At 39.2% G+C, this 72,089-nt stretch overlaps 1 protein-coding gene across 1 annotated transcript; it reads right to left on the bottom strand.

Moving 5' to 3' along the window:
• Positions 1-602: 602 nt before the first annotated feature.
• Positions 603-58,803, bottom strand: VSIG4 (V-set and immunoglobulin domain containing 4). The gene is given in 7 exon segments (XM_053579545.1): positions 603-828; positions 891-898; positions 1,168-1,181; positions 4,656-4,760; positions 7,966-8,028; positions 52,087-52,443; positions 58,749-58,803. Coding segments are annotated over 7 exon segments (828 nt in total).
• Between the last annotated feature and the right edge of the window lie 13,286 nt (positions 58,804-72,089).

Consider the following 72,089-nt stretch of genomic DNA (forward strand, 5'->3'; position numbering starts at 1 on the left):
AGGAGCCATTTACTTTTCCCAGGAGCTAATTACTTTTGGTAGGTCCTACCACACCTTGAGAGAAGATCTACACGAATGATATTTCTATCATCATTATTTATTTATTGAGCACCAAAATAATGCTGGAGCACCAGATTTATAGTGCAGAAACAAAGCTGAGCCCTGTCCTTTCATATGACAATCATAATTTATATCTGTCTGTCCCTGAAGAAATGGAAGGGATCCTTGGAAGAGTTGGTCCCTTTATCTGGCAGAGCTGAGCCTTCCTCTGGTCCTCTGGCAACAAGAAGCCAAAGTTGAGTAATTCTTGGAATCATAATGACAAATTCCTAGTGCCATGGACATGTCCCTTCTGGTGTTTGAAAAGTAGTAGTTGAAGCTCCAGGCAGGGATAGTAGAGGAGCTCAGGGCTCATTTCTGTAGCCAGATTTCTTGAGATGCATATGGCAAATTTTTAGACAAATCCAGTCACTCTCAGGGGCCACAGTGTTGCCAGGATAGACACTTTGGGCTCTCCAGGAAGTGAAGTAGCAAGGAAGTACGCCATCCACAAAGAAAGCAGACAATGAATAAGCAATTATTTCAGCAAAGATGGTCCAATTTCAGCAGATACTCTTGCCCTCCATGGCCAGGAGCTCATCATCCAGGAGAACTGTATGCAGTAGGTGGCCATAGTCACTGTTGATCTGGGCAATGATCTGGTATTCCTGGCCCAAGCAGGGCTCATCAGAGTTGTTGTTGCTCAGAGACTAGGGAGCTGGTTCATTGCTGGAGCAACCATTTGTGAAGATGATTTCTACAGGGTCGCTGGCCTCCCTGGCATGCACCCTGTAGCCCAAGAGTCCACCACACATAAGAAGGGGCTTTGGGCTGGGACCTTGATTTCCCACCTTCTTGCCTTAATTCTTGCCAACTAACCCAAAGACTCTTGTTACCTAAGGATTCTGGGAGCAGAGGGCTAGTGAAATTTAATTATCCTGTGTATTTGATGAGCCAGGATAAAACTTCAGAAGGTACCCCAGAGAGGGAAGAAAGAATTGTATTGACACTGATGGCCTCTGGCCTTAAAATTGGTTCTTGCTACACCCCCTTCCTCTGTAATCAACAGAAATGTGGGTAGGGAAGAGGTCAAGAAATGAAATAGTAGAGTCTATCTTATCTGACAACTTCATAGACAGGCTCTAGAAAAGAAGAAGGAATAAGGTTAGAATTTTCCATGGGGCATGGACAAGGGCCAAGCATGGACCCCACATACCAGTCAAAAGATGAGGGAAGGGGAGGGAGAAAGGGATTTCAATATGTCTCAGATTTACAACATCTGGGAGTTATTGGGGAAGTAAATTGAAATACAGAGATGCAGATTTATCAAGGAAAGGAAGGGAAAGCACACTTTGTCAATGTTCTCTTTGTCATCTCTGACTCAGCATATTGAGCAGAGCATTTGCTGGGTGTGAATGGAGGGGGCATTGAAACTGGACCTGCTCTGCACCTGGAAATATCACCAAAGATCCCCAGAGAGTCCCTGTGGGAAACTTGACTTTAAAGCTAGAGAGCAGGAAAAAGGGGCTGGGTTAGTCTGATGCCAGGGACCATGGCCCAAGCCACTACCAAAATGCACTCACCCCCACTCTGTACCCAGGTAAGGGCCTGGATTAGGTCACCATTGCCCTCTAGTGTCTGTGGAGGAGAAGTATTCTAATTCCATACAGGCTTAAGACTGCTTGGTGAGAAGGTGAATGTTCCTTTTTTTTTTTTTTTTTTAAATCATAGCTGTGTACATTAATGCGATCATGGGGCACCATACACTGGTTTTATAGACCGTTTGACACATTTTCATCACAATGGTTAACATAGCCTTCCTGGCATTTTCTTAGTTATTGTGTTAAGACATTTACATTCTACATTTACTAAGTTTCACATATACCCTTGTAAGATGCACCGCAGGTGTAATCCCACCAATCACCCTCCCTCTGCCCACCTCCTCCCTCCTTTCCCTCCCTTTTACCATTCCCCCTATTCTTAGGTTATAACTGGGTTATAGATTTCATGTGAAAGCCATAAATTAGTTTCATAGTAGGGCTGAGTACATTGGATACTTTTTATTCCATTCTTGAGATACTTTTCTAAGAAGAATATGTTCCAGCTCCATCCATGTAAACATGAATGTTCTTTGATACTTCCCTCTAGGCCCTTACACAATCTTTTAGGGGTATAGCTAGAGATGCATGCCTTAAATTACAAAAAAGTGAAGAGGGAAAGCTATGGGCCTTCTGCCTTGTGGTAGAGCCCTGCATTTCCATGTCTTACCTCCTCCAATGGCCTAAAATTTCCTGTACTACAAGGATTGTAAGTTTTTCATTTTTATATGCTCAGTGCCTGGCTCACAATAGGTGCTCAGTAATTATATTAAATTTAATTGATACCCTGAGGCTGTATCCTTGAGAAACAGAACATAGGAATTCTGGGAAGGCAATCCAGATAAAAGCATAAAGGTGTGATGTGCAAGGCCTCTTTGCTTGTTTGTCCCCAGTGATGGGAAATGAAAATAGGTATAAGGGAATTGTAGGGGTTGAGAATATAGGCTAAAGCCACATCACAGAGGTCTCTGAATGGAATGCTGTATTTTGACCTCTATCCTCTGGGCCATGAGGAACCATGGAAGGTTTTTGAGAGAGAAACAATTGAATTTGGTTGCTGTTTCTGATGAGCTTCATCAAGACTATAATGAATGGTTTCATTTCATTGTTTCTAGGGTTTGGGGCCATTTCAAATATCTCTACTCTCAAGGTTAGCCTCATGAATCATAGCTATGCTAACTGGCCAAGGCCATAACTTATACTTGAGACCCCAGAGAAGGAAATACTCAAGGCTCCCTTCTCATGGTGAAAACCAGGCTATTTGAGAGTAAGAGATATTACAAGGAAAATTCTGATGCCAGCCAAAATGACTAGTGCAGCGAGCATTGACAAATAGTTAGGATTTCTATTTTTAAAAATAACATCCCAATTTTCTTTGTTCTCCTCTGTTGGTTCATAGTTGTCAAATGGCCCTGACAAAAGCACCTTCAGCATGCTATTTCCCTGGTTAAACCATTTTGGTGCTCTTCTACCCTCAATGAATCCCCAACAATTAAAAAAAAAGCAAAAGAAATAATAAAATAAAATAAAAGTACAAATAAATAAATATTTTGGTGAATTTTAGTGCCTTTGAAAGGCCTAGTGAACCAGCTTGTACTTGCAATGTGCTCCATAGTTGTGGCATAAATGTATTTATGATTTGGATAATGCCAGGAGGGCTATGTCAACTAATGAGATGAAAATGTGTCAAATATTCTATGAAACAAGTGTATGGTGCCCCATGATCATATTGATGTACACAGCTATGATTTAATAAAAAAAAATTAAAAAACAGAAAGGCCTAGTGAAGACAGTCTAAATGATTTAGCCTGGCATTGTGCCCTTGGAATATGAGGAATAAGCTTTCTCTTTGTATTTTCCCATTGCTTATCTACATGAATTTTCTTTACTGATGATCTCCACTCTCAATTGTCTTTTAGGCCTTTTGCACATTTGCTCATGTAGTTTCCCCTTCCTAGAATTTTACCCCTTACAAATTGTTTGCATCTTCCAAATTCTGGTCTGATTTTCACCTCATGGCTGTGCATAGTATGCTCATTTCTATAATCCTAGCATTTTGGAAGGCTGTGGGAGGATCATTTTAGGCCAGAAATTTAGACTAGCCTGGGAAACATAATGAGACCCAACTCTACAAAAGTACATATAAAAAAATTATCCACCGTGGTGGCATATGTTTGTTATTCAGGGGTCCTCAAACTAAGGCCCGCAGGCCACCTGAGGAGGTGTGATTGTATTTGTTCCCCCCCTTTTTTTTTTTTACTTCAAAATAAGATATGTGCAGTGTACATAGGAATTTGTTCATAGCTTTTTCGTTTTTGTTTTTTAAACTATAGTTTGGCCCTCCAATGATCTGAGGGACAGTGAACTGGCCCCCTGTTTAAAAAGTTTGAGGACCCCTGTGACCTAGATACTTGGGAGCCTGATATAGGACTATCATTTGAGCCCAGGAGTTGGATGCTGCACTGTGCTATGATTGCACCACTGAACTCCAATTTGGGCAACAAAGTAAGACCCTTTCTCTTAAAAAAAAGTTTCACCTCTTTCTGAAAGCACTTGCTAATTACTTCAGACCTAAATGAGTCTTTGTCCTCTGGATCGTTTAGCATTGATTGTCTTCTCAGGGTTTTGAGTCCATAGATTTTTTTTTTTTTTTATTGAGTCCATAGATTTTATTGCTATATATTTTTATTGAGCAACTCCATGCTTCTACCTTAAGTCTCCTAAATAAATTATAAGCAAATTAAGGGCAGGGATTGTGACTTCCCCTTCACTTTCATCCTTGTGTGGCAACTCATTAGAAGGATTACTATACTTTACTGAGTACCAACAATGCGTTCATTCACTTTCATATATCTATGTCATTGTTTGCTTGAAGATCTGTCTTCCTGAACCCCTACTTTCACTCTAAAACTAGGCTGGTAGCTCCCTAACACAGTTCCTGATATAGAGAGTAGGATCAAATATACTTTCAGGAAACAATGAATAAGCAAATAATACTCAGCCATACTTATGACTTACCCTGTTGTGATGTCTTCTGGCAGAGCATAATATAAGCCATGGTAAAAACTACCATAGAGGACAAAGAGATAATGAGTATGATGGCAAAGATAGGCAACCCCTTTTCTGGAAAACAAAACAAAAGCAAATGATATCTGGTTGAAAATAAGGCCAGAAACAGAAACTCCAAATATTAGCCCAGACTAGACTAGGCTTCTTTCTTTTCCATTTTTCATCTTCTCCTCACCTTGTTAGGTAGTCAGAGAGACAAAAGAAAACAAACAACTGTAGGTCCATGAGAAAGACTTGAGAAAGGCTAGAGACACCATATGTAAACAAGTTATTCCGGGCCCTCTGATTGATGGCTGATGGAGCTTGGCAATTGAGCTAGTTCTCCATGCTTTTTATAGAACCAAGACAGGAAGTTTTCAGCTTCTCTTACAAATAAGAAAGTAGTATTCTGATTTCCCTGCTTAACCAAAATGCTATCTTATTGAGATTCTGGTCAGTTACTTCTACCCAAAAAGAGTCTTCCCCTCACATCCTCTGGCCAAGTTCTTTTCCTTCTTTCTCAAAACATATTTCCACTGAGCAACCTAGGGTACAGAGTCCCATCATTCTTAACAGCTGAAGGAATCCACTGGACTAGGCTTTCACTCCTGTATCAGTTATTTACTTTCTGTATGACTGTAGTAGGCAGAGTAATAGTCCTTCAAAGATGTTCATATCCAAATTCCTGTAACCTGTGAATATGCTAGTTTACACAGTAAAAAGGAATTAAGGTTGTAGATAGAATTGATAATTAACTGTTGTTGAAATGATAAAATGATCCTGAAATATCTGTGTGGGATCAATGTAATCACAAGGGTCATTTAAAAGTGAAAGGGAAACAGAAGTGAAGGTCAGAGTCAGAGGGAGATTTGAGAATGCTCATGGTTAGTTTTGGAAATGGAGGAAGAAAGCCATGAAGCAAGGAATGTGAGTACCTTCTAGAACTTATAAAGAATAAGATAATGGATTCTGTCCAAAGCCTTCAGAAGGAATATATCCCTGCTGACACCTTGGTTTTAGCTAAGACTTTTTTTTTTTTTTTGGCAGTTTTTGGCTGGGGCTGTGTTTGAACCCGCCACCTCTGGTATATGGGGCCGGCACCCTACTCCTTTGAGCCACAGGCACTGCCCTAGCTAAGACTTTTTATCTCTAGAATTATAAGATATTTATGTTGTTTTAAGCTACTAGTTTTGTGGTACATTTTTACAGCAGCCACAAAAAATGAATACTGTGTCCTTAGCCAAGTTTTTTTTTTTTTTTTTTTACTGTTACTAGACCTTCACTTACCTCTGAGCCGAATGAAAAAAAAAAAAAGATGATTTTCATGTACTTTTAGTTATAGTATTCTGAATCTAAGGGTCTAGATAGAAAAACAGAAAAAGGTAAGGAAAGAAATGTCAGTGCTTCTAGGGTTTTCTGCTTCAATTGGCTTTGTTTTTACTTGACTCCAAGATGGCCCACCCTAAAAATCTGGTATTTGTGGTCCACAGAGCTTCTTGTTAGATCTGAGCTATAAGCTGGTGCATATCAAAGACAGATTCTACCTTAAAGCTGGTTAATATTGGAAAACTGGATAGAGGAAACAAAGAACAGCCCCCAAATATGAGAACATAAACTCCTAATAAGGTTATCTTCTCATTTTCCTAAACTATCTTTCCAAGAGGTATAGTTTAACATTTCTTCTCCAAATGAACATGCTCTGGGAAAGGCATGGAACTATGAAAGATTTCAAGCCAAAGATATCAAAGCAAAGGTGGCACACAAAATATGAGCTGTGTTCAGAGATAGCCAAGAAGCTCTGCAACCAGGAAGGGAGAGGTACAAAAGGCATTCAGAAGTCCACTTCAATGATACACAGCCAGAGAATGAGACCAGGAATGATAGTCATCAAATTATTTAATACCAACTAATCACAACAGATGCCTGGAGTCTTAGAGGTACCCTGATATATCAGGAATTAACACTTTTGTGGCAGGACTATGGAATGAACTGAAGAGTTCTGAGGGATGGGCCATAGCAACCCAAGTGATAATGTGGAGCTCAGGCATGAAGGGAAATAGCTAATTATCAACTGGTATGGAAATATTTTATTATTTTAACAATCAATGCAGTCATATCATTATATACAATCTGGTTATTAGCTCCAAGTTAAGCACAAGAGATTTCTATGGGGGTTGGATCGCTGAGACCCTGACTTGGGGATCTTTTAGACCTCTAAGGAATCATGAATCAGCTGCTAGCTTCTTGGAGAGGCCTAGTGAAGAGCTCAAGCAATGCCATAGTTATTGCCTAGCCCAGTACCCATCTCCCTAAGGAGAGCTATCTTAGGTCATGATGGTCCCATATTTGAGGTCATGATGGTCTTATCTTTGATCTTGTTCAGAAAGTTTGTGAATTGTATTACTATGGCAATGTAGAACAATCCAAGAACATATTTAACACTCCCTTTAATCTCATTCTGACTTTACTCATCCTTGGATATGTATTTCTCCCTCTCCATCCCACATATCCCACCTACCTGGAGTGAGTGGCCTTAATCATTGCCTGCCACACAGCACAAAATGATTTACAGAGTTGAATGCTGCAGACCAGTGTATATAGTGGGAAGTTTAGGTTACAAATCTTGGAGCCAAGAAGGAAAGATAGAAGTCCTGACATTGCTGTAACCTGGCTCATTACTGATCTTCCAAATCTACATCAATGTTACAGTTTCAGGATGAGTTCACTATAGATGTTGTTCAAGCAACAGGAAATTAGGGTCAGAGAACTGTTTTTCAATCTGGGGCTGTGAGGTAGGGGATGGCTGCAAAGTTGAAACTCTTTTCTGGGCATTTGTGTTAGGCTTTCCAGATTGTCTGGCCATTTCACCAACACTAGTCCTATGAGGTAAAGTGTCTTAGTTTCTTACAGTTAGGAGTCAGTGATAGAAATAAAGCCCATAGAGGAAAGATAATATACCCAAAGTCATGTAGTAAGTTAGACAAAGTGCAAAATAGAATTCAGAATGTTCTCTTTTCTTGCTTTTCTATTAGAAATATTCTAACTTTCTCCTTCATTTTGTCTCAGAGTTTTCATAAGGAAGAGTATATATTTATGATTTCATTTCTTTACTGCCTTTAAAATTGTTCACCTTTCATTTATTTGTTTCTTTACTACTATATTCTCTCTAATCAATTAAGTCACCTCTCATTCCCCATCCAAAGGCATTGATGCTCCTCTCTTTGTTTCTATGACACGACTTCAGATCTTTACTACTTCTTCAAACTCTGTAAAATCTCACCTTCTAAGGAGGATTGCATGGATGTAGATGCCTCAGTCTTGGTCTTACATGGCTCTAATGAGTCTGCAAGGAAAAAGAAGCTCATTCAAGGGCTGTGATACCCTTGGATGAACAAGTAAATGCCCTAGGGAAATTGGGAAGTATATAAATTTTAGACAAGTAATATTTGGACATGTCCCAACATTTCTGTCATGATTCTGGTAGTTGTGTTGCCTGTTTATCCTTTATACATCAATCTAGGACAGTATTTTTAACCCAGGGATTATAGACCCCAAAGGAATCTATAGCTAGAATTCAGAGGATCTGTTAACTTAGATAGGAAAATATATTTTATGTTTACTAATTTTAACAGAGATTTAGTGATTCACTCTCTTTAGAGAGAATTGGGAAGTATCATAAAGGTGGCAGAGGGGGTCAGTACAAAGATGGTAGAAACCAAGGAGGAGTTCAAGTGCAATTGAAGACCAGCATAGAAAGTGGGTACCTGGGCCACTCCAATGACTAAGGACAAAGACAAGGAAATTTAAGGAAAAGGAAGTGAGAAGAAAAAGGAGGGTGAAGATGTGAACAAGAAGAAAACACATAAGAAGGAACCAACAACAACAAAAAAAATCTGAGAACATGCTGGGCATATACCCAGAAGACCAAAAATCACAACATAACAAAGATATTTGTACCAGAATGTTTATTGCAGCCCAATTCGTAATAGCTAAGTCATGGAAAAAGCCCAAGTGCCCATCAATCCACGAATGGATTAATAAATTGTGGTATATGTATACCATGGAATACTATGCAGCCTTAAAGAAAGATGGAGACTTTACCTCTTTCATGTTTACATGGATGGAGCTGGAACATATTCTTCTTAGTAAAGTATCCCAAGAATGGAAGGAAAAGTACCCAATGTACACAGCCCTACTATGAAACTAATTTGAGACTCTCACATGAAAGCTATAACCCAGCTACAACTTAACAATAGGGGGAAGTGGGAAGGGGGGGTGGGTAGAGGGAGGGGAATCGGTGGGATCACACCTGTGGTGCATCTTACAGGGGTATTTGCAAAACTTGGTAAATGTAGAATGTAAATGTTTTGGCACAATAACTGAGATAACGCCAGAAAGGCTATGTTAACCACTGTGATAAAAATGTGTCAAATGGTTTATGAAGCGAGTGTATGATTCCCCATGATCATATCAATGTATACAGTTATGATTTAATAAAAAAAAAGAACAGAGAAACCCCCCAAAGGACCATGAGGCAGCTACCATAGAGAATCCCACATATAAAGAAATAATGGAAATGACAGAAATAGAATATGAAGTATGGATGGCAAAAATGATGAAGGGAACTGAAAGGAAAGTGGAAAACCACAGAAAGGAAATCCAAAATTGACCCAAGAAATGAATGAAAGACACCATAAAATTAGAAAAGATATATCAGAGGTTAAACAATTGAAGGAGCCACTTAGAGAACTTAAATATGCAGCATAAAGTGTCAATAGCAAATTACATTACAGAGAAGAAAGAATGCTATAAGGCATTTAAACTACCTTAGGCATTTAAAGATGCAGAAATGAAGAGAGAAACAGGTGAGAAATTCCTTAAAGAATTATGGGACTTAGGGTGGCACCTGTGGCTCAGTGGGTTGGGCACCAACCCCATATAATGAGGGTGATAGGTTCAGACCCGACCCTGGCTAAATTGCAGCAGCAAAAACAACAACAACAACAAAAATAGCCAGGCATTGTGGTGGGTGCCTCTAGTCCCAGCTACTCAGGAGGCTGAGGCAAGAGAACTGCCTAAATCCATGAGTTGGAGGTTGCTATGAGCTGTGATGCCACAGCACTCTACCAACGGTGATAAAGTGAGAATGTGTCTAAAAAAAAAAATTATGGGACTTTATGAAGCACTCAAAGATATGAATGGTAGATACTCCTGAAGGGGAAGAAAAATTACCCAAAGGAATGGAAACCCTACTGGAGGATATCATAAATGAAAATTTCCCAGGCATCACCAAAGGTACTGACACACTCCATTTAGATGTATAGTGAACTCTGATACATCTCAACACATCAAGAACATCTCCCAGACACAGTGAAATGAACCTGGTCAAGGTCAAAATGACAAACGAAATTCTGCAAGCAGTCAGGAATAAGCACCAATTGACCTACAGGAGCAGATCTATCAGGGGGATAGTGCAGTTGTCAGTTGAAATTTTTCAAGCCAGAAGAGGGTGGTCATCCACCTTTAACCTTCTTAAACAAAATAATTTTCTTTTTTTTTTTTATTAAATCATAGCTGTGTACATCAATATGATCATGGGGCACCATACACTTAGTTCATAGACCATTTGACACATTTTCATCACATTAGTTGACATAGCCCTCCTGGCGTTTTCTTAGTTACTTTGCTAAGACATTTACATTCCACATTTACCAAGCCTCACATATATCCTTGTAAGATGCACCATAGGTATGATCCTTTAATTCCCCTCCCTCTACCCACCTCCCCCCTCCCTCCCCACCCTTTCCCCCTTCCCCCTATTCTTAGGTTGTAACTGGGTTATGGCTTTCATATGAAGGTCCTAAATTAGTTTCATAGTAGGGGTGAGTACATTGGATACTTTTTCTTTCATTCTCGAGACACTTTACTGAGAAGAATATGTTCCGGTTCCATCCATGTAAACATGAAAGAGGTAAAGTTTCCATCTTTCTTCAAGGCTGCATAGTATTCCATGGTGCACATATACCACAATTTATTAATCCATTCGTGGATCGATGGGCACTTGGGTATTTTCCATGACTTAGCAATTATGAATAGGGCTGCAATAAACATTCTGGTACAAATATATTTGTTATAATGTGATTTTTGGTCTTCTGGGTATATACCGAGCAGAGGAATTACAGGATTGAATGGCAGATCTATTTTTATATTTTTATTTTATTTTATTTATTTATTTATTTTTCTTTTTTATTAAATCTTAGCTGTGTACATTAGTATGATCATGGGGCTCCATACACTTGGTTCATAGACCGTTTGTTCTCCATATATCTTTCCAAAAAGAATGTATTAATTTGCATTCCCACCAGCAGTGCAAAAGTGTTCCCTTTTCTCCACATCCACGCCAACATCTCTGCTCTTCAGATTTTGTGATATAGGCTAGTCTCACTGGAGTTAGATGATATCTCAAAGTAGTTTTGATTTGCATTTCTCTGATGATTAAAGATGATGAGCATTTTTTCATATGTCTGAAGGCCGTGCGCCTGTCTTCTTCAGAGAAGCTTCTTTTCAAGTCTCTTGCCAGGCCTGCGATGGTATCCCTTGTTTTTTTCTTGCTAATGCGTTTGAGTTCTCTATGAATTCTGGTTATTAAACCTTTGTCAGAGACATAACCAGCAAATATCTTCTCCCATTCTGTGGGTTGTTTGCTTGCTTTACTTACTGTGTTCTTGGCTGTGCAGAAGCTTTTTAGTTTGATCAAGTCCCAGTAGTGTATTTTTGAAGCTGCTTCAATAACCTGGGGGGTCCTTCTCAAAAAAAAAAAAAAAAAAAAACACACCCAACCCAATTTCTTCAAGGGTTTTCCCTGCACTCTCTTCTAGTATTTTTATAGTTTCATGTCTTAAGTTTAAATCTTTAATCCAGTAAGAGTCTATCTTGGTTAATGGTGACTGGTGTGGGTCCAGTTTCAGTCTTCTACAGGTTGCCAGCCAGTTCACCCAAACCATTTGTTAAATAGGAAATCTTTTCCCCATTGAATGTTTTTAATTGGCTTGTCAAAGATTAAATAACGGTAAGTAGCTGAATTCATCTCTTGGTTCTCTATTCTGTTCCAGACATCTACTTCTCTGTTTTTGTGCCAATGCTATGCTGTTTTGATCACTATCAATTTGTAGTATAGTCTGAGGTCTGGTAGTGTAATTCCCTCCTGCTTTGTTTTTATTTTTGAGTAATGTCTTGGCTTTTCGAGGTTTTTTTCTGAATCCATATAAAATGAAGTATTGTTTTTTCAAGATCTTTAAAGTATGACAGTGGAACTTTAATAGGGATTACATTTAAGTTATATATTGCTTTGGGTAGTATGGACATTTTAACAATGTTGATTCTTCCCAGACATGAGCATGGTATGTTTTTCCATTTACTAACATTCTTGGCTATCTCTTTTCTTAGAATTTCATAGTTCTCTTTATATATATCTTTCACGTCCTTTGTTAGATAGACTCCCAAATATTTCATCTTCTTTGGCATTACTGTGAATGGGATAGAGTCCTTAATTGTTTTTTCAGCTTGACTATTGTTGGTATATATAAAGGCTACCGATTTATGAATGTTGATTTTGTAACCTGAGACGTTGCTGTATTCCTTGATCACTTCTAAGAGTTTTGTAGTAGAGTCCCTAGTGTTTTCCAGATATACAATCATATCATCTGTGAAGAGAGAATGTTTGATCTCTTCTGACCCTATGTGGATGCCCTTGATCGCCTTTTCTTCCCTAATTGTGGTGGCTAAAACTTCCATTACAATGTTAAAAAGCAATGGAGACAATGGGCAGCTTTGTCTGGTTCCTTATCTAAGTGGAAATGATTCCAATTTAACTCCGTTCAATATGATATTGGCTGTCGGTTTGCTGTAGATGGCCTCTATCAGTTTAAGAAATTTCTCTTCTATACCAATTTTCTTAAGTGTTCTGATCATGAAGAAATGTTGGATGTTATCAAGAGCTTTTTCTGCATGAATTGACAGAATAATATGGTCTTTGTTTTTTTTTTTTTAAGAAGCTAAATTTAATAAAACTTTATGAAAAGATCTATTTAATCTTAAGTAATTTGACCATAAGGTAAGTGTTCTATAAACTCTTTTTTAAATTTTACCATTTTTGACTTTTATTTGTTTGGTTTTATTTAGTTTAAAATCATTTCCAAAATATTTAAATTAGCCAAATTTGTTTTATTTTATTTTTTATTTTTTTTGGGGGGGTTTATTTATTTATTTTTTTTATTAAATCATAACAGTATACATTGATATGATCATGGGGAATCATATACTCGCTTCATAAACCATGTGACACATTTTTATCACAGTGGTTAACATAGCCTTTCTGGCGTTATCTCAGTTACTGTGCCAAAATATTTACATTCTACATTTACCAAGTTTCGCAAATACCCCTGTAAGATGCACCACAGGTGTGATCCCACCGATCCCCCTCCCTCTACCCACCCCCCCTTCCCACTTCCCCCTATTGTCAAGTTGTAGCTGGGTTATAGCTTTCATGTGAGAGTCCCAAATTAGTTTCATAGTAGGGCTGTGTACATTGGGTACTTTTTCTTCCATTCTTGGGATACTTTACTAAGAAGAATATGTTCCAGCTCCATCCATGTAAACATAAAAGAAGTAAAGTCTCCATCTTTCTTTAAGGCTGCATAGTATTCAATGGTATACATATACCTCAATTTATTAATCCATTCGTGGATCGATGGGCACTTGGGCTTTTTCCATGACTTAGCGATCATGAATTGGGCTGCAATAAACATTCTGGTACAAATATCTTTGTTATGTTGTGATTTTTGGTCTTCTGGGTATATACCCAGCAAAAGAATTACAGGATTGAATGGCAGATCTATTTTTAGATCTCTGAGTATTCTCCATATATCTTTCCAAAAGGAATGTATTAATTTGCATTCCCACCAGCAGTGCAGAAGTGTTCCCTTTTCTCCGCAGCCACGCCAACATCTCTGGTCTTGAGATTTTGTGATATAGGCTAGTCTCATTGGAGTTAGATGATATCTCAAAGTAGTTTCGATTGGCATTTCTCTGATGATTAAAGATGATGAGCATTTTTTCATATGTCTGAAGGCCTTGAGCCTGTCTTCTTCAGAGAAGTTTCTCTTCAAATCCCTTGCCCAGCCTGCAATGGGATCCCTTGTTTTTTTCTTGCTGATGCGTTTGAGTTCTCTGTGGATTCTGGTTAATAAACCTTTGTCAGAGATATACCCTGCAAATATCTTCTCCCATTCTGAGGGCTGTCTGCTTGCTCTGCTTACTGTGTTCTTAGCTGTGCAGAAGCTTTTTAGTTTGATCAAGTCCCAGTAGTGTATTTTTGAAGCTGCTTCAATTGCCTGGGGGGTTCTCCTCATGAAAAACTCACCCAGACCAATTTCTTCAAGGGTTTTCCCTGCATTCTCCTCTAGTATTTTTATAGTTTCATGTTTTAAGTTTAAATCTTTAATCCAATGAGAGTTTATCTTAGTTAATGGTGAAAGGTGTGGGTCCAATTTCAGTCTTCTGCAGGTTGCCAGCCAGTTCACCCAGCACCATTTGTTAAATAGGGAATCTTTTCCCCACTGAATGTTTTTAATTGGCTTGTCAAAAATCAAATAGCGGTAAGTAGCTGGATTCATCTCTTGGTTCTCTATTCTGTTCCAGATATCTACTTCTCTGTTTTTGTGCCAATACCATGCTGTTTTGATCACTATCGATTTGTAGTAAAGTCTGAGTTCTGGTAGTGTGATTCCTCCTGTTTTGTTTTTATTTCTGAGTAATGTCTTGGCTATTCGAGGTTTTTTCTGATTCCATATAAAACGAAGTAATGTTTTTTCAAGATCTTTAAAATATGACAGTGGAGCTTTAATAGGGAGTGCGTTGAAATTATATATTGCTTTGGGTAGTATGGACATTTTGATAATGTTGATTCTTCCCAGCCATGAGCATGGTATGTTTTCCCATTTATTAACATTTTCAGCTATTTCTTTTCTTAGAGTTTCATAGTTCTCTTTATAGAGATCTTTCACGGCTTTTGTTAGGTAAATTCCCAAATATTCCATCTTCTTTGGCACTACTGTGAATGGGATAGAGTCCTTAACTGCTTTTTCAATTTAACTGTTGTTGGTGTATATAAAGGCTACCAATTTATGAATGTTGATTTTGTAACCTGAGACGCTGCTGTATTCCTTGATCACTTCTAGGAGTTTTGTAGTAGAGTCCCTAGTGTTTTCCAGATACACAATCATATCATCTGCAAAGAGCGAGAGTTTGATTTCTTCTGACCCTATATGGATACCCTTGATCGCCTTTTCTTCCCTAATTGTGGTGGCTAAAACTACCATTACAATGTTGAAAAGCAATGGAGACAATGGGCAGCCTTGTCTGGTTCCTGATCTGAGTGGAAATGATTCCAATTTAACTCCATTCAATATGATATTGGCTGTGGGTTTGTTATAGATAGCCTCTATCATTTTAAGAAAAGTCCCTACTAGACCGATTTTCTTGAGTGTTCTGATCATGAAGGGATGCTGGATATTACCAAAAGCTTTTTCTGCATCAATTGAGAGAATCATATGGTCTTTGTTTTTTAATTTGTTTATGTGCTGAATTACATTTATAGATTTACGTATATTGAACCAGCCTTGAGACCCTGGGATAAAAACAACTTGGTCATGATGTATGATTTGTTTGATGTGTTGCTGGATTCTGTTTGTTAGGATCTTGTTGAATATTTTCGCATCTATATTCATTAGTGATATTGGTCTATAATTTTCTTTTCTTGTTGGGTCTTTTCCTGGTTTGGGGATCAGGGTGATGTTTGCTTCATAGAACGTGTTGGGTAGTCTTCCTTCTTTTTCTACCTTTTGGAACAGGTTGAGTAATATAGGTACTAATTCCTCTTTAAAGGTTTGGTAGAATTCTGACGTGAAACGGTCTGGTCCCTGGCTTTTCTTTTTAGGGAGGTTTTTTATAGTTGATGCTAATTCTGAACTTGATATGGGTCTGTTCAACATTTCCACTTGATTCTGGTTAAGTCTTGGAAGGTGGTGTGCTTCCAAGTATCGGTCTATTTCCTTCAGATTTTCATATTTCTGAGAATAAATTTTCTTGTAATATTCATTAAGGATTTTTTGGATTTCTGATGAGTCTGTGGTTATTTCGTCTTTGTTGTTTCTGATTGATGATATTAGAGATTTTACTCTTTTTTTCCTGATTAGGTTGGCCAGAGGTTTATCTATTCTATTGACCTTTTCAAAAAACCAGCTTTTTTATTTATTGATCTGTTGTATTATTCTTTTGTTTTCAATTTCATTTAATTCTGCTCTAATTTTGATTATTTCTTTTCTTCTACTGGGTTTGGGGTTGGAATGTTCTTCCTTTTCCAGTTGCGTGAGATGTCCCATTAAGTTGTTAACTTCCTCTCTTTCCGTTCTCTTGAGGAAGGCTTGCAATGCTATAAATTTCCCTCTTAGAACTGCCTTTGCAGTGTGCCAGAGGTTCTGATAATTTGTGTCTTGATTGTCGTTTTGTTCCAAGAAATTGGCGATTTCTTTCCTAATCTCATCTCTGACCCAGCTATCATTCAGCATAAGGTTATTTAACTTCCATGTTTTTGTATGAGTATGCAGATTCCTGTTGTTACTCAATTCAAGTTTTATTCCATGATGGTCCGAGAAGATGCATGGAATAATTTCTATTCCTTTAAATTGACTGAGGTTAGACTTGTGACCTAAAATGTGGTCAATTTTGGAGTAAGTTCCGTGGGCTGATGAGAAGTATGTGTATTCAGTTTTGTTGGGATGAAATGTTCTGTAGATGTCTGCTAAATCTAAATATTGGATGGTTAGGTTTAAATCTAAGATTTCTTTGCTCAGCTTCTTTCTGGAGGATCGATCCAACACTGCCAAGGGAGTGTTGAAATCTCCAACGATTATGGAGCTGGAGGAAATCAAATTACTCATGTCTGTTAGAGTTTCTCTTATAAATTGAGGTGCATTCTGGTTAGGTGCATAGATATTAATAATTGAGATCTCATCATATTGAGTATTACCCTTAACAAATATGAAGTGACCATTCTTGTCCTTTCTTACTTTTGATGGTTTAAAGCCTACTGTATCTGCAAATAAAATTGCAACACCTGCTTTTTTCTGATTACCATTTGCCTGAAATATGGATGACCATCCTTTCACCCTGAGTCTGTATTTGCCTTTTAAGTTGAGATGTGACTCTTGTATGCAACAAATATCTGGCTTGAGTTTTTGTATCCAGTCATCTAACCTATGCCTCTTTAGAGGACAGTTTAAGCCATTCACATTGATGGAGAGTATTGATAAGTCTGGTGGAATTTTGGGTATCGAGTTTTTCAAAGGTCCAGTGGACATTTTTAATCCTTTCGCCAGTGTGGAAGTTGGAGTTTGATCCGAAGTTTCTGAGTGAGTTTACTTTTGTGGTATAGGATTGGGTTGGTCATTGTGGAGGATAGGTCTGAGAACATCCTGAAGAGTTGGTTTACTTATGGCAAATTTTTTCAACATATGAATGTCATTGAAGTATTTAATTTCTCCATCATAGATGAAACTCAGTTTAGCTGGATACAAGATCCTGGGTTGAAAGTTTTTTTGCTTTAGGAGATTAAAAGTTGATGACCAGCCTCTTCTTGCTTGAAAAGTTTCAGCAGAGAGATCTGCAGTTATTCTAATATTCTTACCTTTGTACGTTATAGTTTTCTTTCGCCGGGCTGCTTTGAGAATCTTCTCTTTCATGTTAAATTTAGTGAAGCTAATTAAGATATGTCTGGGGGATGACTTATTGGGGTTGAATCGTGCTGGGGTTCTGAAGCTGTCTGCTATCTGAATTTCAGATTCTCTAGGCATGTCTGGAAAATTTTCTTTCATAATTTCATGCAGAAGGGCCTCTGTGCCCTCGGAGGCGACTTCATCGTTCTCAGAAATTCCTATAATCCTTATGTTGCTTTTTTTCTAATTATCTGAGAGTTCTCTGAGTGAGTGATCCATTTTTGCTCTCCATTTCTCTTCCTCTTTGAGAGATTGGGAGCGTTCGAAGACTTTATCTTCAATGTCAGAAATCCTTTCTTCTGCTTGCTCCATTCTGTTACTGAGGAATTCTACTGTATTTTTCATATCTTCGAGGGCTGTAAGTTCTTGCTTCAGTGTGTCTAAGTCTTTGGTGGTTTTGTCTTTAAATTCATTAAATTCTTGAGACAATTTTTGAATTTCTCCTCGAATTCCTAATTCCATTTTATTAATCTTGTCTGCAATCCAAATTCTGAATTCGATTTCTGACATCTCAGCCAGTTGTTTATGAATGGGATCTTCAATCACATCTGCCGTATCTTTTCTTGGGGGCGTTGATCTATTCTGGTTATTCATGTTACCAGAGTTTTTCCGCTGATTCCGCCCCATGGTTATTTTACTCCCTTTGGTTTTTCCCCTGAGGTTTTATCGAGGGCCCGTACAGTGTTGTGGCCTGAGAAACTGGGGCCCTGTCTGGTGTGGTGGAGCAAAGTGGTTCTGTCTTGCTTTCAGCTGGTTTCTGTTCGATCCTATTGCAACTTCTACTCTGGCTTGAAGTCTCAGCTGTGTGGAAAAATCAGCAATTAAGTCACCCCGCCTGCCCACCTCTGGCCCCAGTTGGAAAAGGAGAATCAAACCTTCCTACAATCGCACACCCAGGGCACCACCTGAAAAGTCCTCAGTCTATTAGCCCAGTTCAAAAGGTCCAAATCAGCTGTCTAAATCGGCACTTGTCTCGGGTGGGAGATTTCAAGAGGTCTCTGGGAACTGGATCACAGGGGCCTGGTGACTCCTCTGACACGGCTCACCCCAGTGCAGCGTGGAGTCAGGAGGAGCCACCCAGCAAACAGAGCAGTCTGGGAAGGTTGACGTCTCCTTCCCCAGTGTGCCCCCCCGTCGGACCCAGTCACCGGTATCTCTGCAGATGGCTAACCCAGTTGCCTGCAGTGAACAGACACTCCAGGGGTTTGCACCTGCCTGAATCGCAAGGAAGTCTGCCAGGCCCCCGCAGACTGCCGCTATCTAGCAGGAGGAGATGGGGCCTGACATCTTTGAGTGTTTGATGCAGGTGATGGGAAGGAGGTGTTCACTCAGGCTTAGCCCCGTCCCTGATGGATGCTGGTAACAGAACAGAACAGAACAGAATAGAACAGACAACTTTGCGGGGTTCTGTTTCTGTTCCTGTCGAAATTGCCTACAGAAGACGGGCTGTTTTGAGTCAAACGTCTTTGCTGCTGGAGGAGATTTGCATTCGAACACCTCTCTGGGTCGGCCCTGCCCTGTAAGCTTCCCAGGTTTGTGAGCCGTGTCAGGAAATCCCCCGCTCGCCGGTGGCCTCCTCTGGTTGCCCAGGGAGACACGGGGTGTGGCCTCAGAATATCCAGTAGTGGGCGTTCTGCCGTTCAAGAAAAAACGGCTGTTGATGTACCTCCAGGGAACTGCTGCTCTGGTGTGGGCACTCAGGTGACCCTTTTCTCCTCTGTCCCGTGCCCCAGAGTCAGCACTGAGCGGCCGCAGTTTGTGCTGGGTCCACACCCCTCAAGAGATCCCTCAAGAATCAGAACTCTTGGGGGATGGGCCCCCAGACCCCGATTCGGAGTGGGGGGGGAAGCTAGAGTTTCATTCAGTTTTACGCTACACTACGGCCCGGGGAGGGCTCCTGCACTGCACCGCAGGGAAGTGCCGCCAACGTTTGATTTGTCCTCAGCAGAGTGCCCTCTCCTCGCTCACGTGTCCCAGAGTCAGCGCTGACCTGACGCAGCTCAGGCACTATGCACTCCCCTTGAGAAATCACCCAAGGATCCGAACTCCTGGGGGATAGGCCCTCAGACCCCGAGTGAGAGTAGGGGCTCTCAGCTCTCAGCGGGGAAGCTAGAATCTTATTCAGTCTTATGCCTGCCCCGTCATGTTGCCCGGGGAGTGTTGGTGCACTGCACCGCAGGGAAGTGCCGCCAAGGCGTGATTCCCCTTCAGCCCGGTGCCCTCTCCTCACTCGCGCGCCTCAGAGTCAATGCTGACCAGTCGCAACTCGGGGACTGTCCACTCCCCTTGAGAAATCACCCAAGGATCCGAAGTTCTGGGGGACAGGCCTGCAGACCTCAGTGGGCGGGAGGGGAGCACCGGGGATTCAGGGTTGCCGGCAAAGGATTCCCAAAGTTTTATGCAGTTTTATGCCCGGCAGGAGAATGCCACGGCACCCCAGTAGGGGAGGTAGGTCCAGTTTTTAGAAGGTCTCTCCCTGGAGTGTAGTGGGAGGGCCTTTAATTTCTGCCCGCTTGTTCAATTGTGGGGCTCTTGAGCCGGTCTCATGGGGGAGGGGGACTCCCGTCTGCTTGGTGGTGGATTTTGTACCTTTTGTTTGCGTCCTTGTGATCACAGCTTGCCTCAGCGGTGTTGATGTGCGTTCTTCAACCTTCTCTCTTGGTGAGGCTCAAGTCCACCAGGATACTTACTAAATTCCTGTCCCTTAACTCTCTTTCTGGATGGGAGCCTCTGTTGAAAGCTGGCTTCAGTCCGCCATCTTGTCTCCCCTCGCCAAATTTCATCTTTGTTTTTTACTTTGTTTATGTGCTGAATTACAATTATAGATTTACGTATATTGTACCAGCCTTGAGACCCTGGGATAAAGCCAACTTGATCATGATGTATAATTTGTTTGATGTTTTGCTGGATTCTGTTTGTAAGGATCTTGTTGAATATTTTGGCATCTATTTCATTAGTGATATTGGTCTATAATTTTCTTTTCTTGCTGGGTCTTTTCCTGGTTTGGGGATCAGGGTGATGTTTTCTTCATAGAACGTGTTGGGTAGTCTTCCTTCTTTTTATACCTTTTGGAACAGTTTGAGTAGTATAGCTACTAATTCCTCTTTAAAGTTTTGGTAGAATTCTGATGTGAAACCACCTGGTCCAGGGCTTTTCTTTTGGGGGAGATTTTGTATGGTTGATGTTATTTCCGAACTTGATATGGGCCTGTTCAACATTTCCACTTGATTCTGTTTAAGTCTTGGTAGGTGACAAGCTTCCAAGTATTGGTCAATTTCCTTCAGATTTTCATATTTCTGAGAGTAAAATTTCTTGTAATATTCATTAAGGATTTTTTGGATTTCTGAGGAGTCTGTTGTTATTTCGTCTTTGTCATTTCTGATTGATGAGATTAGAGATTTTACTCTTTTTTTCCTGATTAGGTTGGCCAACGGTTTATCTATTTTGTTGACCTTTTCAAAAAAACAGGTTTTTGATTTATTCATCTCTTGTATTATTATTTTGTTTTCAATTTCATTTAGTTCTGCTCTGATTTTGGTAATTTCTTTTCTTCTACTGGGTTTGGGGTTGGAGTGTTCTTCCTTTTCAAGTTGTTTGAGATGTTCCATTAAGTTGCTAACTTCCTCTCTTTACGTTCATCTGAGGAAGGCTTGCAGCGCTATAAATTTCCCTCTTAGAACTGTCTTTGTGGTGTTCCAGAGGTTCTGATAGTTCGTGTCTTCATTGTCGTTTTGTTCCAAACAATTGGCAATTTCTTTTTGATCTCATCTCTGACCCAGCTATCATTCAGCATGAGGTTATTTAACTTCCATGTTTTTGTATGAGTATGTAGATTCCTGTTGTGACTCAGCTCACGTTTTATTCCATGTTGGTCCGAGAAGATACATGGAATAACTTCTATTCCTTTAAATTTACTGAGGTTTGTCTTGTGACCTAAGACGTGATTGATTTTGGAGTAATTTTCGTGGGCTGATGAGAAGTATGTGTATTCAGTTTTGTTAGGATGAAATGTTCTGTAGATGTCTGCTAAATCTAAATGCTGGATGGTTAGATTTAAATCTAAAATTTCTTTACTCAGCTTTTTGTTGGAGGATCGATCCATCACTGCCAAAGGAGTGTTAAAATCTCTGACTATTTTGGAGCTGGAGGAAATCAAGTTGCTCATGTCTGTTAGAGTTTCTCTTATAAATTGAGGTGCATTCTGGTTCGGTGCATAGATATTAATAATTGAAATCTCATAATATTGAGTATTACCCTGAACAAATATGAAGTGACCATTCTTGTCCTTCCTTACTTTTGTTGGTTTAAATCCTATTGTGTCTGCAAATAAAATTGCCACACCTGCTTTTTTTCTGGTTACCATTTACCTGAAATATGGATGACCATCCTTTCACCCTGAGTCTGTATTTGTCTTTTAAGTTAAGATGTGACTCTTGTAAGCAACAGATATCTGGTCTGAATATTTGTATCCATTCAGCTAACCTATGTCTCTTTAAAGGACAGTTCAAGCCATTCACATTAATAGAGACTATTGCTAAGTTTGGTGAAATTTTGGGTATTGAGTTTTTCAAAAGTCCAGTGGACATTTTTAATCTTTTCACCATTGTAGAAGTTGGAGTTTGATCATATGTTTCCTTTTTTTTTTTATTAAATCATGTACATTAGTATGATCATGGGGCACCATACACTTGGTTCATAGACCGTTTGACACATTTTTATCACACTACTTAACATAGCTTTTGTGGCATTTTCTTAGTTATTTTGCTAAGACCTTTACATTCCACATTTACTAGGATTCACATATACCCTTGTAAGATGCACTGCAGGTGTAATCCCATTAATCCCCCTCCCTGCACCTACCTCCCTCCTCCCTCCTCTCCCTTTCCCCCTTCTCCCTATTCTTAGGTTGTAACTGGGTTATAGGTTTCATGTGGAGGTCCTACATTAGTTTCATAATAAGGGTGAGTACATTGGGTACTTTTTCTTCCATTCTTGAGACACTTTACTAAGAAGAATATGTTCCAGCTCCATCCATGTAAACATGAAAGAGGTAAAGTCTCCATCTTTTTTTAAGGCTGCATAATGTTCCATGCTGTACATATACCACTATTTTTCTGAGTGAGTTTACTTTGTAGTAGAGGATTAGGTTGGTCATTATGGAGGATAAGTCTGAGAATATCCTGAAGAGCTGGTTTGGTTGTGGCAAATTTCTTCAACATATGAATGTCGTTAAAGTATTTAATTTCTCCATCATAGATGAATCTCAGTTTAGTTGGGTACGAGATCTGGGGTTGAAAGTTATTTTGCTTTAGGAGATTAAAAGTTGATGACCACATTCTTCTGGCTTGAAAAGTTTTAGCAGAGAGATCTGAAGTCATTCTAATGGTCTTACCTTTGTAGATAATGGCTTTCTTTTGCCTGATAACCTTGAGAATTTTCTCCTTCATGTTAACTTTAGGGAAGCTAATTATGATATTCTGGGGGATGAATTATTCGGGTTGAATCGTGCTGGAGTTCTGAAACTGTCTGCTATCTGAATTTCAGAATCTCTAGGCATGTCTGGAAAATTCTGTTTCATAATTTCATGTAGAAGGGCCTCTGTGCCCATCCATGCCACTTCATCGTTTTCTGGAACTCCTATTATTCGTATATTGGGAGTTTGGGACTGTTCAAGGCTTTGTCTTCAATGTCAGAAATTTTTTCTTCTGCTTATTCCACTCTGTTACTGATGGATTCTACTGTATTTTTCAGATCTTTGAGGACTGCCAATTCTTGCTTCAGTGCATCTAAATCTTTGGTGGTTTTGTCTTTAAATTCGTTAAATTCTTGAGACAACTTTTGAATTTCTCCTCGAATTTCAAAACTCATACTTTTGAACCGCTGCTTGAATTTCTAATTCCAAATTTTTCTCCACTTTATTAATCTTGTTTGCAATCCAATTCCGAATTTGATTTCTGACATCTCGGCCAGTTGTTTATGAATGGGATCTTCAGTTACATGTACCATATCTTTCCTTGGGTGGAAGGGGGATTGATCTATTCTGGCTATTCATGTTACCAGAGTTTTTCTGCTGATTCTGCCCCATTATTGTTTTACACCATTTGATTTCCCCCCTGGAGCTTTGTCGAGAACCTGTACAGTGCTATGGCCTGAGAAACTGGGGCCCTGTTTGGTGTGGTGGGGCTAAGTGGTTCTGTCTTGTTTTCAGCTGGTTTCTGTTTGACCCTAGTGAAACAGTTACTCTGGGTTGAAGTCTCAGCTGTGGAGAAATACCAGCAATTAAGTCACCCTGCCAACCACAGGCAACAATTGGAAAAGGAAAAACCTCCCTACATCCACACACCCAGGTCATCAACTGAATAGTCCTCAGGTGATTGGCTCTGTTCAAAAGGTCCAAATCAGTTGTCTCAGTCAGCAGCTGTCTCTGGTGGGAGAATTTAAAAGGTCTCTGTAAACTGTACCACAGGGGTCTGGTGACTACTCTGATATGGCTTGCTCCAGTGCTGCGTGGAGTCAGGAGGAGCCACCCAGCAAATAGATGAGTCTGGGAAGGTTGATGCCTCCTTCCCCACCTCTGTCACACCCAGTCACTGATAACCCTGCAGTTGGCTGAACAAGTTCCCTGTAGAGAACAGATACTCCAGGGGTTTTCACCTGCCTGAATCACAAGGAAATCTATCTCAGCGCTCTGCCTCTATCTAGCAGGAGGAGGTGAGGCCTCACAATCTCAGGTGCTTGATAAAGGCTGGGGGGTGTTCACTCAGTTCCAGCCCCACCCCTTATTGATCTTACTGACAGAACAAAACAGAACAACTTTGCGGGAGTTTGTTTCTGTTCCTGCTAGATTCCCCTACAGAAGAGAAGCTGTTTTGAATTCCCGTAGCCTGCGCCTCAGGCACTGTCTTTGCTCCTGCAGGTTTGTATTTGGTTACCTGTCAGTTCTATCCTGCTGCTTTCCTTTGTCTATAGGCTGATGATCCCCTGAGGTCCAGGTGCGTCTTAGGCTCAGTAAAGTGGTTCTCTGAGTCAGCCCCACCCTTGGAACTTCCCAGGTCTGTGAATGCGTTTCTATTCCCTGCACTCCACCCAGGTCAGTACTGCCTCAGGCAAATCCTTTACTCACGGGGCCTGCGTTTCTGTCCCAGATCTCTTCCGTGGTGTAGATGTCCAGCTTCCTCTGGTTGCCCAAGGAGACAGGGGTTGTGGCATCAGAATATTCAGGAGTGAGCCGTATTGTTGCTAAAAGACGGCTTCTGTTCCGTGCTTCAGAGAACTTCTGCTCTGGTGTGGTTCCCTCTCAGCTGACCATCCTCTCCTTGCTCCCGTGCCCCAGAGTAAGCACTGACCAGCTACAATTTAGGCACTGTCCACACTCCTTGATAAATCACCCAAGAATCTAGACTCCTAGGGGACAGGCCTCCAGACCTCAGAGTAAGAGTGGAGGGAAGTGCTGGGAGCTCAGAGTTGCAGGTAGAGACTATATACAATTTTATACAGTTTTATGCCTGGCAGGAGAATTCTGTGGCACCCTAGTAGGGGAGGTAGGTCCAATTTTTGGAGGATCTCTCCTGTGGAATGTAATGGGAGGACCTTTGAACTCTGCTTGTTTGTTTGTGGGGAGCTGTTCTCATGGGGGAGGGGACTCCCGTCCGCTTGGTGATGGATTTTGTACATTTTGTTTGTATCACTGTTGTCGCAGCTCACCTCGGTGGGGTTGATGTGCGTTCTTCAACCTTCTCTCTTGCTGCAGCTCAAATCCATAAGGTTACTTGCTAAATTTCTGTCCTTTAACTCTCCTTCCGGACAGGAGTCTCTGCGGAAAGCTGGCTTAAGTTAGCCATCTTGTCTCCGCCCCCCCCCCCATTTTAGATTTAAATCTTTTTTACCTCTTGAGTAAATTTTTGTAAATGATCAGTATGGGTCCAGTTTTAGTCTTTCTTTTTATCTTTCTTTTGTTTTTTTTTTTTGTTGGGGATTCATTGAGGGTACAATAAGCCAGGTTACACTGATTACATTTGTTAGGTAAAGTCCCTCTTGCAATCATGTCTTGCCCCCAGAAGGTGTGGCACACACCAAGGCCCCACCCCACTCTCTCCTTCCCTCTCTCTGCTTTTCTTTCCCCCCCATGACCGCAATTGTCATTAATTGTCCTCATATCAAAATTGAGTACATAGGATTCATGCTTCTCCATTCTTGTGATGCTTTACTAAGAATAATGTTTTCCACTTCCATCCAGGTTAATATAAAGAATGTAAAGTCTCCATTTTTTTAATAGCTGAATAGTATTCCATGGTATATGTATACCACAGCTTGTTAATCCATTCCTGGTTTGGTGGACATTTAGGCTGTTTCCACATTTTAGCGATTGTAAATTGAGCTGCTATAAACAGTCTGGTACAAGTGTCCTTATGATAAAAGGATTTTTTTCCTTCTGGGTAGATGCCCAGTAATGGGATTGCAGGATCAAATGGGAGGTCTAGCTTGAGAGCTTTGAGATTTCTCCATCCTTCCTTCCAGAAAGGTTGTACTACTTTGCAGTCCCACCAGCAGTGTAAAAGTGTTCCCTTCTCTCCACATCCATGCCAGCATCTGCAGTTTTGAGATTTTGTGATGTGGGCCATTCTCACTGGGATTAGCTGGTATCTCAGGGTGGTTTTGATCTGCATTACTCTAATATATAGGGATGATGAACATTTTTTCATATGTTTGTTAGCCACTCGTCTGTCTACTTAAGAGAAGGTTCTATTCATGTCTCTTGCCCATTGGTATATGGGATTGTTGGCTATTTTCATGTGGATTAATTTGAGTGCTCTATAGATACTAGTTATCAAGCTTTTGTCTGATAGAAAATATGCAAATATCCTTTCCCATTGTGTAGGTTGTCTCTTTGCAATTGTTGTTGTCTCCTTGGCTGTACAGAAGCGTTTCAGTTTAATGAAGTCTCATTTGTTTATTTTTGTTGTTGTTTGCAATTGCAAAAAGACTTCTTCATGAAGTCTTTCCCCAGGCCAATATCTTCCAGTGTTTTTCCTATGCTTTCTTTTTTTGTGAGTGGGGAAAGGTGTGGTTCCAGTTTCAGTCTTTTACATGTGGATATCCAGTTCTCCCAACACCGTTTATTGAATAGGGAGTCTTTCCCCCATGGTATGTTCTTGTTTGGTTTATCGAAGATTGTGGTTGTAAGATGTTAGTTTCATTTCTTAATTTTCTATTTGATTTCAATTGTCTATATCTCTATTTTTGTGCCAGTACCATGCTGTCTTGAGCACTATGGCTTTGTAGTACAGACTAAAATCTGGTATGCTGATGTCCCCAGCTTTATTTTTATTACTAAGAACTGCCTTAGATATACTGTTTTTTTTTCTGGTTCCATACAAAATGCAGAATATTTTTTTCCAAATCCTGAAAGTATGATGTCGGTATTTTGATAGGAATGGCATTGAATAGGTAGATTGCTTTGGGAAGTATAGACATTTTAACAATGTTGATTCTGCCCATCCATGAGCATGGTGTGTTCTTCCATTTGTTAAAATTCTCTGCTATTTCCTTTCTGCGGATTTCATAATTTTCTTTATAGAGGTCCTTCACCTCCTTCGTTAGGTATATTCCTAGGTATTTCATTTTCTTTGATACTATGCTAAAGTTAGTTGTGTCCTTAATTAGCTTCTCATCTTCACTGTTATTGGCGTATACAGAGGCTACTGACTTGTGGACATTGATTTTATATCCTGAAACATTATTGTATTTTTTGATGACTTCTAGGAGTCTTGTGGTTGAGTTTTTGGGATTCTCTAAGTATAGGATCATGTCGTCAGCAAAGAGGGAGAGTTTGACCTCTTCTGCTCCCATTTGGATTCCCTTTATTTCCTTGTGTTGCCTAATTGTATTGGCTAGAACTTCCAGCACTATGTTGAATAGTGAAGGTGACCGAGGACAGCCTTGTCTGGTTCTAGTTTTAAGAGGAAAAGCTTTCAGTTATACTCCATTCAGTAAAATATTATCTGTGAGTTTTTCATAGATAGCTTCAATCAGTTTTAGAAATGTGCCATCTATGCCTAAACTCTTCAGTATTCTAATTAGAAAAGGATGCTGGATTTTATCAAATGCTTTTTCTGCATCTATTGAGAGGATCATGTGATCTTTATTTTTGCCTCTGTTAATATGGTGGATAACATTTATGGACTTGCATATGTTAAACCAGCCTTGCATCCCTCTGTTGAAACCTACTTTATCATGATGAATGACTTTTTTGATGATAAGCTGTAATCTATTGGCTAGGATTTTGTTGAGAATTTTTGCATCTATATTCATGAGTGAGATTGGTCTGAAATTCTCCTTTTTGTTTGGGTCTTTTCCTGGTTTTGGTATCAGGGTGATGTTTGCTTCATAGAATGTGTTGGGGAAGATTCCTTCTTCCTCGATTTTTTGGAATAATTTCTGCAGAACAGGAATAAGCTCTTCCTTGAAGGTTTGATAGAATTCTGGTTTGAAGCCATCTGGTCCAGGGAATTTTTTGGTTGGAAGATTTTTTATTGTTTCTTTAATCTCAGTGCTTGAAATTGATCTGTTCAGGAGCTCTATTTCTTGCTGGGTAAGTCTAGGGAGAGGGTGTGAGCCCAAATATTGATCCATTTCCCTCACATTGTCAAATTTCTGGGCATAGAGTTTCTGGTAGTATTCAGAGATGATCTCTTGTATCTCTGTGAGACAGTTTTAGTCTTTTACATATGGTTATCGTTTTGTCCCAGCACTATTTACTGAATAGGGATTATTTTCCTCAATGTATGTTTTTGTTTGGTTTTTCGAAGAAAATCAGATGGTAATAAGAGGCTGGTTTCATCTCTAGGTTTTTTATTCTGTTTTATATGTATATATCTCTACTTCTGTTTCAGTACTATGCCTCTTTAATCATGTGGTTCTGTAATATGACCTGAAGTCTGACAAAGTAATTCCTCTAGTTTTGCTTTTATTACTAAGAATTGACTTGGCTATCTGGGTTTTTATTTTTTTCTGGTTCTATACAAAATGAGGAGCTTTTCTTAAGTTATTCAAAGTATGATAATAGTATCTTAATGGGTACATCTATAAATTATTTTGATAGTACAGGAATTTTAACAATGTTGGTTCTTCCCAACCAAGGGTATGGTTTGTTCTTCCATTGGTTATTGTCTTCTAATATTTCTTTTCTTAGGGTTACATAATGTTCTTTATAGAGATCCTTCACCTCTTTTGTTAGGTATATTTCTAGGTATTTCATTTTTTGAAGCTACTATGAAAGGAATTATGTCCTTGATTTTCTTCTCAAGTTGGCTATTTCTGGCATGTGGAAAGGCTACTGATTTGTGGACATTTTATACCCTGTGACATTACTGTATTTCTTGATCACTTCTTGTTGTCTTGCTGTTAAATCTCTGGAGTTTTATAACTATAAGATGGATGAGATCACTGGGAGGAAGTGAGCATTTAACCTCGTCTTCCCCCATTTGGATGCCCTCAATACTCTTGTTTTGCCTGGCCTCATTGTCTGGAACTTCTGAAGCTATGTTGAATAGAAGTGGCAATAGTGGATATCCTTGTCCAGTGATAGTTCCTAAGAGAAAATGCTTTCAGTTTTACTCCATTCACTATCATATTACAAGTGAGTTTACCATACATAAATTGCTTCTATCAATTTAAGAAATGTGCCATCTACCCCTATTTTCTTAAGTGTTCTTGTTAGAAAAGGATGCTGAATATTATTGACTGTTTTTTCTACGTCTAGTGAGAGTATCTTATGTTCTTTGTTTTTGTTTCTATTTATGTAGTTACATTTATGGATTTGCATATGTTAAATGAACCTTGCATCCATTGGATAAAGCCTACATGATCACAATGTATACTTTTTTTTAATAATTTATTTATTTATTTAGAGGCAGAGTTTTACTTATTAACCCTCAGTAGAGTGCCATGGCATCACGGCCCACAGAAACCTCCAAATCCTTGGGTTTAGGTGATTCTCTTGCCTCAGCTCCTCGAGTAGCTGGGACTACAGGCGCCTGCCACAATGCCCAGCTATTTTTTTTGTTGCAGTTTGGCTGGGGCTGGGTTTGAACCCGCCACCCTCGGTATATGGGGCTGGTGCCTTACCCACTGAGCCAAACAGGCGCTGCCCACAATGTATACTTTTTAAATATGTTGCTATATTCTATTTGATGGGATTTTATTGAGTATTTTTATATTGATATTCATTAGTGAAATTGGTCTGTAGTTCTCTTTTTTGGTTGGTTCCTTTCCTAATTTTGGTATCAGGGTAATGTTTGATTTATAGAATATGTTGGAAATAATCCTTTGTTCTCAATGTTTTGCAATAGGTTTATCAGTATAGTTATAAGATTTTCTTTGAAGGATTGGTACAATTCTATTCTGAAGCTTTCTGGCCCAGGGATTTTTATTGCTGCTGGTGTTGAGAATTTTTTTAATTGTTTCTTCAATTTTAGTGCTGCCTATTGGTCTGATCAAGAAATCTATTTCCTCCTGGTTAAGTCTAGAGAGGTTGTGTGATTACAGATATTATTTCATTTCCTCCACATTGTCAAATTTCTGGGCATAGAGTTTTTGTAGTAATCAGAGATAGTCTCTTGTGTCTCTGTGGTATCTATTCCTATTTCCCCTTTTTTATTTCTCATTTAGGTAATTAGAGATCTTACTTTTCTGTTTCTAGTTAATCTGGCTGAACGTTTATTAATTTTATTTGTCTTTTCCAAGAACCAACTTTTTGTTTTCTCAATAATTTCTTTGTTTTCAATTTCATTTATTTCTGGTTTAATATTTTGTTTTTCCTTTCTTCTGCTAGGTTTGGGATTGGATTGCCCTTATTTTTCCATTTCCTGGAGTTGATTCATTTGGATCTTGATATGGTCTTTTTCTGTTTTTTTTTTTTTTTAATGTAAAGTGATAAATTTCACTTGTAGGACTGCTTTTGCAGTATCCCACTGATTTGGGTAGCTTTTGATTTTATTGTTGTTATGTTAGAGGAATCTAATAATTTCTATCTTTTCCATCTCCTTGCCACAGTTGTCATTCAGCATAAGTTTGTTTCATTTCCATTCCTTTGTATGGGGATAATTTTTTTGGTTAGAGTTGAGTTCCACCTGTATTCCATTGTTGTCTGAATTAATAAAAGGTATAATTTCAATTCTTTTCGTTTTATGTTTTATTTGTTTCCTAGCATATGATCAGTTTTGCAATATGATACATAGGCTAATGATAAGCATGTATGCTCATTAACTTTGGGCTGGTATGTTCTGTATATGTCTATTAAGTCCAGTTGTTATAGGGATTCCTTTAAGTGTCTTGTGTCTTTGTTAACTTTCTGTTTAAAAATCTGCCCAATTATGTCAGTGGGGTGTTAAAGTCCCTAGATATTATGGTGTTGTACAATATCATATTGTTCAGAGAAATTAGGATTTGTTTCACAAATCTGAAAGCATGTAAGTTAGGTTCATATATATTTAAAATCAAAATGTCCTCTTGTTTTATTGGTCCCTTGAGCAGTACATAGTGCCCATCTTTGTCCTTTAATTTGTTGCCTTAAATCCACTTGTATCTGAAAATAAAATTAAAACCTCTCCTTTCTTCTGATTTCCATTTTTCTGAACTATTGTTTCCAACATTTCATCCTAAATCTTGTTTTGTTCTTTGTGGTGAGATGTCTTTCCTGAAGATGTCATGTACTTTGCTTGTGCTTTTTTATCTAGTCAACCAGCCTGTGACTCTTCAGTGAGGATCAAGCTATTAATATTTATTGAGAGAATGGATAAGTATTGTAGAGTTCTATTCATCTTATTTTTTGAAGGTCCATTGCTTAGTTTTATCCCTTGGACAATTGCAGAAACTAAGTTTTGCCCTTTAGTTTCCAAATGTCTACTTTGCTAATGGTCCATAGTGATGGACAGTGTGGAGAAAAGTTCTGAGTATTTCCTTCACAGCTGGTATTGTGATAAATTTCCTGAATTTTTGCATGTCAGTAAAAGATTTGATTTCTATGTCAAATTTGAAGCTTTGTTTAGAAGAATACAAAATCCTGGGATGAAAATTATTTTGGGCCCTTCAGACAGGGAGGGGAGGGGGCGGAGACAAGATGGCGGACAGAAGCCAGCTTTCCACAGAGGCTCCCATCCTGAAGGAGAGTTAAGGGATGAAAATTCAGCAAGTAACCTGATGGATTTGAGTAGCACCAAGCGAGAAAGTTGAAGAACGCACATCAACCCCGCTGAGGAGAGCTGCGACCACAAGAATGCAAACAAAAGGTACAAAACCCATTACCAAGTAGACGGGAGACCCCCTTCCCCGTCTGATCAGCTTAAGAGCCCCACAAACAAATGGGCAGAAATCAAAGGCCCTCCCACTACACTTCACGGCAGAGACCTACTAAAATCTGGACCTACCTCCCTTACTAGGGTGCCTAGGAGTTCTGCCAGGCATAAAACTGTATAAAACTGTAAATATCCTTTGCCAGCAACTCTGAGTTCCCAGCACTTCCCTCCATTCTGTCTGAGGTCTGAAAGCCTGTCCCCCAGGAGTTCAGATTCTTGGGTGACTTCTAGAGGGGAGAGGACAGTCCCCGAGCTGCGGCTGGTCAGCACTGATTCTGGGGCACAGGAGAGAGGTGAGGACAGTAAGCGGAGGGCGACCCTCACCAGGGCGGTGCTTCCCTGAGGCGTGGTGCAGCAGCCCTCCTTGGGCAACAATACAACCAGGCATAAAACTGAGTGGAACTGTGTGACCTTGCTACCAGCGGCTCTGGGTTCCCTGCGGCTCTGGCTCCCTGTGGCTCTGGGCTCCTGGCAGCTCTGAGCTCCCAGCAGCTCTGGACTCCCTGCAGCTCTGAGCTCCATGCGCTACCCCTGCCCTCACTCTGTGGTCTGGAGACCTGAGCACCTGCCATGTGGCAGGGCAAGGAACTAGGTGGAACCGAGTCTGTTCACTGCCGGCAGCTCCGGGCTCCAGCAGCTCTCCCCACCCCGCCCTCACTCTGAAGCCTGAAGGCTTGAGCTGTGGCGGTGTGGATGGGCGAGAGACTGGGAGGAGCTGAGTGTGCTCACTGCCAGTGGCTCTGGGCTCCCAGCAGCTCTGGGCTCCCTGCAGTTCTGGACTCCCAGTGGATCTGGGCTCCCGGTGCTCCCCCCGCCCTCACTCTGTGGTCTGGAGACCTGAGTGCCTGCCGTGCAGCCGGGCAAGGAACTAAGTGGAACTGAGTGTGTTCACTGCCAGTGGCCCTGAGCTCCCACTGCTCCCCCAACCCCACCCTCACTCTGAAACCTGGAGGCTGTGGCTGCAGCAGTGCAGCGGAGCTAAAGATTGGGAGGAACTGAGTGTGCTCGCTGCCGATGGCTCTGGGCTCCCAGCGCCCCAACCCACCCTCACTCTGGAATCTGGAGGCCTGTCCCCTGAGAGTCAAGATTCGTGGGGGATTTGTCAGGATGTGGACAGTGCCCGAACTGCAGCTGGTCAGTCCTGACTCTGGGACGCAGGAGTGAGGCTGGGGGAGACCCACATCAGAGTGGCAGTTCCCTGAGGCAGCTGAAGCCACACCACCTGCCTCCCTGGGCAACAAGAGGAGGCCACCCCTGCGTATAGGATCCCTCAGCAACAGAATGGATCAAGCAGAAAAAAGGATTTCTGACATTGAAGATAAAGCCTTTGAATGCTCCCAAACTCTCAAAGAAGAAGAGAAATGGAGAGCAAAAATGGATCACTCTCTCAGAGAGCTCCGGGATAATTTGAAGAAGGGCAATATCTGCCTCATTGAAATTCCTGAAACCCATGAAGTGGCCTCGCTAGGCACAGAGGTCCTTCTCCATGAAATTATGAAAGAGAATTTCCTAGACATGCCAAAGATTCTGAAATTCAATAGCAGACAGTTTCAGAACCCCAGCACGACTCGATCCTAATAAGACATTCCCAGGCATAACTTCACTAAAGTTAATATGAAGGAGAAAATTCTCAAAGCAGCCAGATGAAAGAAATCCATTACCTATAAAGGGAAGAATATTAGAATGACTTCAGATCTCTCTGCTGAAAATTTTCAAGCCAGAAGACAGTGGTCATCAACTTTTAATCACCTGAAGCAAAATAACTTTCAACCCCAGATCCTGTATCCAGCTAAACAGAGTTTCATTTATGATGGAGAAATTAAATACATTAAAGACATTCATATGCTGAAGAAATTTGCCATAACCAAACCAACTCTTCAGGATATTCTCAGACCTATCCTCCATAATGACCAGCCCAATCTTCTATCACTAAAGTAAACTCACTCAGAAACTTTTGATCAAACTCCAACCTCCACAGCGGTGAAAGGATTAAAAATGTCCACTGGACTTTCGAAAAACTCAATACCCAAAATTTTACCATATTTATCAATATTTTCCATTAATGTGAATGCCTTAAACTGTCCTCTAAGGAGGCATAGGTTAGCTGACTGGATACAAAAACTCAGGCAAGATATTTGCTACATACAAGACTACCTTAAAAGACAAATATAGACTCAGGGTGAAAGGATGGTCATCCATATTTCAGGCAAATGGTAATCAGAAAAATTCAGGTGTTGCAATTTTATTTGCAGATACAATAGGCTTTAAACCAACAAAAGTAAGGAAGGGTAAGAATGGACACTTCATATTTGTTAAGGTTAATACTCAATGTGATGAGATTTCAATTATCAATATCTATGCACCCAACCACAATGCACTTCAAATTATAAGAGAAACTCTAACAGACATGAGCAATTGATTCCCTCCAGCTCCATAATAGTTGGAGATTTCAACACTCCTTTGGCAGTGTTGGATTGATCCTCCAATAAGAAGCTCAGCAAAGAAATTTTAGATTTAAACCTAACCATCCAACATTTGGATTTAGCAGTCATCTACAGAACATTTCATCCCAAAAAAACCGAATACACATACTTCTCATCAGCCCACGGAACACACTCCAAAATTGATCACATCTTAGGTCACAAGTTTAACCTCATTAAATTTAAAGGAATAGAAATTATTCCTTGCATATTCTAAGATCACCCTGGAATAAAAGTTGAGCTCAGTAGCAACAAGAATCTGCATACTCATACAATAACATGGAAGTTAAACAATCTTATGCTGAATGATAGCCAGGTCATAGATGAGATTAAGAATGGAATTTCCAAATTTTTGGAACAAAACTACAATGAAGACATGAATTATCAGAACCTCTGGGATACCGCAAAGGCAGTCCTAAGTGGGAAATTTATAGCACTGCAAGCCTGAAGAGAACGGAAAGAGAAGAAGTTAACAACTTAATGGGACATCCCAAGCAACTGGAAAAGGAAGAACATTCCAACCCCAAACAGAGTAGAAAAAAGAAATAACCAAAATTAGAGCAAAAATAAATTAAATTGAAAACAAAAGAATAATACAACAAATAAATAAATAAATAAATAAGCTGTTTTTTTGAAAAGGTCAATAAAATAGATAAACCTTTGGCCAACCAAATCAGGAAGAAAAGAGTAAAATCCCTAATTTCATCAATCAGAAACAACAAAGAAGAAATAACCACAGACTCCTCAGAAATTCAAAAAAAATTTTAATGAATATGACAAGAAACTTTATTCTCAGAAATATGAAAATCTGAAGGAAATTGACCAATACCTGGAAGCACATCACCTTTCTAGACTTAGCCAGATTCAAGTAGATATGTTCAACAGGTCCATATCAAGTTGTTAAATAGCATCAACCATACAGAACCTTCCTAAAAAGAAAAGCCCGGGACCAGATGGTTTCACATCAGAATTCCACCAAACCTTTAAAGAGGAACTAGTACCTGTGTTATTCAACCTATTCCAAAATGTAGAAAAAAAAGGAAGAGTATCCAACACATTCTATGAAGCAAATATCGCCCTGATCACCAAACCAGGAAAAGACCCAACAAGAAAAGGAAATTATAGACCAATATCACTAATGAATATAGATGCAAAAATATTCAACAAGATCCTAACAAACAGAATCCAGCAACACCTCAAATTATACATCATGACCAAGTCGATTTTGTCCCAAGATCTCAAGACTGGTTCAACATCCATAAATCTATCAGTATAATTCAGCACATAAACAAATTAAAAAACAAAGACCAAGTGAGTCTCTCAATTGACGCAGAAAAAGCTTTTGATAATATCCAGCATGCCTTCATGATCTGAACACTTAAGAAAATTGGTATAGATGGGAAATTTCTTAAACTGATAGAGACCATCTACAGAAAACTGGCAGCCAATATCATATTTAATGGAGTTAAATTGAAATCATTTCTACTCAGATCAGGAACCAGACAAGGTTGTCCATTGTCTCCACTGCTCTTTAATATTGTAATGGGATTTTTAGCCACCAATTAGGGAAGAAAACGCGATCAAAGGTAGCCATCTAGGGTCAGAAGAGATCAAATTTTCGCTCTTTGCAGATGATATGAGTGTATATCTGGAAAACACCAGGGATTCTACTACAAAACACTTAGAAGTCATCAAGGAATACAGCAGCATCTCAGGTTACAAAATCAACATTCATAAATTAGTAGCCTTTATATATATCAACAATAGCAAAGTTGAAAAAACAGTTAAGGACTCTATTCCATTCACAGTAGTGCCAAAGAAGATGAAATATTTGGGAGTTTATATAACAAAGGACGTGAAAGAACTGTATAAATAGAACTATGAAACTCTAAGAAAAGAAATAGCTGAAAATGTTAGCAAATGGAAAAACATGCCATGCTTATGGATGGGAAGAATCAACATTGTTAAAATTTCCATACTACCTAAAGCAATGTATAATTTTAATGCAATCCCTATTAAAGCTCCACTGTCATATTTTAAAGATCTTGAAAAAACAATACTTCATTTTATATGGAATCAGAAAAAACCTCGAATAGCCAAGACTTTACTCAGAAATAATAACAAAGCAGTAGAAATCACGCTACCAGACCTCAGACTATACTACAAATCCATAGTGATCAAAAAGCATGGTACTGGCACAAAAACAGAGAAGTAGATGTCTGGAACAGAATAGAGAACCAAGAGATGAATCCAGCTACTTACCGTTATTTAATCTTTGACAAGCCAATTAAAAACATTCAGTGGGGAAAAGATTCCCTATTTAACAAATGGTGCTGGGTGAACTGGCTGGCAAACAGCAGAAGACTGAAACTGGACTCACACCTTTCACCATTAAATAAGATAGACTCTCACTGGCTTAAAGATTTAAACTTAAGACATGAAACTATAAAAATACTAGAAGAGAATGCAGGGACAACCCTTGAAGAAATCAGTCTGGGTGAGTATTTTATGAGGAGGATCCACCGCGCAATTGAAGCAGCTTCAATAATACATTCCTGGGACCTGATCAAACTAAAAAGCTTCTGCACAGCCAAGAACACAATAAGTAAAGCAAGCAGACGACCCTCAGAATGGGAGAAGACATTTGCAGGTTATGTCTCTGACAAAGGTTTAATAACCAGAATCCACAGAGAACTCTAATGTATAAGCAAGAAAAGAACAAGTGATCCCATTGCGGGCTGGGAAAGGGAATTGAAGAGAAACTTCTCTGAAGAATACAGGCACACAACCTACGGACATATGAAAAAATGCTCATCATCTTTAATCATCAGAGAAATGCAAATTAATACTACTTTGAGATATCATCTAACTCCAGTAAGATTAGCCCATATCACAAAATCCCAAGACCAGAGATGTTGGCATGGATGTGGAGAAAAGGGAACACTTCTGCACTGCTGGTGGGAATGCAAATTAATACATTCCTTTTGGAAAGATGTTTGGAGAACACTTAGAGATCTAAAAATAGATCTGCCATTCAATCCTATAATTCCTCTACTAGGCATATACCCAGAAGACCAAAAATCACATTATAACAAAGATATTTGTACCAGAATGTTTATTGTAGACCTATTCATAATTGCTATGTCATGGAAAAAGCCCAAGTGCCCATTGATCCACGAATGGATGAATAAATTGTGGTATTTGTACACCATGGAATATTATGCAGCCTTAAAGAAAGATGGAGACTTTACCTCTTTCATGTTTACATGGATGGAACTGTAACATATTTTTCTTAGTAAAGTATCTCAAGAATGGAAGAAAATGTATCCAATGTACTCAGCCCTACTATGAAACTAATTTATGGCTTTCACATGAAAGCTATGACTCAGTTATAACCTATGAATACGGGGAAGGGAGAAAGTGAGTGTAAGGAGGGGGATGGAGGGAGGGGGATTAGTGGGATTACACCTGCGGTGCATCTTACAAGGGTATATTTTAATCCAAGGGTGGATTCTGGTTATTAAACCTTTATCGGAAACATAACCTGTGAAACTTAGTAAATGTAGAATGTAAATGTCTTAACACAATAACTAAGAAAATGCCAGGAAGTCTATGCTAACCAGTGTGATGAAAATGTGTCAAACGGTCTATAAAACCAGTATATGGTGCCCCATGATCACATTAATTTACAAAGCTATGATTTAACAAAATAAAATGATATAAAATAAAATAAATCTAAAATAGAAAATGATAAAAATCCTAGAAGAAAGCATGGGAAAAACCTCAGGATGTCAACATTTCATTAAAAAGTCTTCATTGGCAATCATAGCAGCAACAAAAAATAAACAAGCGTGACTCAATTAAGCTGAAGAGCGTCTACACAGCTAAGACAGAAAATTAAAGTGAACAAACAACCTTATGGGACTGGCGCCCTACTCCTTGAGCCACAGGTGCCACCCACAAGAGAAAAGCATTTGATACAGTCTAATATACTTACATAATACAAACATTAAGCAACCTAGGAATAGAAGGAACTTTCTCAAATTGATAAGGGGCTTCTACCAAAATCCCCACAGTTAACATGAAAATTAATGATGAAAGACATAATTTTGTATGTGTATAATATCAGGAACTAGACAAGGTTTTTCATTGTTGACATGTTTTTTCATCACTGTACAGGAGGTACTAGCCAGGTAAATTATCTTATTTATTTATTTATTATTATGTTTTTTTGGCCAGAGCCAGGTTTGAACCCGCAACCTCTGGTATATGGGGCCAGTGTCCTACTTCCTTAAGCCACAGGCACTGCCCACCAAATAAATTATTTAAGAAAAAGAAATAAAAGTTATCCAGACTGGGAAGGAAGAAATAAAACTGCATCTATTTCTTACGACATGATCATATATAGAAAATCCTTTAAAATCCACATGACTTTGAGTAGAGCCAATAAACGAAGTTAACAAGGTTGCAGGAAACAAGATTAATATAAAAAAATCAGTTGTATTTATATACATTAGCAATGAATAACCCAAAAATGATATTCAGAAAAAATGTTATTACACTAGCATCAAAATTATCATCATATAATATTTAGAAACAAATTTAACCAATTGGGAGAACAGACAAACCTACATATCATTTGCCATTGATTTTTACTAAGGTTGCCAAGACCATTAAATGGGAAAACCTAGTCTCTTCAGCTAATGTTACTGGAACAAATAGATGGGCACGTGGAAAGGAATGAAATTGAGCTCCTACTTTATACCATATACCAGAATTAACTCAAAATATATCAGGCATAATCATAAGGGCTAAAACTATAAACCCCTAAAAGAAAACAAGGATAACTATTCATAAACTTGTGTTTGACAATAGATTCTTAAACATGACACTAAAAATACAAGTCTCAAAACAAAACAAAAAATAAATAGACAAGTTGGACTTCATCAAATTTAAAAACTTCTGCACCTCAAAGGACACTATCAACATATAGAATGGAAGAAAATATTTGAAATAATATATCTGATAAAAGTCTAGTATTCCAAATACATAAAAATGCTTATAACTAAACAACAAAAAAGCAAGGAACCCAATTTAAAAATGATTTAAGTATTTAATCTATAAAGAAGGCATACAAATAGCCAATAAGCACATGATTAACATCATTGATCTTGAGGGTCATGCAAATCACAACCACAAGGAAATTCCTTTTCATACCCACTGGGATAGTTATAATTAAAGAAAAAACATAATATCAAGTGTGGATGAGGCTGTAGAGACTTTGCAATCCTTAGATATTGCTGGTAGGAAGGTAAAATTGTATAACCACTTTAGGAAAGAATTTGACACTTGCTCAAAAGTTAAACCTAGATTTAGCCAGTCACTGTGATGGGCATCTGTAATCACAGCTACTCAGGAGGCTGAGTCAGGAGTCTGAGGTTGCTGTGAGCTAGATTGACACCATGGCATTTGAGCTCTGGTGATAGAGTGAGAGACTCTGTCTCAAAAAAAAAAATGTAAACCTAGAGATACTATATGACTTAGCTATTCCACTCTTAAGTCATATTGCCTAAGGGAACTGAAAACATATATCCACACATTAATTTTTACATGATTGGTTATGGAAGTATTATTCATAGTGAATAAATGTAGATACAACTCAAATTCCCATTTTGACAGAAGAATGGGTAAGTAATGTGATATATCCATGCAATGGTATATTATTTAGTAACAAAAAGAATGAAATATCGATATATGCTATAGCATGCATGAATTAATGAATTTTGAAAACATTGAATAAAAGAAAACAGGCATAAAATGTCATGTATTATACAATTCAGCTTTTATAAAATATCAAAGATAGGCAAATGTTTAGAGATGGAAACCAGATTAATGTTTCCTAATGGTTAAGAAATGGGAGAATGGAAGTATCTGCTTTATAGGTATGGGGTTTCCTTTTAAGTGAATAGAATGTTCTAGAATTAGATCATGGTGAGAGTTACAAAATTATATGAATTACATACTTTAAAATGTTAAATTTTTTAGTATCCAAAATATATCTCAATACAAGAAGATGTCAGTGAAAGATCAATAGAATTTCTTTGTAAGCAGAGGGAATAACACTATGGTTTAGCTATGGAGTTAATATTGGAAGATAAAGGCTAGATAGGCAGCCTAAGGACTAAAAGAGTTTAGACTTTATACTTTGGGTAGGAGGAATTATAGAGAGTAACAGAATCTTAAAAAAAAAAAAGTAAATATCACTCAGCATAAGTTGTAGGAAAATAATTCTGACAACATTGTGGTGGGATTTTTGAAGATGAGAGAGTAGAATTCATTTAAAAATACGTACTGCATTATTCAATTAGTGTTTCCTATGCATCAAGTACTCTGCTGGATTCCAGAGAACTATGAAGTATACAGGCAGAATTATGCAGTCTTGGATTTTATAATATAGTGATATAAAATAACTAATAAATGTTGTATAAGTTGATGGTTTGATAAGGACATATTGATGTGGGGAGAGTATTTAGAAAACTATTAAAATTGTTCAGAAAAAAAAAAACAATGAGACTATAAGGGTATGGGAAGGGAAAGGAGAAGCTTACTAAGATATCTCATTCAGTAGTTGAATATAGCACCTGGTGAAAGTGATGATTATCTGACTGTGAGTAGTAAAGGAGAATAAAGAGTCAAAAATACTGCTGTTTCTCATAATAGGTTTGAGCAGTAAAAAGTAAGTTCAATTTTGGACAACGTGAAATTAAAATGAGGCTGTCCAGGATGTACTAAAATTTGGAATCTAGCACTTGAGAGAAATTACAGATAAAATTATGGTTTAGAATCACCAGTCTAGAGGTAATATATGAAGCCACAGAAGTAAATAAAATCTTCTGATTATATAGAGATACATGAAGAAAGATATATAAACTAAGTTTTTGAGAATATTTAAAATTAAGGGGTGAATAAAAGAAGAAACAGTGCACAAAAGGGTCTGAGAAAGATCAGTTAGAGATCTTAGGAGAACTAAGAGAAAGTGATGTCATTGATAGCAGTGGTTGAAAGAATTGTGTGTGAATGGTCAAGTCTGGAGGCTTGGTGATTTGGAGGTAAATGAAAACCCCAGTTTACAAAGTTATGTTGCACTGAATTAGGATGTGCAGATGGTATGGAAGCTACATTCTTGAGAAGGTTGGTAGTAACAATGGGGGAGATGGTGTGGCAGAAGAAGAGAATTTTTTTTAAATAATGCATTTATATATGCATGTATGCATATATACATAAATTGGGCTTAGGTAGAAAATAAAGGGTTGGGCATGGCATTGAAGTACCTGAGGTCAGGAGTTCAGGAGGAGGGGTTTGCTGTGGAGATAACCAAAACACACCTTACTCTAAGTCAAGAGAAAACAGAAGAGAAATGTCAAGACAGAGAGGATAGCTGACATAATTCACTTTTGAAGAGGGTCTGGATCTTCTCAGACAAAGAGGTGATCTCATCTTCTAAGAGCAGAGATCGGGCATGTAGTGAATGTTGCATAACATTAATCTAAAGTGGGTTCAGAGACAAGATGGTGGACTGAAGCCAGCTTTCAACAGAAGCTCCCATACAGAAGGAGAGTTAAGGGACAGGAATTTAGTAAGTATCCTGGTGGATTTGAGCTGCACCAAGAGAGAAGGTTGAAGAACGCACATCAACACCACAGAGGCAAGCTGTGATCACAAGGGCACAAACAAAAGGTACAAAATCCACCACCAAGCAGATGGGAGTCCCCCTCCCCCATGAGACCGGCTCAAGAGCCCCACAATTAAACAAACGGGCAGAAATTAAAGGCCCTCCCACTACACTTGATGGGAGAGACCTTCTAAAAACTGGACCTACCTCCCCTACTAGGGTGCCATGGCGTTTTCCTGCCAGGCATAAAACTGTATAAAACTTTAAAAATCCTTTGCCGACAACCCTGAATCCCCAACACTCCCCTCCCGCTCACTGAGGTCTGGAGGCCTGTCCCCCAGGAGTTTGGATTCTTGGGTGATTTCTCAAGGGGAGTGGACAGTCCCAGAGCTGCAACTGGTCAGCGCTGACTCTGAGGCACGCGACTGTGGAGAGGGCACGGGGCTTGGGGGAAGTCATGCCTCCGCAGCACTTCCCTGCGGTGTGGTGCAGAAGCCCTCCCTGTGCATCAATACGGCCAGGCATAAAACTGAATGAAGTTCTATCTTCCATGCTGAACTGTCAGAACTCCCCCACACTCTCACTCGGGGTCTGGGGGTCTGTCCCTCAGGAGTTCGGAAACTTGGGTGGTTTCTTGAGGGGAGTGCACAGTGCCCGAGCCGCGACTGGTCAGCACTGACTCTGAGACATGTGAGTGAGGAGAGGGCACTCGAGAAGAGGGCACTCGGCTGAGGGAGAGTCACGCCTTGGTGGCACTTCCATGCGGTGCGGTGCAGCAGCCCTCCCCAGGCAACAATACGGCCAGGCATAAAACTGAATGAAACTCTAGCTTCCCCTCACTCTCACTCGGGGGTCTGGGGGTCTGCCCCCCAGGAGTCTGGATTCTTGGGAGATCTCTCGAGGGGTGTGGACAGAGCATAAATTGCCACCACTCAGTGCTGACTCTGGGGCACGAGACAGAGGAGAAAAGGGTCGGCTGGGTGCCCACACCAGAGCCGCAGTTCCTGGAGGCAAATCAACAGCCATTTTTTCTTTAACAGCAAAACGGCTCACTTCTGGATATTCTGAAGCCACACCCCCTGTCTCCCTGGGCAACCAGAGGAGGCCACCAGTGAGCAAAGGATTTGCATGACACTGCTCACAAACCCGGGAAGCTTCCAGGGCAGGGCCGACTCAGACAGGTAATCGGACACAAACCTCCAGCAGCAAAGACGTTTGAACTCAGAAGAGCCCGTCTTCTGTAGGCAATTTTAGCAGAAACAGAGACAGAACCCCGCAAAGTTGTCTGTTCTTAGCAACATCAATCAGGGACAGGGCAAAGCCTGAGTGAACACCTCCCTCCCACCACCTGCATCAAGCACTCAAAGATGTCAGGCCCCATCTCCTCCTGCTAGATAGCGGCAGACTGCAGGGGCCTGGCAGACTTCCTTGCAATTCAGGCAGGTGCAAACCCCTGGAGTATCTGTTCACTACAGGCAACTGGGTTAGCCATCTGTAGAGATACCAGTGACTGGGTCCGACAGAGGGGCAAAGTGTGGAAGGAGACACCAACCTTCCCAGACTGATCTATTTGCTAGGTGGCTCCTCCTGACTACACACAGCACTGGAGTAAGCCATATCAGAGGAGTCACCAGACCCCTGTGATCCAGTTCCCAGAGACCTCTTGAACTATCCCACCCGAGACAGGTGCTGATTGAGACAATCGATTTGGACCTTTTGAACTGAACTAATAGACTGAGGAATTTTCAGACGGTGCCCTGGGTATGCGGTTGTAGGAAGGTTTGATTTTCCTTTTCCAACTGGTGCCAGAGGTGGGCGGATGGGGTGACTTAATTGCTGATTTTTCCACACAGCTGAGACTTCAAGCCAGAGTAAATGTTACAATAGGATCGAACAGAAACCAGCTGAAAACAACACAGAACCACTTAGCCGCACCACACAAGACAGGGCCCCAGTTTCTCAGGCCACAACACTGTACGGGCCCTCGATAAAGCCCCAGGGGAAAAATCAAAGGGAGTAAAATAACCATGGGGCAGAATGAGCAGAAAAACTCTGGTAACATGAATAACCAGAATAGATCAACCCCCCCAAGAAAAGATACGGCAGATGTGATTGAAGATCCCATTCATAAACAACTGGCTGAGATGTCAGAAATCGAATTCAGAATTTGGATTGCAGAAAAGATTAATGAAATGGAATTAGGAATTCGAGGAGAAATTAAAAAGTTGTCTCAAGAATTTAACGAATTTAAAGACAAAACCACCAAAGACTTAGACACACTGAAGCAAGAACTTACAGCCCTCAAAGATATGAAAAATACAGTAGAATCCCTCAGCAACAGAATGGAGCAAGCAGAAGAAAGGATTTCTGACATTGAAGATAAAGTCTTCGAATGCTCCCAATCTCTCAAAGACGAAGAGAAATGGAGAGCAAAAATGGATCACTCACTCAAAGAACTCAGATAATTCGAAGAAAAGCAACATACGAACAACTGGGATTTCGGAGAATGATGAAGTGGCCTTGAAGGGCACAGAGGCCCTTCTGCGTGAAATTATGAAAGAAAATTTTCCAGACATGCCTAGAGAATCTGAAATTCAGATAGCAGACAGCTTCAGAACCCCAGCACGATTCAACCCCAATAAGTCATCCCCCAGGCATATCATAATTAGCTTCACTAAAGTTAACATGAAAGAGAAGATTCTCAAAGCAGCCCAGCGAAAGAAAACTATTACGTACAAAGGAAAGGATATTAGAATAACTGCAGATCTCTCTGCTGAACCTTTTCAAGCAAGAAGAGGGTGGTCATCAACTTTTAATCTCCTAAAGCAAAATAACTTTCAACCCTGGATCTTGTATCCAGCTAAACTGAGTTTCATTTATGATGGAGAAATTAAATACTTTAATGACATTCATATGTTGAAAAAATTTGCCATAACCAAACCAGCTCTCCAGGATATTCTTAGAACTATCCTCCATAATGACAAACCCAATCTGATACCACAAAAGTAAACTCACTCAGAAACTTCAGATCAAACTGCAACTTCCACAATGGTGAAAGGATTAAAAATGTCCACTGGACCTTTGAAAAACTCGATACCCAAAATTCCACCAGACTTATCAATACTCTCCATCAATGTGAATGGCTTAAACTGTCCTCTAAAGAGGCATAGGTTAGGTGACTGGATAAAAAGCTCAAGCCAGATATTTGTTGCATACAAGAGTCACATCTTAACTTAAAAGACAAATACAGACTCAGGGTGAAAGGATGGTCATCCATATTTCAGGCAAATGGTAATAAGAAAAAAGCAGGTTTTGCAATTTTATTTGCAGATAGGATAGGCTTTAAACCATCAAAAGTAAGGAAGGACAAGAATGTTCACTTCATATTTGTTAAGGGTAATACTCAATATGATGAGATCTCAATTATTAATATGTATTCACCCAACCAGAATGCACCTCAATTTATAAGAGAAAGTCTAACAGACATGAACTAACTTGATTTCCTCCAGCTCCATAATCGTTGGAGATTTCAACACTCCTTTGGCAGTGTTGGATTGATCCTCCAGCAAGAAGCTGAGCAAAGAAATCTCAGATTTAAACTTAACCATCCAATATTTAGATTTAGCAGACATCTACAGAACATTTCATCCCAACAAAACGGAATACACATACTTCTCATCAGCCCATGGAACTTACTCCAAAATTGACCACATTTTAAGTCACAAGTCTAACCTCAGTATATTTAAAGGAATAGAAATTATTCCTTGCATCTTCTCGGACCATCATGAAATAAAACTTGAATTGAGTAACAACAGGAATCTGCATAATCATACAAAAACATGGAAGTTATATACCCTTATGCTGAATGATAGCTGGGTCAGAGATGAGATTAAGAAAGAAATCGCCAATTTTTTGGAACAAAACGACAATGAAGACACAAACTACCAGAACCTCTGGGACACCACAAAGGCAGTTCTAAGAGGGAAATTTATAGCACTGTAAGCCTTCCTCAAGATAATGGAAAGAGAGGAAGTTAATAACTTAATGGGACATCTCAAGCAACTGGAAAAGGAAGAACATTCCAACCCCAAATCCAGTATAACAAAAGAAATAACCAAAATTAGAGCAGAAAAAATGAAATTGAAAACAAAAGAATAATACAACAGATCAATAAATAAAAAAGCTGTTTTTTTGAAAAGGTCAATAAAATAGATAAACCTCTGGGCAACCTAATCAGAAAAAAAAGAGAGTAAAATCTCTAATATCATCAATCAGAAACAACAAAGACGAAATAACAACAGAGACCTCAGAAATCCAAAAAATCCTTAATGAATATTACAAGAAACTTTATTCTCAGAAATATGAAAATCTGAAGGAAATTGACTGATACTTGGAAGCACGCCACCTTCCAAGACTTAGCCAGAATAAAGTGGAAATGTTGAACGGACCCATATTAAGTTCAGAAATAGCATCAACTATACAAAACTTCTCTAAAAAGAAAGGCCTGGGACCAGATGGTTTTACGTCAGAATTCTACCAAACCTTTAAAGAGGAATTAGTACCTATATTATTCAACCTGTTCCAAAAGGTAGAAAAAGAAGGAAGACTACCCAACACGTTCTATGAAGCAAACATCACCCTGATCCCCAAACCAGGAAAAGACCCAACAAGAAAAGAAAATTATAGACCAATATCACTAATGAATATAGATGCAAAAATATTCAACAAGATCCTAACAAACAGAATCCAGCAACACATCAAACAAATTATACATCATGACCAAGTTGGTTTTATCCCAGGGTCTCAAGGCTGGTTCAATATACGTAAATCTATAAATGTAATTCAGCACATAAACAAATTAAAAAACAAAGACCATATGATTCTCTCAATTGATGCAGAAAAAGCTTTTGATACTATCCAGCATCCCTTCATGATCAGAACACTCAAGGAAATTGGTCTAGAAGGGACTTTTCTTAAACTGATAGAGGCCATCTACAGCAAACCCACAGCCAATATCATATTGAATGGAGTTAAATTGGAATCATTTCCACTCAGATCAGGAACCAGGCAAGGCTGCCCATTGTCTCCATTGCTTTTTAAGATTGTAATGGAAGTTTTAGCCACTGCAATTAGGGAAGAAAAGGCGATCAAGGGTATCCATATAGGGTCAGAAGAGATCAAACTTTCGCTCTTTGCAGATGATATGATTGTGTATCTGGAAAACACTAGGGACTCTACTACAAAACTCCTAGAAGTGATCAAAGAATACAGCAGCGTCTCAGGTTACAAAATCAACATCCATAAATTGGTAGCCTTTATATACACCAACAACAGTCAAGTTGAAAAAGCAGTTAAGGACTCTATCCCATTCACAGTAGTGCCAAAGAAGATGAAATATTTGGGAATTTTCCTAACAAAAGACGTGAAAGATCTCTATAAAGAGAACTATGAAACTCTAAGCAAAGAAATAGCTGAAAATGTTAACAAATGGGAAAACATACCATGCTCATGGCTGGGAAGAATCAACATTATCAAAATGTCCATACTACCCAAAGCAATATATAATTTCAACGCACTCCCTATTAAAGCTCCACTGTCATAGTTTAAAGATCTTGAAAAAACAATACTTCGTTTTATATGGAATCAGAAAAAACCTTGAATAGCCAAGACATTACTCAGAAATAACAACAAAACAGGAAGAATCACACTACCAGACCTCAGACTTTACTACAAATCGATAGTGATCAAAACAGCATGGTACGGGCACAAAAACAGAGAAGTAGATGTCTGGCACATAATAGAGAACCAAGAGATGCATCCAGCTACTTACCGCTATTTGATCTTTGACAAGCCAATTAAAAACTTTCAGTGGGGAAAAGATTCCCTATTTAACAAATGGTGCTGAGTGAACTGGCTGGCAACCTGCAGAAGACTGAAATTGGACCCACACCTTTCACCATTAATGAAGATAGACTCTGATTGGATTAAAGATTTAAATTTAAGAGATGAAACTATAAAAATACTAGAGGAGAGTGCAGGGAAAACCCTTGAAGAAATTGGTCTGGGCGAGTATTTTATGAGGAGAGCCCCCCGGGCAATTGAAAAGCTTCAAAAATACACTATTGGGACTTGATCAAACTAAAAAGCTTCTGCACAGCCAAGAACACAGTAAGTAAAGCAAACAAACAGCCCTCAGAATGGGAGAAGATATTTGCAGGGTATATCTCTGACAAAAGGTTTAATAACCAGAATCCACAGAGAACTCAAATGCATCAGCAAGGAAAAAACAAGGGATCCCATAACAGGCTGGGCAAGGGATTTGAAGAGAAACTTCTCTGAAGAAGACAGGCGCACGGCCTTCAGACATATGAAAAAATGCTCATCATCTTTAATAATCAGAGAAATGCAAATCAAAACTACTTTGAGATATCATCTAACTCCAGTGAGACTAACCTATATCACAAAATCTCAAGACCAGAGATGTTGGCGTGGATGTGGAGAAAAGGGAACACTTCTGCACTGCTGGTGGGAATGCAAATTAATACATTCCTTTTGGAAAGATATATGGAGAACACTCGGAGATCTAAAAATAGATCTGCCATTCAATCTTATAATTCCTCTGCTGGGCATATACCCAGAAGACCAAAAATCATACCATAACAAAGATATTTGTACCAGGATGTTTACTGCAGCCCAATTCATAATTGCTAAGTCATGGAAAAAGCCCAAGTGCCCATCGATCCACGAATGGATTAATAAATCATGGTATATGTACACCATGGAATATTATGCAGCCTTAAAGAAAGATGGAGACTTTACCTCTTTCATGTTTATGTGGATGGAGCTGGAACATATTCTTCTTAGTAAAGTATCTCAAGAATGGAAGAAAAAGTACCCAATGTACTTAACCCTACTATGAAACTAATTTGGGGCTCTCACATGAAAGCTATAACCCAGTTACAACCTAAGAATAGGGGGAAGTGGGAAAGGGAGGGGAGGGAGGGGGGTGGTGGGTAGAGGGAGGGGGATTGGTGGGATCATACCTGTGGTGCATCTTACAGGGGTATTTGTGAAACTTGGTAAATGTAGAATGTAAATGTTTTGGCACAGTAACTGAGATAATGCCAGGAAGGCTATGTTAACCATTGTGATGAAAATGTGTCAAATGGTCTATGAAGCGAGTGTATGATGCCCCATGATCATATCAATGTATACAGTTATGATTTAATAAAAAAATAACAATAAAGTGGGTTCAATCCATATCTGTGTTTTGTTTTATCTCTCAGCAAATCTCAGGCATTCAAGAGCATAGGCTACAGAGCCATTCCAGAACTGAGTACAGAAGGTGAGTGGAAGAATAAAAGTTTGAAATCTCTGTAGGACAGGGATGAAACAAGGGTCTAAGCTCATGGGACCAGGTTAGGCTGGGCGGGAAAGCAGGAAGAGGAAAAAAAAAAAAAGTAGCATAGCTCATAGAACAGGGAAAAGTAGAAGGCTGAAACTTCTCTAAGCTTCAGTTTCCTTATTTGTAAATAGAGGTTAATGTTGAGCACTGCCTAACAGCCTTATGATAAGCATTGATTGTGACAAGGAATGGACAGGCTAGTTGGCTGTGACCAAGTTCCTACCCAGATGGCCTGCAAAGTAACTTATGGGGAGGCAAGAATGTTTGATTTTTTTATGAAGTACACTTCCTTGGGCTTTCTGTTCATGACCTATTCTTTCTGCTTGACCAAACTGTCAGCTCTCAGAGAGTTGGGGCACTGTTCATGTAACTCTCTCAAGGTGGACTGCCTTTGTTCCCCTGAAACTAGCAAATCAGAATCTACAGTACACACATCTAACAACTTCACTTTGGGAAACAAATTCCTCCAGGTAAACACAGGAATCTCAAGCCAACATCACTTTCCTAACCCAAATTATTATACCCAGTTTCCTCACTCTCCTCTTCCTCTGAGGACTGTAGTTTTAGGTGGTTCTCAGGGTATTTCCCTAAAAACAGTTAGTTTCCAACATGTTTTGAAATGGCAGTCTTAATGGGCTAAGTATCTTCCTTTCCAAGGAACTCTCTTAAAAGGTAAGAAGATTAATATGGATCTATCACTACTGTGCTCTTCATTTAAACCCCACACTGCTGTTTTTATGTGACTCGTTTGTAGTGCTCCCAGGATGATACTGTGAGAAATAGTCACACCTTGATTAACCAAAGCCAATCTTCATGAAGACCTCAACAAGAACAGGAACATGGCTTTAGAATGAAGTGTGTGTGGAGGGGAATTAAAAGAAAATCTGTAGAGATGTAGGATTTATTTTCACAAATCAAAACCAAATGGGATCAAATAGGCAAAAACAATAACTAAAATAAGCAAAATGCAGAAACAAATTAAAAAATGATAGCTTCCAAAGGGTGCGCAGGATCTGATATAGATTCAAGTGCGGGAAACAATAAGACAGTGGAAAGAACATAAAATATGAGTGAAATTATGTATTTGTACTTCCTTCCTGTGAGCCCTTGCATGGGCAAGTAAATTCACCTTTCTAAATCTGAGTTTTGTCTTCTGTAAGATAAGAGTACTGCTAGCAATTGTAGGGATTCAATGAGAAAAATGTGTGCCAGGTTATTCTACTTTGTATCTGACAAATACAAGGTACTTTGTAAATGTCATTTTTCCCTTTACTGTTTTCATTTGCTTAACCTACAAGAAGACAGGCAGTGTCTAATCCTGTTGTTTCCAGTCCCCAATATTTTTTTCATTGTGATTGTACAACCATTGCCTACCTGAGACCTTCCTCCTACAACCCTTCTCTGGCATAAGAGAATATTTTGAAGTATCTCTGGTTCAATATGGTCTGCTAGATATTTACTAGGAGAAAGGACTGCTTACCTTTGACCACCAACTTCACAGTGTCACTGCGCTTCTCAGAACCAATTTGGCCCTTGGCAGTACAGAAATAGGAGCTCGAGTTGGACACCACAGCAGGCTTGAAGAGTAAGGTACTTAAGGTTGCTACTTTGATAGGTTTCTGGTTGTTAGTATGTTCCTTGTACCAAACATAACTTATGGGGGGAGAACCCCGAGCCTGGCATTAAAGGCTAATCCTCATTCCCTGGGGCACTGTGAAGCCATAACCACTGCCAGTTTTCACTGTGGGTTTGGAGACAGGAACTACAAAGAAAAGACAAGAGAGGATACTCTGGTAAGTCATAATGATATGGGGACCCAAGGCAGAGTCATTTCTCCTGGACATAAGGACATGGATATATGTCCTGGCAGACTCCTGATGGCAACCACGTGGTGAAAGATAAGACACATCTCCTAGAACCTCATGGCTTACATACAGGTGGCCCCGGTACTTTGCCTGCTGGATATGGTCTCCAAAAGAGTCACGTAGAAAGATAGTGACCAGGTCTGAGCCATGTTGTATGAGCCACTTCACCAAGACTTGGGTGTACCCTGCAACTGGAGCTAAATGGTATCCTGACTTAAAAAGGAAGAAGGGAAAATTTCAATGCAAATACACAATTTCCTTAGGAGAAAACTGGAGATTCTCCAGAGTTAAAAATCAATAGGCTTAAAAAAAAATAAATTACTTTAGTTTTTTTGTTCATTTGTTTTGTTTTTTTAGTAGACTTTTGGATTACCTGCAGTAAATTTTTAAATCAGTAAAGCTTATCTTGGCTAACGTCTGTCTCCTTTCCCCCATAACTTCTTTCTCAGCATCTATTTACTGCTTGATATGCTGACCAGGTCTACTTATTTTATGAATTTTAAGTCCCAGATCCCAAGGAGGGCAACCAGGCTATGGATTCTGGAATTCCTGGACACCTGAAATTGTAGATATTTGAAGGCCAGAGACCGTTCCTAATACTTCTTAAATTCTGCCACGGGAATTATGACCCTGAGGATCCTATGCCTGTCTCCTTACTCTGACTATCACAAATAACTGAGGATAGAATAAGTGTACATAAACAAAGGTGTCTGGGTTTCTCAATGCTTTCTAAAATTACAGTCATCTGCTGGGTCTTTGCCTATCAATGCTTTCCTACCCTCAGTGACTCACGTTTCTGGACACGGAGCTCAATGATCTTATCTTTCACCACTTGGTTGCCATCAGGAGTCTGCCAGGTAACTTCACACGTGCAATGGTTCGAGTCATCCATCTCCAGCGTACTCAGTTGGAGAGACACATCTCCTGGAACCTCATGGCTTACACACAGGCGGCCCCGGTACTTTGCCTGCTGAGTATGGTCTCCAGAAAATTCACGTAGAAAGATAGTGACCAGGTCTGAGCCACGTCGTATGAACCACTTCACCAAGACTTAGGTGTACCCTTGCAAGGGACCATAGGTGCATGGAATATACACATCTCCTTTCCAGGGCCCTATTTCACTCTCTGCTGCTTCCAAGATTGGGTTGCCTGAGTAAGGAGAACAGAGGAAAGAAATAAGCATAGATGACATATTCACCTAGGAACTAGGGTAACAGTGGTAGCCCCCAGAAAGTGTCTGAGAGACATACCTCAACTTTCTTTTTATTTATTTATTTATTTATTTTTATTAAATCATAGCTGTGTACATTAGTATGATCATGGGGCACCATACACTTGGTTCATAGGTCGTTTGACACATTTTCATCACACTAGTTAACATAGCTTTCGTAGCATTTTCTTAGTTATTTTGCTAAGACCTTTACATTCCACATTTACTAGGATTCACATATACCCTTGTAAGATGCACTGCAGGTGTAATCCCATTAATCCCCCTCCCTCCTACCTCCCCCCTCAACTTTCTTTCTATTATACATCAATGTTCTCTGTGCCCTTTTCCTTTCTTCCAGCCTTCCCATCAATCAGAACTAATCCTCAGAAGGAAAGCTAACATTGTTCAGCTCTTGTGATTATTAAGTCTTTTCACTTTCACCTTGCTTTGAAGTGATCCTGGGTAAGTTACCTCGAATTATGGAGAACCCATTTCCTTCTTCTGTAATTTTTGCCAATGCTAACATTCTATGAAAAAATGTTCTTTCAATATTTTCCAAAAGAGGCGTGGAACCAAAACTACTAAGCAGTGGGTCTGGACTACTCTATTTTGTATAAATATTCACTTTGAGAAATGTGAGGGCTTTCAGATTCAGTAAGAAAGGGCTCTTTATCCTCTTTTCTCCTTTTTCTCTCCCTCAAAGGGCTCTGTGATCAGAGTCCTAACTCCAAACTATTCTCTGGAAGAGACGGATAAAGGTGGAAGGAAAGGGGCAATTCTGAGGGTGGAATGGTGTAAGGAACAGCCCTGGGTGTGCCTACTATTTAACAAAATCAGTAATTACTGTGAAGCTTGAAACCTTTGCTTTGTAAGCCTGACTTTTTTTTTTAATTTCTCCTTTCTTTATTTCCTTTTTGGTTTATCATAGTTCCAAAGATACAGTGGAAACTTTCATCATAAGGGGTAAAATATTTTGTCTGTGTTTGATCTGAACAAGAAAGGGTTCTTAGTATAATCCTGGAACTGTCTGTGTTGCAGATGAGGGCAGAAGCAAAGTGAGATTGCTCCTTAGCATGTTTGGGAGGGAAACTCACGGGGTAAAAGGTGGGACATTGAAACAGTCATTGCCTCCCAGCAGAATTTTCTATCCATAAGCTCATATTTTCAGGATTTTGTGTTTTATTTAACTGAGGCCTGGAGTAGGGGGTTGTATTTAAGAAATATTTTTATTTTTGGCCTTTTTTAAAAAATATTTATTTATTTATTTTTGTAGAGACAGAGTTTCACTTTATTGTCCTCTGTGGAGTGTTGTGGCATCATAGCAACCTCCAACTCCACGGCTTAGGCAATAAACCTAAACATTCTCTTGCCTCAGCCTCCCGAATAGCTGGGACTACAGGCGCCCACCACAATGACTGGCCATTTTTTTGTTGCAGTTAGGCCAGGGCTGGATTTGAACCCGCCATCCTCGGTATATGGGGATATGGGGTCGGTGCCCTACCCACTGAGCCACAGGCACCAACCTTAAGCAATATTTTTATATCTCACCTAGGAGCGGTGGTGGTTTCAAAGATGTGAGCTATTACTCTACTAAGAAACAAACAAACAAACAAAAAACAGAAACCTTTTAGTTAGCCCAGAATTCCCAAATAAATGGAAGATTATACCCTTTTGATGGGGTAGGAGGTATACTTTCTAACTCCCAAAATTTATTGCCAAGCATCATGGCTTCTGTCAATGGGGATATTGAAGTTGGGCCTGTACCCTCAGGGACTTTTATAGCATTGACAGTATATTTTGACCAAGATAAAGGCCTTTAGTATGAAAGCGTAAATAAACATAAATCCACATTTCTAGATCTACCACATAGATCTATATCGAATCAAACCATTTTTGGTTTGCCCTAAAAATGAGCTTCATTATTAATCAGAGCTGTCTATGAGGAGACTAAGCTGTACGGGGAAGTTCTGCGATTTTTTTACGTCTTGAACAGCATTACACTTTAAGGTCCCCTCCAATTCTGGATAGTCCAGTGATAATAAACTGTAATTCAGTCCTTTATTATCTGCCTTGATCTCCCTAGGTGCTCCTAATAGGTGTTAAATAATTACATTTGGTGGTGAATTTTCATTGGGTGATGAGTTTCAGTGTGCTATGGATAGTTCTTATCTCCATGAACATGGAGATCATCAACATGGACACACATGCTCGTACATATTCTTGGCCACATACAAGTGTAAGTATGCCAACCTTTAGTTCCACTAAAACTATCTGAGCCTCTTGGTTTAATAGGCTCTTTCCCATTAATTTCCCTCTTATCCCTCCTCCCACTGAAAAGCATTCTCACACTCCCCTCATAGGTAAGAAAGCAGTATTCTGCTGTGAAGACATCTGGAGCAGCTTAACATGCCTTTGTCTGTGTATGCATATCTTCCCTCTAACCCTAGGAGAGCTGCATGACCTGGCTCTCATTCTCTTCTATGGGAATTTGTTGGAGATTATCACATAGTCCATTCTGGTCCTGATTTTTCTAATTTTTAAAGTCACTTATGTAGATAGGTCAGGCTGGGGATTCCTCCGTCCCAGAAAGGGGGCATGGGACAGAGTTGGTAACTTGACTTCTCAGAATGGCATGTTTTTTCCCAAGTTTTGCTTCTTTCTTTCCTTATTCTTTCTACCCATTTTTTTTACATTGTGCTTATTTTACTCCTTTCTTCCTTGTTCTTCTTCTTTAGTCTTCTTTTCCTGATTTATTTGTATCAAAAAAAGAGAGTAGATGATAGGTACAGAGAATCACAAGAAGGAAGACATATTATTTACTCATGTTCCTTCATCTTCAACATAAAAGTAGCCACGATAGCACTGACTTATACCTTCCAACTATCCTTGTGGCACCTAGACAGCCAATAAAAATAATAAAATAAAATACCTATTAGGAGTATCTAGTGAGATGAGGAGGATAGTGAAGGACTGCATAATGCAGTAAGAATGATACCAATTTAGGTCCAGATATCTGTCTGTATGACCTTGAGTAAATTAGTAAACCTGTTTGAACTTCAGGTCATTATCAATGAAGTAAAAGTAATAATAAACTTTCCATGGAGGTGAGTAGTGACAATTAAATGAGCTCATAAATGTTAAAGTGCCTCTTATACGGCTGGCACATAGTAGATGCTGGATAAATGTAACTCTTCTCCTATGCCCCAAGTGAAACTTCCCATTTTTGTCTTAATTATTTCTATCCTATAGGAGTCTTCAATATGTCTTCCCCTGGGTACACAGATTCATTTGTTTGGATCATTGTCACCTTAATACTGATGATATAAAGGAGAAATTATCATCACATGGGAAGGTAAGGAAACACCCTCCCCCAGCCTGATAGACTCTGTTGAGTTATGGGCAGGTACTAGGCTTTCTCTGGATTGCAGGGCAGCCATAGAAGGTACAGAAGTCTGTGTATTCCATTACAGGGCTGGCTTGGCAGCCAATGTGAAATGTTGTTCAAATTAAGCAATACTCCTGACTTTCCTGGAAGACTGGGTAGGAGAAATCAATTTCAGGAAAATATCACCTCCTGGAAGAATGCTCTGTCCATTATAGATAATTCAAAAACACCAAATGGAGATTCATTTGGTAATACAGGGGTTTAGGTTCCAGGGAGAGTTGAATTTGGAAACTTCTGGAATAGCATAGCTGGAAGGGATTTTGGAAACTATTTACTAGAATTCCCTCATGATACACATGGGTAAGCTGCAGCCCAGAGAGAGAAATATGCTCACCCCAAATCATATAGATCTCAAGGTCAGAGCTGGATTTGGAGGCATAGAATACAGGCTTTCAGATGCTATACTGGTTACTTACCTTATTAACTTATTGAACCACCTGCCACAATTGAACAAGCAACCCTTTACCTGGGCCAACCTGGTTAAAGGTAGACATTCTTATGGTTATGTATTTTTCCCCAGCTGGCTTTAAAAGAATACTCTCATCTGCAACTGGTTTTTGAAAATCATTTTTCAGAATTCAGAGCCCTTTCCTTCTCTCTCAGGGAATGATGAGGTTTTCTTCAAACATTGATCTCCCTAAGGAGAAAGACCAGGGCTGGACATGACAGGGTCTTTGATGATGTAGGGTTTGGTTCCACAAAGAAAGGATGGTACTGAGCTTATTGTGGCCCTGGGACTTGGACTTAGAAAAGCAGAAGTCTGGGGATGGTTTAACGTTCCAGGAGAAAAGAAAGGCCCAATTCTCTAGGTGCAAGCTCCTTTATAGGATACATTCTGAGTCCCTTTCTGAGTCTTCCTTCTTCCATTTTCACAGAGAGAATAAGATTTATCATGTCCTCTTACCTCCCACATGTCTGGCCTTTCTCTCTTTCCTGGGGTGCCTCCTGGAATCTATGCCTAGATCATAGATGTTTATAAAATGCTTAAAATATTTGTAAAATATGAATATTAAGCCTTTATTATCATTATTTCAACATGTGTCTTAGTCCCACAGGAAGAGGCTAACAGCTGAATCTGACCCCTAGGGGCTTCATAGAAGTTGAGGCCATAGTCCCACAGAATTTTCCAGCTGAGAGACCCCTTTAAGGTCAGCCAAGTCAATCTCCTCAGTGTACAGATGGACTGTGGACTTTAAGGTACAGGGACACGAAAGGCACCATTAGATATTCAGTATATCCTGAGCCTCGGGTCTACAGTGTACGATTCCATACACAAATGAAAAGCCAATTTCCAGAACTGGACAAGCTCACAGGCAGAAGAAGAGACAAGACACATGGGAGTACACACATGCATGCACACACACACACACACACACGAAGTATTTAAATGTAACATTTATAAAATGTTCCCCCAAACTTCAGGCCTGCCTCTGTAACTCTTGGCTCAAACAAATACATTTAGAGAAGGTAGAGAAACATACTCTAAAATATACTATAGAATTAAAATATTGTATTTGTAGAAGGAATACTATTTTTTTGGAAGAATTAACTCTGATGCTAATATTCTGTAGCCGTGGGCAAATTCTCCTCCCTCTTACTTGAGGTCATTCAGGATTTTTTTAGCTCTGAGGTTCTAGCCTTTGATGGATCACGGAGTCCCAGGATAGGATAACTGAATCTGAGACAAGTATAGAAAGCTGGATTCTTTCTGACCCCCCAAGTGACACCAAACTAACACTCATACAGCCTTTTCCCCTAGGGAGATGAAATAAGATGGAAGGAGTAGAGCAAGAATCCCTGTACCATATCTTGGGTCTCATTTAGCTCTTACTCTGGCTTTGTTTCTTGAAAAGTCATAACACTTCTCAAGGGTGTAAATAGGGTGGAGGAAGACCTAAGGAAATAATGCTACTATGAGATGCTCCACCCTCTTTTGGGGTATATTTTCACTACACATAGCCCACACAAAACAAGCCATGTCCACATGGAAGTGAGCTAGCCCAGGAAGAGATAAGAAACCAGGTTCTATAAATACCAATTGAAGAAAATGGGGTTATTTAGCTTGAAGAAGAGAAGAGTCAATTGCATATAATATCTGTCGTTAGACTTTTGAAGGGCTGTCAAAGGTCTTTGAAGGGCAGAGGAAACAGGTATGTTCTATGTAGCTTTAAGAAGTAGACCTGGGGTTTTTAGATGGTAGCCACAAGGAGATGGACTTAGTTCAAAACAAGTAAGAAAATTCTAACAGTTGGAGCTGCTTCTGGATAGTCTAGATGGGTCTCAGGAAAGAGTTAACAACAAGTTTCTACTGTGTTTGAACAGATATGGCTAACACTTGTTCATAACAATGAAAGATAGTATTAATTTCTACAGTTCCATCCAACACTTAGCCCACATTCCTTCTTTGAGGGATGTATATCTTAACAGAGACCAATGCCTGGGAACAAAGGTGTTAAGGTAATGGTAGAATTTTGGGTGAAAGACACCAAATGGAAGAGGAATTTGGGTGGCATTGAGAAACTTCTCAATGTCTCAGAGATACAATAAACACTAGAAAATCATGCAGATGTTTTACGAGAGAAAATAATTTTAAAATTCTACCCATGCTTGCTCCCAAATTCTTCAGCAGCTACCAATAACTCCTTTTCCTTCTACCCAAAGCTGAGAGAGCCTGCAGAATTGGCTGAGAACACTCACCTGCCCAGCATAAATAGACCTCTCTGTAGGCATTCAACACCAACCCACCCAGTCTTTTTTCTGAGTCAGAAGTGGTAGCTAGGCCCACACTTGCTTCCTTACCATATGTGAACAGTGTTAGGTTGCCCAGGAGTAGCAAGGCCAGTAAGATCCCCATCATGGTTGGAGCCATTTCTCTTTTCCAGCCTTCTGGTGCACTAGACATTAGGATTGAAGAGGCTCAAACTCCTGCTGGCTACCAGCATCTATGCCTGCTCACTTCCCTTTCTTCCCTATTTCTCTCAATCAAAGTCCTAGTCCCGTCTCACATTCCCCTTCCTTCTCTATTTCAGCACAGGTCATATGAGGCTCTCCTCCACCCCCACTCAGTGGAGACTGGAGGTTACATGGTGAGTGAAGCAATTCCTCTCCCTGCTGGGTATTGACTTGACCTTTCCTGGAGCTAGTGGGGCTCTCTGGTCTGGGATTTCCCAGGCAGTGTTTCTTTTGGGTTCCCTCCATAAGATTCAGAGGTTGAAGGCAACCTTTGAGAAGAATATAATCACTCCGGTATAGTGGTGTTTTCCCTTTTGGTGGTTCCAGGGAGAAGAAATCAACTTTATTAGCCTATGCAATTTTCATTGGTTGTACTGTTAACCCTTACCTGTTCATCCTATGCAAATGTACAGGGTGTTGGGGGTGGGGTGCCTGATAGCTTCAGAGTATAAGAGCTTAGTGTGCGAAAGGGCTTTCTACTCATCAAAGCATTCAAGATTAGGCAAGCCCATGGATAAGGCTGTTATGTGTGGATAAACCTCCTATCTCATTTTGGGAAAGCTATTTGAATCTCTTTTTCCATTATTTACACCTTTCTGGTGGTAAGGAAAAATCCATATCCACTAATGTCCCTCATGCTCTTACATAAGTACTCTATTATTTACTTTTTACAGGAAGTTAAGTTTAACATCCAGTGCACCAGATCATTGGTCTGATAGTGGTATACTCCAAGAGATTGAACTTTTCATTGGCTTCCAATTGGCATAGACCTTTGACATACAAGATAGTGATATTAAGTGTCCTAGCAAATTTCAACTGCTCCAGAAATTGCTCTTCTTCACAGGCCCCATAATGACTGTAATTTGTTCAGTAGTCTAACTCTAAGTTAGTACTGCCCATAGTCTACTAATCTTTGAAAACATAGTTTCTTCATAAAGGAAAAATACTTCCAATAAATTCATACTACACTTTAAGTAACATCTAAACTTAGTTTTCTTTTTTTATTGGAGTGATATAAGAGGACTTGGTTCAGGGAGGGAAAAGCCTATACAGAGAGAAGACATGAGACTCTAAACAGAGACATATTTGCCAAGAAGAGGCTACATATAGATTATGTGGGATTGTGCAAGTGCTAAGAGGAAACCCTAGGACTTCAGTCATTATTATCACATGGAATTTTGTCGAACCCTTCTGAATCCTAGGTCTAATCCCCTCTGGCTAGTTTTCCCTTGTGTTTTGGCTACTACAGTTAGTTCACATCACTGGAACTTTTAGCCTTTCTTTTTCATTGGGTCTTCACTCAGGAAACCCTGAACTTCAGAGAATTATCTTTCGATACTTTCCAACTAAAACTCTACCACAGCTATTACCCACTCCTCCATACACAATCTCCCCCATACACCTTTCTCTGTTAAAGAGCTAGAATATCATGCACACTGAACAGGTGTCAATTTCTGCCTGGGCTGGTGACTGTGTATATTTTGAACTGCTGCTTGCCTCTTTTTAGGACCTCCCAGGTCTGAAGATAAAGAGGTATCCTGGGAAACATGTACAGCATTTCTCTGGGGAAGACTTCTAGTCTCGCAGTAGTGGGCTCAGCAGCTGTTGATCAGTGAGAACTTGAAAGGAAGTCAGGAAGCCTGAAGATAGACCTGTGCCTTAATGCTGAAGCCTTGAACAAGTCAAATCTCTCTGAACCTCAGATTCCCCAATTGTAAAATGAGCATGATTCAACTTGATGCTTGTGTCAACTCAGATTTTTAAAAAATCAATTACACTGTATATATGTGTATGTGTTATCAAATGATAACAACTATAGCAGTGATAGCTACTATTTTTTTTTTTTTTTTTTTTTTGTAGAGACAGAGTCTCACTGTACCGCCCTCCGGTAGAGTGCCGTGGCATCACACGGCTCACAGCAACCTCTAACTCTTGGGCTTACGCGATTCTCTTGCCTCAGCCTCCGGAGCAGCTGGTCTACAGGCACCCGCCACAACGCCCAGCTATTTTTCTGTCGCATTTTGGCCGGGGCTGTGTTTGAACCGCCACCCTCAGCATATGGGACCGGCACCCTACTCACTGAGCCACAGGCGCCGCCCCAGATAGCTACTATTTTTAAATATTTTACTCTTATTGCATTTGGTTCTCCCAATCCCTCAGGTTACTCTTGTATCTCTCCCTTGTATTGCTTTCCTGCTTTCCCTTTTCTTTGTAGAACTTACCACTTTTTGACATATTACACATTTATTGGCTTGATTGTTGTCTGTTTCCCACTCTGAAATATAAGCGTTATAAACACAGGGAATTTCGTATGCCATATTCACTGATATTATCCTCTGTGCCTAAAACAATGCCTACCATATAAGAGATATTGGTTGAATGAATTCTGAATTGAATAAATCCCCATTTTACAAATGAGTATAAGGCACAGAATAGTGAAATCACCTACATATATAGAAGATGACAAGTTTCAATCTCTTATCTATATGCCTCCTAAAACAATACCATTAAGCACCACGCTATTCTGCTTCTTTCATACCTTTAATGAACAATAGTTGCAGACCTTCTCTGGATGTTTTGGATATTGTATGAGAGGGAAGAAATGTTACACATGGTTTCTGGATTAGTGAGATTTTGGTATAAATAAAGGCAAGACACATATGTGTGGACACATCATTGGACATACACATGTACACACTGATACAAGGTGAAATATTAGTTGAGATTTAAAACTTCAAACATGCTTTAGCGAGGTCCATAATATTGTTGTAAGGCTTTTTAGAAGAAATGATATCAAACTATCATTTATAGAACTCATGGTCTGGGCTGGACACATAATCCCTAGGCCTTACTTTGCAAGAAATACTTAAAAGTCTCCTTTTCTGATACAGAAAACTGAGGTCCAGAAGCACCAAAGAACCTGCCCATAGTCACACAACGGGTAAGTGTCAGAAATGAGATTTCTCAGTCAAGTTGATCTGTTTCCCAAACCTGTACTTTTTTAACCTCCATGCTCCATGGCTATACTTGAGCTAAGCCAAAAAGGATGGGTGATTGAAGATGAGTGGCAAGAGAAGTGGATACTTTATTTCAGGGAGTTCACCTTTTTCTTTATTTTCAAAATTAATGCTTTTTGGGATGATGGTGTGCATGTGGTAGGAGTTCACAGATTATGGGTGAGCAGCAGAGAAAGTGATGCTCATTATTTGTGGCCCAGCATCTATAAGTAACCATAGCTCTAGGCCTATTTCCACAACTGTACCTTACCTTCCTAGAAAAAGGTTGAAAGGGCATATCAGAGCAATTTATCAGTGTGCAAACATTACTTGAGACCCTCCTATGTGTATGTGCACCTTGAGCTAGCTAAGCTGGAGGGAAGCAGTGATACAAAGTGGAAATCCACATAGGTCCTGCTTGAGGACACACATATACACACGGACTCACAAATAGCACATATAAACATAGATGTAGAGAAATATATGGTCACAGAATTACATATAGATATGCATATGTGTATACATATAAAATATGACCACACTGACACACAAGACACAAAATATATCAGACAGGCACAGAAGCACGTAGGACACAGACACAGGAAGCAGCCATACAGACACACAAATACACATAGACATGCACATGAGACACATAAACAAACATTGAAACATAGATTCAGCAGATTAGTGGCAAGATGGCTGACCAGAGACAGCTTTCATCAGAAGACCTATTGCAGGAGGATGAGGCCCTATGGAGAGAAAGAATACCCAAACACCATGTTTAAAAGATGAAGGGCTTTATTTAAGCTGGTATAGTGGAGTGATGGCACAGAAGAATTCAAAATGACCATGATCCTCGACTGGCTTAGTCTTCTTTTTATCACCAGTCAAGAAGTTCTGTCCCAAGTACCTTTCTCATTGGTCAGTTTGAATCAAGCTGGAGAGGCAGGCTCCAGCTTTTACAGAACCACAAGTTTTTACAGAAGTTCAAGCGTTAGTTTCCAGGTCCCAGGAAGTTAAGTTTCTACAAATTCCTAAAAGCTGAGTCACCACGGGAGGACTTGGAAGTTGTATCCTTGGGGTCTCCTTGAGGAAACATCTGTACTCTTACACCTCACTTTTTCTTGGTATTCTTTCTCAAATCCTGTTCAGAAAGAGGAAAATTGGATTGATGTGAACTCAAAGCAGTTGAAATTGTGGGGTAGATCACAAGGAGAAGAAATTAAGAGACTCAGCAATCCCACTGAGGCAAATTGTGAGGACGAAGATGAGAAAGAGGAAGGAAAAGGAGAGGGAAGTTATGGAACATACCAGACTCAGAGGAGCCCAGAGCTGAATAAAAAGGTAAAGGGGACCCCTTTTCCACCCAAGGGCTGTCCATGAATAATGAAACACAGAATCTTTCACCCCATAGGAGAGGGCCAGGAGGAACAAAACACCCAGTTTTCCTGCATCTAGGAATGAAAGGACACACGTAGTGAGAATAAGAGGGAGTTTGTCAGGCGAGGGCAGACGTGGCAAAGCTGGTCTGATTATTTTAGTTCCTAAGTGACCTTCACTTCCTGTCTCTCATTTTTACTGTTTTGTAAATTTAACTTTCACCTTATAGATGTCCATCTTGAATAATTTAGAAATTAACTTTTGATTTGGAAATGTTGTAATAGATTATCATTGAGTTGTGCTGATAATTAATTAAAAATAAAGGTTATCATAGTTTTTGATTTAGATAGATCAATTTCAAAAAATTTACTTTTAAATTGAAAATGTAAAAGATTGTCACTGAGTTTTGCTGATTATTATTTAAAATAAGGATTATTGTGATCTTTCCCATGAACAAATGGAAATGGAAGAACAGAACTGTTTTGGAGAAGCTACTCTCACTGTTCTCCAGAACTGCTGGCCTTCTGACAAATAAAATTTGGTGGACCTATCACCATCTCTGCATATTGGCTGACAATGACAGGTGGCTAGATTATCTTTGTCCAGGAACATTTGTCACAACCGTGAAGGGACTCCTAGACTGCTCCAGTAAGTACTGTATAAGCACTGTTCCTGGGGGGAAGCCTAGCCGTTGCCTGGACAGGCAGGCCTTGGGGTGCAGTGCTTGAATGTTCCTGGCAGCACTACCAAGAGATTTCATCTGGGAGTCTTCAGGCTCTGCTCTCACACACCTGCAATCATCATCACTCACTAAGGTCCACTTGCTTTATTCTGGTTGCATGCAGAGAACTTTAGTCCTATTCAGTCTGGTTTTGTTCTCAAAAAATCAGGTACTTTTGTATCTAGTCAGTATTACAAGAGATCCGTCTTCATGGTTGTGCACTGAGAACTTTAGTTCTCATCAGTTCTGATTTTGTTCTCAAGAAATCCGGTCTGTCTGTATCTAGTCTGTATTGTGGGAGCTCAGGCCTCAATCCCAAATGATAGCCCATTGGGGTGTAATATGTTTGATTAGTCTCAGTATGGGTACCCACCCATAACTAAAAGTCAATGAAATTTTACTCTAATAGAGCCTGGCTGATATTTCACCTTGACTCTGAAGAAAAGTGACCTTTGGATGTATCTTTATATTATTATAATGATGTTACACTGTTTAAAATAACAAGTTTGGTTAAAATACTTAGGCTTGTTTCTTCTTGGTAAAATTTACATGTTTAAAAGCAGCAAAGCTATATTTATATATTAATTTACAGGATGTAAAAGTGATTAACTGGAAAATAACTGAAACATAGGTAAATTGCCAATATAAGTAAATTAGACAATTAAAATGTAATAGTCTAAATAAAATATATGTTTAAAAGCCAGCAAATGTAAATTCTGCTTCTGTCTATATGTCTGTGTGTCTATATGTCATATGCCTGTGATATTTCACTATCAAAATAATGCAAAAGAGCTCTAAATAATTGGCTTAGAAAAACAAAATGTAAGTACTTTGAGTATTTTTATTAGAAAAACAGAAAAAAAGCTCAAATTCTTTTTTGTTCAGATGACTTTGGTATTCTTTGATAAATAAAACTGGTTTTAAAATTGTTATTAAAATTTGGATGTTCAAAGATTATAGAATTGACACCTCTGCAAATATTTCTAAATTTGCTGGATTTGACTGTGAGTTTATGTTCTTGATTTTTTAAGCCTCCTAATTCTGAGGTCTAGATAGGTAGCTATGTTGAAGCCTAGAGGTTATTGTTACTTAGGCCAGCAAGTACAGTCTAGCCCAAAGGTTGTTGGTACTTATGCCAGCAAGGGCACAGTCTAGCCCACATGAACCCTTTTTCCATGATCCAACTTTTCCCCTTTTTTATGCTGGGAGAAACTGAACTGTCCTGTCTTCCTGGGTTTTTTGTTTTTTTTTTTGTTTGTTTGTTTTGAAATCTGCACCTAGTAAATGAATTAAGGCCACAGATAGACCCTGTTCTTTGGAGCCATCTTTGATGTCACATGGGCATGTGAGACTTAAGAGGACCAAGAAAGACTTTAGGGATGGTGCCTATGTCATGTTATGTTCCATAAAATGTCTGAGTCATTTGTAAAATGTAATACTTCAGATGATTATATTTTAGGGAAACTGAGTTTTTTCTCCGTCAGAAAATAAGAAGTTTTTGCCTTTAAAAATTTTCCAATTATCAGTTTGGGTAAGTGAATGACTAATTTTATAGTAAACTGTGATATTGTTTTGCGAAAAGTGGTTGGGGGGTGCATAAACAAGATTGAACACAAAGAAAAATAACATTGTGTAATAAAAAATCTTGTGTAATAAATTTTGTCCTGAAACAAAATGACTAATTATTTAAATAAGGTAAAGGAAGAGGAAAACAGAAAATTTGACCTGTTAGTAGATTGTGCAGGTTAAATAGAACTCATAAAAAGAAATTTGTGAAGAAATTTGCATGTGATAAGGTTGACTATAATTTGAAAAACTTAGTTACCTGTTTTCCTTTAATTAAAAAAAAAAAAAATCAAACTAGGGCAGCACCTGTGGCTCTAAGGAGTAGGGCACCATCTACCAGAGGTGGTAGGTTCAAACCCTGCCCCAGCTGAAAACTGCAAAAATAAATAAATAAATAAAACTACAGGAAATTTTTCTTGTTTGTTTTCTGTTTGTTTTTTACCTTTTCAATAACTTGCCTGAAAGAAATAATCTCTGTGTTGTCTGTATTAGAATTTTGTATAACTAGAGAAGGCTGAACTTTAAAAATGTTCTGTTTTGCACCCAAATAAACTCCTGTATTACATTTAGAATGTCTTGACTTGTAGTCCTATTTGAACAAATATTTTAAGCCTTTTATATTTAACAAATCTTCCAAAATCAAAACTCTAAATTTGTTGTTTTTGACATATTAAGACCACTAAAAATCTGAAAAAAAAACATACTAGTCTTATTTGATGTGTTAAAGCTGTACTGAAAATATTGTCAAATATTAATTAATTAATTATTAATTAATTAAATATTAATTATTAACCATAATTAATTAATTATGGTTAATTTTATGTGGATTATTATCTATGTTTATATATACATAGATCTAATATTATGAAATATTAGTCTGTCTTACTATATGTTAAAAATAATAATTTAAAATCACCTAATAAAGTGTTTTTGGTAACTGCCTAATCCAAATGTTATCCTTCAAGGAAAATAGTAAGAAAACCGACAAGTTCTCTTAAATACAAATTCCTGATAACTTTGGAGACCATATACCATCAAACTAAAAGCAAACTTCCAGGACTTTAATTAGAATGCTAAAACAGAACAGGAATTACTTATACAGGCCTAAATTAATTTTCTTATAACTTTTTATTTAAAACATTGTTTATTCTTTCTGTGTTCTATTTTTTCAGAAGTTAAGAAAATCTTTTCTTCACCTTTTGAGCTATTTATAGCTTTCAGCAATGTATGTACTTCCAAGCAAAATTTGAAACATTTATTTTTATCTTTTCTAGATTTCTCCAGAATTTGAAAACTATTTATAAATATTTTTAATTTCTGACAATATAGTTATTTGCATAAGTTCTATAAGACACAATAAACAATACTGGCTATTTAACAAGGCTTTAACTGAAATGACATTTTCAGAGGCGTTCACACTACATTAAGGAATTAATGTTGACTCAATAAGCCAATAAAATGTCCATTGGAAAAACTGACAGATCACGGCACTCTACCCAAGGGCGGTACAGTGAGACTGTCTCTACAAAAAAAAAAAAAAAAAGAAAGGTTCCAGCAAAGCCAATTTTAAAGGAACAAAAGCCTAAATGGCTAATAATTATTATTACTGCACTTTTTGCAAATAATCAGAGCCAGTATACTGAAAGTACGGTTTATTTGGGCAATTAAATTGATTCTGCTGTAATTTGATTTTAGTAAAATGTTAAATTAGAAAGACAAAAATATAGTTCAAAAATAAGAAACTGTGTCCCACCTGTATTAGATTCCAGCCTTGTCTGCAATGCTAGCTCATAGAATGAGACATAGCTATTTAACTAAACTTATCTGTTAACAGAACTAAGAGACTGGCCAAAAAATATTGAATTATATACAGTCATCAAATCTGCTCTGATTTTTTTTTCTTCCTACTTCTTAGCCCTGAGGTAATATATTACATATATATTTTTTTGAGAAAGTCTCACTATGTCAACCCTCGGTAGAGTGCTGTGGCATCACAGCTCACAGCAACCTCAAACTCTTGGGCTTAAGCGATTCTCTTGCCTCAGCCTCTCAGTAGCCGGGACTACAGGTGCCTGAGACAAAACCCAGCTATTTTTTGTTATTATCATTGTTATTGTTTAGCAAGCCCAGGCTGGGTTTGAACCCATGAGCCCTGGTGCATGTGGCCAGTGCCCTAACCACTGAGCTATGGGTGCTGAGCCAATATATTAAGTTTTAATGTATAAAATCTTTTACTTTCAAAGTGGGCACTGAAAAATAAGTTAAAATGTTTATTCCAAAGTATATGTCTCTGACATATTTTTGGTTGACTACCCCAGAAGTAACATTACAAAAGCTTGCTGAGAATACTTGTCCCAATCTCCACAATATATGCCAAAAGAAGTCTAATTAGAGCTTTGTCTCTGACTCTAAGACTGATGGGAAAGAAACTGCAAAAGTCTTAAGGCTCAATAAATATTGCCTGTTGGCTACACTAGAAAAAATATGTGCAGTATTAAACACTATCTGCTGTGTCTATATATCTCAGGAAAAAATGGAGCCTGAATAAAACTTTCCCAGGAAGTGGTGTTGCTACAACAAGGCCTCACAAATTTTACACACCCAAATGATTTTCAGGAATATTTACTTAAATTGTCTAGAAATTCAGATCAGTTCTATAAGAACTCTTGAAGCTTTCACACTTGCATATGAAAAACAAAACACAACTTTAGCTTAGGATGAAGGAGGGAAGGGGAGGAAGAAGGGAGGGAATGGATTGGGAGGGATAGTAGGAGATAGTAGGGGGACCACACCTATGGAGCACATTGCAAGTAGAAGCTGGATCTATCATGTGTAGAACACAATGTCCTAATGCTATAATTGGGTAAATGAGGTGAAAGATATGTTAATTAGTATGATGTAAGCACTCCAATTTGTACAAAGAATCAACACATTGAAAATGGCATAAATGTATTTATGATCTATGTACAAAATACTTAATAAAAATAATAATAATAATAATTAATCTTCGGATTGAGATAAAAAAAGAACTCTTAAAGCTAAGTATTATATTAAGAACTATACTAATACTGTAAATAAAAATACTAATGTTCTCATTGTACAAATCTTAGCCCCCAAACCTAGAACTTGTGGATGTTTGTAGGTGACTGCTAAATGGCTGCATTTCTTACCCTGGAAACAACCCTGACATTATCCATGTCAGTGTAAAGAAGCCAGATTAGACCTCTGTTTATTTCTTTACCTTGGAGTAGTTTTTGAGATATCTTCTAGGTCCTACATTCCAGTAACCAAGAAACTTACTGACCTTGCACCCTCTACCCAAGATGGCCTTCCCTCCTTTTCAAGGTGTCCAGCAGATGACCATCTATCTCTGTCATGGCATGCCCAGTCACCTCCTGAACTACATTATGCCACACTCTGAATTACTTAAAAAGTGACCACTTGCCCTACTTCGTGAATCTACAGACATTCTACCCAGTAACCAGGTTATCCTCAAGACTTGGAGAGAAAGACCTGAAGAACAGCTCAGAGAAACGTAGACTGATCCCTGGGGCATCCTGCTTGCAGCCCTTACAGCAGTCAAGTTGTTTAGATTGCATCATTCCCTCATCTAACGTTATTCCCCTGAGAGAAACCAAAGAACTCAAGACACGCCAGTGAACTGTGAGGGGATGAGGGTTAAAAGCTTCAGTTGTTAGGATGGGAAATATATTATTCTCAGACTTCTTTGTTTACTATTATATTTAATATTCTCCTTATTGTCTTTTGTTAACTGTACTACATGTGGTTCCCAGTATAACTTTAAACCTATCTTTTGCCAGAATAAGTTTGATCACTACAAAAATATAATTAATTATAATAATTATTTCCATTTAAAATCTATTTCATAGATATGATGTAACAATAGGAGTGGGGAACAAAAACCCATATAGTGAGAATAAGATGGAGTTTATCAGGCAAGAACAGATATGACACAGTTGATCTGGTCACCTTAGGTCCTAAGTGAACTTCACCTCCCATCTCTCATTCTAGCTGTTTTATATATTTAACTCCATCCCTAAAGATACCCATCTTAAATAATTTAGAAATTAATTTTAAATTTAAAATGTTGTAATAGATTATCACTGAATTGTGGTGATTATTATTTAAAATATGTGTTACTGTAGTCTTTGCTTTGAGAAAATTGACTCAAAAATTTAACTTTTAAAATAAAAATGTTATAATAAATTGTCACTGAGTTATGCTAATTATTATTTAAAATAAAGATTATTACCATCTTTATAGTGAATCATTATGTATAAAACTATGATTTAAAAAATAGTGGACTAGGGCAGTGCCTGTGGCTCAAGGAGTAGGGCACCAGCCCCATATGCCAGAGGTGATGGGTTCAAACCTGTCCCTGGCCAAAAACTGTAAAAAAATAATAATAATAATAATAATTAATAAAAACGGTGGACTTATAACGGTCTGCATATTGGCTGATGGTGACTGTTGCATGACCGGAGACGTGAACAAACAGCAGCTTTGCCGTGAGTGTAAACTCGCTCCTCTAATTATTAAGTCAAGAAACAGACTACACGAGATGAGATGGCGTGTAGTGAAATTCTTTATTCAGGGTTTTGATTTTATACTTTTCTAGTCACGTACACACTTAATCTATCATCTGTTAGTTCTATCATTATCTTATTTTACCTATCTGAAATTAACTTGAAAGGAAATATTTTGTTATCATATCAATACAATCACTTTTGTAGTAAACCTCTTCTTCTAAACACTAATCTCTGGGCAGGTATCTAAATAAAGATCACAAATAAGAAAGTAGCCACAAGGGAACAGAGTTAATGGAAGAATATCTTCAAGTGTTCACTCAGTTTACTCAGTATGAAGTAATGACTGTGTCTTTTCCTCAGGGCAGAGTACCTATAGACCTCTGACAATATGTTGTTAACATACATCAACCCTCTGGCCCATATCTCTGAGGAAGGATGGCATGCCCTTTGATCTCAGGCTTCATGGGGTGCACAGCTTCAGAGAAAGGACTTGTGGAATTTTTAACTCCAGGCAAGCCAATAACTCTGTGTGTGTCCTAGGGGGGCCCATGTCCCTTAAGAATCTGGAAAAAAAGCAAGTCATTTTAAACTCACACTGAGTTCACTTTGTGTGCTTGATGTAGAATATGTTTATTTCTAAATATTATCCTACACTGACAAATGGCAGGACCCTCCCCCATCAGATAACAAGAATATCCTCCGGGCGGCGCCTGTGGCTCAGTCGGTAAGGCGCCGGCCCCATAAACCGAGGGTGGCGGGTTCAGGCCCGGCCCCAGCCAAACTGCAACCAAAAAAAAATAGCCGGGCATTGTGGCGGGCGCCTATAGTCCCAGATACTCGGGAGGCTCAGGCAAGAGAATCGCTGAAGCCCAGGACTTGGAGGTTGCTGTGAGCTGTGTGAGGCCACGGCACTCTACCGAGGGCCATAAAGTGAGACTCTGTCTCTACAAAAAAAAAAAAAAAAAAAAGAATATCCTCCTCTGGGTCCCCATTCTTCCTGGCAGAATAGCAACAATTTTAGCTCTAGCTGCCTTGTGGCCTCACCCCGTTTCACCTTTCCTTGGTTGTCAGACAGATTGACTCTTGGAGTGGTCTGCTTCCCTATGCTTCCTGCCAGGGGAGTTTGAGCACTAGTCTGGCTCTGACAACCTGGAGGTTCTGCCCCACCCCTAGGCAACAGGGAGAGGAAGAAGCTTTACACCCTATCCAATCCCCATAGCAACAGCAGAAGGAGGAGTTACAGAGGCCACTTTCTCTGTCAACAGCAACTGGCAGAATCCATATGGGTGGAGTACAATTTATATGTCTGCTCTGCTCATTTGTTGTGAAGTCTTGTATAAATCTACTGCTTCTTTGTTTAGTTTCTGCTTGGGGGATCTGTCCAGTTTGGTAAGAGGGGTGTTGAAATTCCCAATTGCTACGATGTTATAGGATATTGTATTGTTCAGATTGGTTAAGTTTCATTTTATAAATGTGGGGTGCATTTAAGTTGGGTGTATAAATATTTACAATTGAAATATCTTCTTGTTGTATTGTTACCTTGACAATGAAGGAGCTAAGGAAATTTTACCCCCAAATATGACTACTTTGACATAAGGAATATTTTGAATTAAAGGCCATTCACAATCAGAAAGAATTGGAAGAGGTTTTTCCTCTTATCTGCATAAAAGCAGATTGATCCAGTCCAGGGGGATCAAATGGGGGCAACTGACTTCCTTTCTTCCCCATGAATGCTAGCAGACTTGGTCCAAATCATGTAAAACACAATACATATCTCTCAGATTAATTTATAAGTCAATATGTTTCCACCATCCATTCATCCTCCCTAACACCCCCTTGCTGCACCTATACTCCACATTCTCCCCACTCCCTTCTAAAAGGCATCTATGAAACTATCTGATCACCACTGAGACATTGGATGATCATTCTGGTGGTTCCCTCCATGGACATGGTATTTGGAAATAAACATTTCTCT

The sequence above is a fragment of the Nycticebus coucang genome, chromosome X (assembly GCF_027406575.1).
Source record: "Nycticebus coucang isolate mNycCou1 chromosome X, mNycCou1.pri, whole genome shotgun sequence".
Taxonomy (NCBI): Eukaryota; Metazoa; Chordata; class Mammalia; order Primates; family Lorisidae; genus Nycticebus; species Nycticebus coucang.